At 46.5% G+C, this 72089-nt stretch overlaps 1 protein-coding gene across 1 annotated transcript; it reads left to right on the forward strand.

Moving 5' to 3' along the window:
• Window positions 1-12883: 12883 nt before the first annotated feature.
• Window positions 12884-56709, forward strand: LOC146177604 (cytochrome P450 2J3-like). Its single transcript, XM_084581162.1, has 6 exons — window positions 12884-12985; window positions 32460-32764; window positions 35894-36006; window positions 36652-36907; window positions 44806-44996; window positions 55980-56709. The coding sequence occupies exons 1-6, from the start codon at window positions 12947-12949 to the stop codon at window positions 56174-56176; spliced, it is 1101 nt and encodes a 366-aa protein (XP_084437288.1). The 5' UTR covers window positions 12884-12946; the 3' UTR covers window positions 56177-56709.
• Window positions 56710-72089: the final 15380 nt, after the last annotated feature.

Raw genomic sequence — 72089 nt, forward strand, 5'->3', positions numbered from 1 at the left:
ACTCGTTTGCAAAGCCTACAACGTAAGTTACGCGAGCGCTACTTATGTCAAATAGGTATATAAAAGAAATGGCGCCCTAAAGTATAGCGGCTGACGCACTGCGTCGGAAATTCCCGCCGGGGCGGCGGCCGCGTGCACCTTGAACCACACGTGGAGCGTCAGGGCCTCCGTCTTGGATTGCATCGCACATGTAAACCGACAACCCCACCTGCAGAGCGCATCCATTCGGGCAAGTCGGCGCCGCTGTTGCTGGCGCTGTGCCTTCATGTTTGTGTTCCTTTGTTTGTACTGTTTTCAATTGACCTAGTAAGCAGCGAACAGAGCGTCCCTATTTTGGCGCGAGTGATTGCGATCACTGGACTGGAACAGAAGTGCGCGGTGTGTCGTTAACAAGAGCGGACGCTTCAGAAAAAAATGTGCGAACGAGTGCGATGAAGAAACGTGAAACTGTAACCCAGTTAATTTTTTTCAGCATAACCTTAATATTCATACTGAGATTGTATGTGCAGTGTTTTCTCTCCATTTTTTTTTCTAATACATCTTTGAGCGACAAAGGAACAGGAAGCATCGATACGATTTGCCATATGTGGGACCATCCATGCATTTGCGGACCGACGTTTAATTTACCGCTCAATAACCCAGCTTTAATTTAGATCACCAATGATAAATCGTTTAAGCGAAAGTATGTGCTGCGATACTTCGTATTCGCATAGCTTAAACGGCCTAGTGTATTTTTAAAGTGTATTTCGATGGAAGCGCGCTCGCCATAGTCGATCTGAGTCACGTACGAGCCTCAATACGCCGACGCTTATCGCTCATTTTTTGCATCGCACTGCATGCGTGTTCTGCGGTAATCGTCTGTTTGAAGCCACTGTTGTTAAAACTAATACACTGGAAGGCAAAGAAATTTGCTAAAACTTTTGGAATTCTCTTCACCCACAGCAGCAGGAATCGCCACGGGAGCAGCCACAGAGGAACCTAGACCATTGCCGAATAGAATACGAAAAATAGCAACCATTGCCTATGCACGATATATGACATGTCTTTTTGATTATTTATAATCTTCTGGTCGGCGTAGACTATTGATCGACGCCACCGCCCTGACAGACCTTCACACGGTGGTGAACTTATTGATATTTGATGCCGTTGACCGATCGTCGGTGCCCTAGAGCCCACGGCACCTAGGTGCCACTAGGTGCCCACGGCAAAACTACAAATGAGGCAGTACAGGGAGATATGGGCTGGGCATCTTTCGAAGTGCGGGAAGCTCAGAGTAAAATATATGAGGAACGCCTGAGGAAATTGGACAGTAACAGATGGGCAGCTAAAGTATTTAAATACCTCTACCTAAAAAGCGTTGACTCACAATGGAGGAAAAGAACTAGGAAACTAACTAGTAAGTATGCTAGCAACAAGGACGGAGAAATAAAGAGCATTAAACAACAGGTGAAAAACACAGAAGGTAAAAATTGAATAAATTCGATGGAAAAGAAACAGAGTGTGGAATTATACCGAAAGTGGAAAATGCAGATCAGGAAGGAAGATTTCTTTGATAACTCAAGAGGCAGTGCCCTACTTTTTGAAGCTAGATCAGGGTGCCTTAGAACACGCAGCTACAAAAAGAAATTTAACAATGGAGATGACGCATGTGCTGTATGTGGAAACTGCAGTGAAACAATTGCCCATATTATACTCGAATGTAATGGTATCCATCCGGAAGTTGGTGCAGGCGCAATCACTGTTCCTGAAGCTCTGGGGTTTAGAGATAACAGTGGCCGGGTGAATAAACCGGCGGTGGAAACTAGCAAAAAGCGACTGGAAGATTGGTGGCTTAAAAGCAGAGAAGTGACATAATGTTAGTAATGTAGGAAGAAAATTTAATAAATAGAATGATGGTTTAGTTAACCATTCTAAATCAAATATTAAGATATAGGGAGAAAAATGAGCATGATAGCTACTGCTACCACCCCGTTTCAAAGGGGACGCTCCTATATTCCATCCATCCATCCAGGGCTAATATCTGCCAACTCACTGATAATATTGGCCCAGGAACTTGTGCTGCCTGGGCCCAAGCAGCACACCAGCATTGGTCCAACAATTGTTCATCACTGGAAAAGAATGGCGTCAATATTGGATTGATATTGGCATTTGGGCATTTTGCTACATTCTCCATGCTTGGCCCATCTTTCGTCCCAAGACTGGCCCAGTGTTCAACCAAGCTGGAGCCACCAATGTAGGCATATTATTAGACTTTTCATTCATGCACCATGATTCTTGCCAATACTGTCCAGCATTATACCATAATGGTATTACCAATATTTGTTTAATGCCAGCTATTCCATTGATGACCCATTGTCAATGCCAATATCATACCAATGATTACCCATGGCAGGTGCACTGGCTACTCCATTCATGCCGCATATTGTCGATACCAGTATTCGTCCAATGGTTCATGGGTACACTGGCTACTCCATTCATGTACCATTGATGATGTCAAGATTACATATTTTGTGGCACTGCCTGTGCAGGCCATAAAATGTAGCCTTTTCCATTCAAGCCATATTCGTGACAGCACATCGAACTTGGTGGGACAATAATGGCCTTGGCCTTTCAAATAGGAGTGGCCATAATAATGCAAATTGCTGCTCATGAGCAACCAGTAGATGTTCACAAAACAAGGGCAGGGTTCACAAAAAGATATTTATTGCAATTGTTACTAGACGGCAGTTGTTACTAGCCAGTGGTGAGGGCGCACACAGCCGCAGCTGGCGGGGCAGTGGCAGGCAGCTGAAGGGCACACTCATAGGTATAGTGAGGGGGCTGACCCTGCAATTGCATTCACAGGTGGAATGCTTGGTTCGCCAGGGGAGGTTTCAGCATAACGCCTTTTTCTTCCACCCCCTCTGTCACAGGAACCAGGCAGCCACCTGCGAATAAATGCGTGTGCCTCCAAAACCTCCACACCAACTTTTTCTCAAATGGCACCAGTAAACTTCTTTTCGATGTTTCTTGAAGTTTTTCTTCTTTTTTTTCTTCTCGTTGGTTATGGTCCCGTCTCCTTGCTTCGCCGAAAGAATTTCAATGGGCCGAAATAAATTAACAAACTTATTTAATTAAACTAATAGGTCGGATGGATGAACAAGCACAGCATAGTTGAGAGAAAGAACAAATAAAACACAGAGTTGGGTCGCCCTCCGGCTTAGGACAGTCCGTCGTCCCAAGCGAGCGTACGGGAGAACGTCCGTCTTCTCCTTCGCTCGGGCCGCAACTCCTTGGGCCACCCATCGCACCTCCTGGTTTTCGCGCGCTTTCCATTTCCGCGAAACGTCCTTGGTGCCCCCCCGTTCACAGATTCGTGGAAAATCTTAGCCGAGGTCCAGTTCGCCGAAGCGTCCCAACCCCGGCCTTTCCACCACTGGCATTCCACTCTCAAGGACGCGCACGAGATTTACGACCGCGCTTTACACATACAAAATAAAAAAACAACACCAAACGGACGCTCGACGGGGTCCGCCGACGGCGTTCGGAGCCTGGCGCGCTAACCACCAGGCCAAACACCGAACGGCAGAGTGCCCCCAAATGCGCGAGACCCCTCGCCCCTCAAGAAAGACACAAAACAGATCACGCGCGCAAGCAGGGACACTTCACACTGTAATCCAAAAACAAGAAAAAGGTCCCCCCTCCCCGGGTACGGGCGCCGCTCCGCCCGCGCGCCTCGCGGGCCGGCTGCCCGAAACGGCAGGAAACAGAAACACACACAAAAAGAAAACACGAGAAAACATGCACTGTTGACGACCTTACACGCCCCTCCTAAGATCGTTGCAACAACCTCACTGGTTGTTGCACACGATAAATAACACAAAGGTCGTCACAACTGCATTACAACGCACAAAAGGAAAAGAAAACGCCACTTTCAACAATTAGGTACTGAGACACAAGGCAACCGCCGCATGCGAGGCATCTAGCCTGGCACCATGCGAACGCATCCCACACGAAAACATTTTTCAGAGTGGTCCCTATGCCTGCCCTCGGAAACCACAGTGGGTGGCGACAGCTCTGGCGGCCTGCTGCGCCATGATCGAGGTGCCGATGATTGGCATGCGCATGCCCCATTTTGCCGCAGCCTACCACTAGTTCCTCTGACGCTCTCAGTTTTTAGCCACATCTTTCTTCTGCGTCTCCAATAACCTCCTCCGCGCTCCGGTCCCTCTCGGCGTTTTCTACCTCCCTCGCCGCTACCTGCCTCCAAGGTGACGGCCGCCTGCCCTCTCATATCGGGCACCTCGCAACCGCTGTTGCGTGCTTGTTGTTCAAGCGTGTGCCAAGCGTCTGCAGAAAGCAGGCAGTCTGCTTCCCTGGAAGCCAGTTTCCGTGTTACGGCGCAGAGCAGTGACGCGCTTCCCCCGACATACTGACCCTGGCCTGCTTCTAAGCTCAGTGGAACTCGAGCTAGCTTTGCTGGCACTCTATTACCAAAGGCGCCAACAAGTGTGACGTCGCCTACCTTCCCCGTCTCATTGTTAGGTAGCGCGCCCTCTTTTACGACAGTTATTTCGGTGCCACTGTCAACTAGCGCTCGCAGAACCGCGTCACCACATCTCAGGTTGACGTAGTCCCGTGAGGCTTCCTTCCTTAATAATGATACTGTGCAAGTCTGTACATCAACGGTATCTCCCCGTCCGGCCTCAACCATGGCTCCGCCGCCGCCGCTGCCAGCATCTCCACAACTCTCCTGCCCTACAATGTTCGCTCCATTCCCCCGCATGTTGCCGGCTTCCCTGCTGGTGGGGTTTTCAGGGCAAGACCTTGCAAAATGTGGGCCATTACAAATGAAGCACGCAGGAGATTTGGAAGGCCCTGGGTGCGCCGGCGGAGTCAGGGCGGATTTTTGCAAAGTTGGTTGTTGTTTGCCAGAAGGGCTCCGGCCTGCAATTATTTGCTTCCTTCCTGACCCCTTTCCTTCGAAATCCTCAAAAGCCTCCACCAATTTTGCAACCTCGTGTGGCTTCACCCAGCTGTCCCTTTCCTCTCGTTTGACATACTTGTGAGCCTCAGTGCTGAGTGCCTGTTTCATCTGGTCAGCCACGTGCAGAGCAATCAGGTCCTCTAGCGTTTTGATCCCCCGCGCCGCCATGTAAAACGCATAGTAGCTCTCAATTCGCGACGCGAAGTGCTGCCAGGTCTCGTCACGAGCCGGAAGCGCATTGCGGAACTGCCTGAGGTAGTCACCTGGTGACAGACGCAACTCGGACAGAATCGTCTTTTTTACCAGATCGTAACTGTCGAGCTCCTCGGTTGAAAGTTTTGAAAAGAGGTGTGGGATTCTCGCAGTCACCAGAGGCAAAACTAAATGGCTTCTAACCTCTTCAGGCACCTTATAGGAACGAAAAATACCCTCGATTCCCTCGAGCCACACTGGAACCTCTGGATTTGTTGGAATTTCGGTCAGCAAACTCTTAAGCCGTTTTGCGAAATGCGCTAGTGATTCCTCGCGCGTCAGCTTACCATCTGTTAGCGAGCCCTGTGGTCCACCATTTCGCAGCTCCAGCTGACGTGTTTTTTCCCGCTCAATAAGCAGCGTGGTCTTCCTAAGCTCCAGCTCCATTTCTAGCCGTCGCATAGCTGAATCGGGAGCCTCGCCACCGCTTTTATCTGCTCCTGCTGATCCTACTGTTTCCATCATTTCGCATGCCCCCGTCGCCTCCTCTGCCCTCGAATCTCCGCTATCGCTCCCGCTCTCCTCCGCACTCATTTTCGTGACCCTTGCACCGCTACGAAGAATCATGCACAATTCCTGTTATTCGCTACAAAACGCACAGCACCAGTGGGTTCGGAGGACCAGCATAAGGGCCACTCACCTTTCCGCTGGCGTAGCCACCCTACTTTCCCCGACTACCGCGTCGTCTGCCGTTCTTGCGCCCGGGCTTTGCTTCTCTCCGCTGCCAATGCGCGATGTACCCCTTGGAAAACACACGAAAGTCCACCGCTAGTCCATTAGCGGCTGATGTTACTTTCGCTGCCTGATCCCTTGGCCGGTGCGCTGGAAGTCAGTTTCTTGATGCGCTGAGCACCGCTGGCTCGGTCCGTTGGCCGTGATGCGTGGCGTCTTTCGCTGGTGCGCGGCTCGCACCTTACGCGCACTGATGGCTCAGTCCGTTGGCCACAATGCTGGGCGTCTCTCGATGCTGAGCCGCTAGCTCCTTAGCTTCAGTGTCGGTCCGTCGATCTGAAGTGATGGCTCGGTCCGTCGGCCACAATGTTGCTGTGTTCTCGCCCTGTCCTCTCTCGACGGAGACTTCCTTCTCAAGCGCTGTCCATCGGCCTGGAAGTCTTCTTGCTGAACAGGTTGTTTTGCGATCGCCGAAGGCTGACGGGAGACGGTGATCCTGTCGGCTGCGCCAGTAAACTTCTTTTCGATGTTTCTTGAAGTTTTTCTTCTTTTTTTTCTTCTCGTTGGTTATGGTCCCGTCTCCTTGCTTCGCCGAAAGAATTTCAATGGGCCGAATTAAATTAACAAACTTATTTAATTAAACTAATAGGTCGGATGGATGAACAAGCACAGCATAGTTGAGAGAAAGAACAAATAAAACACAGAGTTGGGTCGCCCTCCGGCTTAGGACAGTCCGTCGTCCCAAGCGAGCGTACGGGAGAACGTCCGTCTTCTCCTTCGCTCGGGCCGCAACTCCTTGGGCCACCCATCGCACCTCCTGGTTTTCGCGTGCTTTCCATTTCCGCGAAACGTCCCTGGTGCCCCCCCGTTCACAGATTCGTGGAAAATCTTAGCCGAGGTCCAGTTCGCCGAAGCGTCCCAACCCCGGCCTTTCCACCACTGGCATTCCACTCTCAAGGACGCGCACGAGATTTACGACCGCGCTTTACACATACAAAATAAAAAAACAACACCAAACGGACGCTCGACGGGGTCCGCCGACGGCGTTCGGAGCCTGGCGCGCTAACCACCAGGCCAAACACCGAACGGCAGAGTGCCCCCAAATGCGCGAGACCCCTCGCCCCTCAAGAAAGACACAAAACAGATCACGCGCGCAAGCAGGGACACTTCACACTGTAATCCAAAAACAAGAAAAAGGTCCCCCCTCCCCGGGTACGGGCGCCGCTCCGACCGCGCGCCTCGCGGGCCGGCTGCCCGAAACGGCAGGAAACACAAACACACACAAAAAGAAAACACGAGAACACATGCACTGTTGACGACCTTACAGCACCTGCACAAAAACAATGAGGAAACAGTTTACAACACTATTGCGAGGCACATAAAATCGCACGCATTATTTTAGGAAGATGTAGAAAATTCCAGGATTCATGTACCAAACTTCATGGCCAATGAGAAACACTAGTAGCGTGGATTCTTGGGCTTGTTGGTACATGATTCCAATACACTATAGCATAGCAAAATACGAGGACACAAGAGCGAGAGACGAACACCACGAGCGCGAACACCACACCGCCGGGGTGGCGCAGTGGTTACGGCGCTCGACTACTGTTCCCAAGGACGCGGGATCGAATCCCGGCCTCGGCGGCAGCTTTTCGATGGAGGCGAAAAGCAAGGCACCCGTGTGCTGTGCGATGTCAGTGCACGTTAAAGAACCCCAGGTGGTCGAAATATCCGGAGTCCTCCACTACGGCGTCTCTCATAGCCTGAGTTGCTTTGGGACGTTAAACCCCACAAACCAACCAACCAACTTCCAACAAATTTTATTCTCCTGAAGCATCATATATAAACGCCTGAAAAACATGAATCACATGTGCCAACAGTATCAATTACTTAGAAAGACAAGCTCTTTATCCGAGAGGAGAATGGAAGGTGTGCTTACACACGCGCATCTTGAACTATTTATCTTTTCGGCGTCAATGATTTCGCGCGTTACTCTTTCTCTGCTTTTTCTTATTACCACACTTTTATCAAAGAAAGGCTTACAGGTTTTTGACTTGCATTCGAGAATGTGGTCAACCAGCGATCCGCCTTGCCGGCCGTTTCTGACGTTGCGAGCGTGTTCCATTAGGCGCTCGTTCAGACATCTCCCCGTCTGGCCGATATAGTTTTTCCCGCATGACAAGGGAATTTTATATACAACACCTTCATCGCACGAGACGTACGGCTTCTGGTGCTTAATTGCGCATCCGCCCGCTTTTTTGGTGTTGGTTTCTTTCAGCTTGCACAACGTAGAAAGTTTCTTCGGTGCCGAGAACACTACGGTCGCATTTGCTCGATGACCAACTCTTTTCAAATTGTGAGAAATCTTGTGCAGATATGGTAAAACAACAAGGTTTTTCCGTTCCCGAGGAACCGGATTTGGGTGGCATTGATTTCCTGGTTTCATTTTTTTAAGAAGTTTTTCGGCAACAGAAACTTGAACATGGGCGGGATATCCAGCATTAGCCAGCCTCCTGGACTATCGCTCATCATGTGTGGACAAGATTTCCGGAGAGCATATTGAAAACATAAATTGATAATACCTCTTTTTACAAGTTTAGAATGAGCGGAGTGATATGGCAGCATCGGCTTGTCGATACGCGGCTGATGTGGTAATAGGAAAAAGCAGAAAAAGAGTAACGCGCGAAATCATTGAAGCCGAAAAGATAAATAGTTCAGGATGCGCGTGTGTAAGCACACCTTCCATTCTCCTCTCAGATAAAGAGCTGGTCTTTCTAAAGAATTGATACTGTTGGCACATGTGATTCATGTTTTTCTGGCGTTTATATATGATGCTTCAGGAGAATAAAATTTGTTGGAAGTTAGCGCTCGTGGTGTTCGTCTCTCGCTCTTGTGTCCTCGACTTTTGCTGCGCTATAGTGTATTGAGAAACACTATACTGATGAGTTCCAGATTAGTTTTAGTTGTCTTGGGTTTGTTAGGATGAAAGACGCACATACATTGCATAGCATGTACCCTGTTGCATTTTGATTGCCTCCAAGCAATACGGCTGAGACAGCCAGTGTTTCATCTCACACTAGGAATCAGTGCTTGATTGCCGGCTGTCTCCGCATATGACTCGCGCGCTAGTTTTTTGCCGCTCCTACACTTTCTATGATGTGTCAACAGTTTATACTAAATATCGTTACCAAGACAATGTTCGGCGACCATTCGAATTTTTTTTTTTTTTGAAATGGCTAGGTATAATATACACAAGCGATCTTAGCCCACGACTGCTGCACTGGCCGCTGGTTAGCTGATATACGCTTTCGGCTGATTTTGTGGGTAGCTCACTTAAACGGGTGAATGTCGCTTTCCACACACGCCGAAATCACTAGCTCAGTCTGCATACTTGTCACGCATAAGCGTTTATTTGCAGCTCTTGAGTGCTGAAGTGTGAACACGGAAATCTGGCCACTCGATCGTTACAATCTATTATAATTCTGCTGAAGTCCATAAAACACACTGCAGCTTTTGAAGTCAATGCTTATCGATCCGCTGCCAGTTTGCGAGATATTTGGTTCAGTACAAAAAGGGCATTAACGTAGCCACTAGAGCTGATCATAAAATTTTGAGTTGATCATAAAAATTTCTGTCGACACAAGACTTTCAGTGTTAAATATGGGGAAAAAAGACAGCCTTTTTTCTCTAGCTAGCTTACTTAGTAGTCATCTGTTGAACGTACTGTTTCCTGCTTATATTTACACCAACATTACAAACAGAAAGGAGCGAAACGTGCAGGATCAAGCCAGCTATGTACCGACGTCTTCTTTGAATACAGTCTAGCTCGAGCCCTCCTGAGAAACGTTGTAGAGGCCTGCTGACACCATAAAGCGTGGAAAATATTTTTATAACGTTTTTATGGCCTCGATGCAAAAAAGGACTTGTAAATACAAGAACGACGGTAATGGGCCTGACTTAGGCGCGGCATTTACATTGCAGAACGAAGCTATCAAATGCGTGCTTGATTTGCAATCTTGGGTACCTGGCCGAATTTTGTTGCCACCCGATTCCAATTTACTGATCTTAAAAAGCTATGGATGTCGGACATCATCTTTCGAAACAGTAGGTTGCCAGTGAAGGACGCCATATTTTGGGATGTTGTCAATTATTCGCAATCTTGCAAAAATATAAAAGCTTGCATCACAATTATGTTTATGCTTTGAAAGGCAGGTGATTGACATTATTGAAGAGCATACAACATTAGGAGTATATTTTGCATCTAACTTGAGTTGGAAAACACACATCAATTATCTTTGTAAAAACGTTCTTCCGTTGTAGGTGCATTGTCACGATGTCGCAGCACTCTGCCTTCAAAATGTTAAGATTTATTATGCATTCTTCCATTCCTATTTAACTTACTGCAATTCAGTATGGGCTAGACGACAAAGACTATTATGGACAAATTAATCTTGCCACAAAAAAGAATTGTTCGTCTGATTGCTAACCTTGAACAATCTTGTCCCACAGCACATGTTTTCGAATTACAACATTATTCGCATCGACAACCTTTGTGAATTCCGTCTTCTGCAAACAATATATTTTTTCTCATCAATGCCATACATTATTTATCACCGTTGGCATCTCTATAATTGCGCCATACTTCGGTGGACACAAGGAATCAAGATATATGGACAATACCATTTTTTCGTAATAACTACAAATTGCAGTCTTTAGTTCATAACATCCTTCGCACTTTGAAAATTTTTAAAAACACTGTTGGCTGTATCAGAAAAGAACCAGTGAGCTATTTTGTAAAATTATGAAATGAATATATATAATGGTTTGCATTGTTTATCTGTGCCCTATTTACATGATCTGCATTAATATATCAATCTTGTATTTTCTGTTATTTACATTACAGCTCTTTTACTTCTGTATGGAATATTATTTTTTTTATGCTTGTGTCTTCCGGATGTTTCTTCTCTGCTATATATTGCAAGTTTTCATTGTTTGCATATATTCACGGTTGCATTTTGCTGTCACGCTTGCTGTGCACGCCATGTCTTGCAACGGTTTCCTGGACTTAGTCAAGTTGCTCTAGCAGCTTTTATCGAGGAAACCATTTGGCAAAACTGGAAAATAAACTGAATTGAGATGAATCTAGGATGCTTTAACATGCAACGACTTCGCTTCAAAGACGAGCGTAATTCCCATCCTGAATTGCAACCCATGAGGCGCGCGTGTTACTTTCATACTGCATTCTACTTCACAGCTGCAGTACACCTCCAAAGGAACATGAAGGCTTTCGTCTTATAACGTGAAAATGTGTTTCCGATGAAAATGAACATGAATAGAACAAATTACCATGTGCGTTGTTATGCATGTAAGTTTTTTCAAGGAAGCTTATTCTGTTATCATTATAATAGCTGGGCGCTTCTGATGAGCCCTGTGCCTGCGCCTAAGATACTGGTGTTTTATTTAAAAATTACTTATATTTCAGCAGCAACTTACATCTCTAGCTAGTAGAGTGGAAGCAAAAATATAATAGCTGGTGATAACGCTCTGTAGTGCCGGATTTCTTAGCCGACTTGCAACAAGCATCCAGTCACCGAGAAGCACCTATAAAGCTGCTCTTTTTCCTGATCAAATAATATTTCAGGTGTGCAGTAGCTGCTTTTTATAGGGGGCCCAATCAAAATGACTCTGCCTTGTGCAATCTAAAGCACTTAGTATCCGCGTATTACCACCCAGGGAGGCTTTTAGGTAGTTTAACTGATCATGCATATAAATATCCTGCTGCTTTCGAGCGACTGTAATTCTCACAACATGAAAGCAAATAATAGAACTTTTCAGCGAATATGATAATGAAGCATAATAAAAATAGCTTTTTCAATCTACATTTTCATTCCAAGATCAGAACTCATTCTCTGCATGATTGCTGCACAGACATCTACGAATTATATTAGCTATTTCAGACTCGTGCAGTTCCTTTGCTAATAGATTCACGCATACGTCACTGCTACCTCAGAGCCCGTATGGTCTTCCCACACTTACTTAACTCCATGATTGCAATCGTGGCACTGCCTCCAAGCCATGCCTCCAAGTGCCATGATAGCACCAGCCCAATGTCCCTTACGTCGATTGCATTTTTCAGTAAAATGTTTGACGGCTCACTAAGGAAACCTATGCATAGAGCGCCAAGTCTCGTTTCAATGAGTATATAATATTTTCGTAGCCTCTTTTGTGCTCCAAGAGCAACTGTATTGATAATGTCATGCTAATTTTGTGCCTTTATCCCTGAGTCAAAGTCTTAAAAATCTAAGTCAAATTACAGCGCAGCCATTCGGCTCAATTTCGCGGCGTGTGTTGCGAGACGAACACGCAGCCTGCCCGGTAACGTGTGAGTAGTACTACTTGACTCTTAAAAACACAACTTTTCTCTTATAACAACTGGATAATGATAGTGCTGACTGTCATTGTAAAACAAAATCAAGGTCAACCGCGCGATGATTCTCACCTCCAAACTGTAAGTAAGCTTCGTTGTATGCTGTGGCCAAGAAGAAGATAATAAGGAAAGGCAGTTAACTATGTAAACAATGTAGTTGAAATCGCTTACCACTTACAGCGAACAAATACTACCACTGCGCAGAATAAGCGGCAGATCATGTAGCTGGTGATACTCGTTGTATGTCATCAGCAGCTATGAGAATTGCTTACCTATGACGCTGTTCAGAAAGAAGATTTAATATCGCTTGAAAGGTATCTGCTCTAGTGACGGCGCTGATCATATACGCTGCTCCAGCTGGGCACATAAAAACAAGGTGCAATCTATAGCTTATATTCTAAAGTTAGATTTCACGGTTTCTTCAGCGGTAGTGGCATAAAATAACATTTGTCAATGCACATCTTTCACATACTGCAGTCAGTGGCTATACCTCAGAATGAGGGAACGGCCAAAATGCAACGCAAGATGCATTTATAAACAAGACGTTCTTGTATGTCTTAGGTTTCTCAGCATATAGAGGCAAGAAGTGGGAAGTGAACAGAAGCTTCTCCCTCAAGCTTCTACGTGAAATGGGATACGGCAAGCCAGGCATGCGAGCAATTATTGTGGTGAGTATTAACGGGTTCCTTCCTTCATTATCCGCGCATTTTCTTCAGCATTCGCTGGCGTCCATTTTTTGCAATACATGTCAGCTACCAAGCCCTGCAATCTGACCAGCCAGTTTTACTTCCATAGCTGTAATTTGATTTTGTTTTAGATTTTTGCCACTCGCCATGACTTATCTGAATTTGTTACTCTTGTCTTTTTTTCATCTTGTTTTACCTGCTGTTTCTATTTTGTGTTTTTATCTTGTTATTTTCTATATATATATATATATATATATATATATATATATATATATATATATATTATATACTTCTATATTACTAGTATATTTATAATAATGTATTACTGCTGAACAACCCTGTACCACCCCCCACCCCGCTTATGTAATGTCCCGAACGGGACATTCAGGGGCTAATAAATGATGAAAATGATGATGACATGTGAAGCACTCCACGAATACAGCACTTAGGACTTTGCTAATGCGAAAGCGCTAAAACACTCTTCCGTGATGCTCAGTGAATTGGCACTGTTCGCATCATGGAGCAACTGTTGGTGCCTACGTTCTGCAAGTAAAACTTACAGTAATTATGTATTAGTGAAAGACTGGAACTAACTCGCCGTGGGGCGAGCAAATCAAAAGTAACAGCCACTGCTTTAAGCTTCTCTTCCAGAAACACAGCGTTTCACCAGACAAGCTCTCGTTCTGCCCTTCGGGTATCGTCTTTTTCAAATTTCGGTGATGCTCATATCTGCCCAAATATACGAGCCCTAGGCCTCACGGATGTGAGAGACGTACTTCAATTTGTCGCCCTTTTAATCGATGGCTTTCATATGCATAAGAACCATGGTAGAATGATAAGATCGAAACAAGAACAAAGGCAAAAGCTTCAAAAGAATGCCATCAGATGAGCACGGAGCAAGCGTGATTAAATTGCGGAAGATTTGAGCCACCTCGACAGTATAACGAACAACGTACGTTTAAAAGGAAAAAAAAAAACGCAGAAAAACGCAATGCTCTGAAGCAATGAAAGACCCAATGCGAACGCACTGAACTCTGCGTGAGGTTGTTCATCGCCCGTGATTTTTTTAGCATCGCTTATGTCCGAGTTAAAAGCACGCAGAAAGTTCTTAACCCCACTCCGCGGTGGTTTATATGTTACCGGGATCGAGTACTGTGCCCAAAAATGCGGAACCGAATCGAGGCTACTAACAGAAGCTTTGAAAAACAAATGAAGCTAAAAGCAAGGCGGCCGTGTACGGTGCGATGCCAGTGCACGTTAAAGAACCCCTGGTGGTCTAAATTATTGAAGTCCTTCATTACGGTGTCTCTCTGCGCCTGAGTCGCTTTGGGAAGCTAAATCCCATAAACTAAAGAAAACCAAAATTACCTAACGCTCGAAACTGCGGTATACAGTTGAAACGGACTGTAATGGGACGATGCATGGCTGGCACATCCCTTTATTATTTTATGGCATTACTGCACTTGTGGCAAAGCAGGATATAAAAAAAACGCTATTGGCTAAATACACACGGCAGTCATGTCCCATTGGATTCCCTGAAAATTATAGCGATTAGTGCACGACGTGGACAGTAGCGTGCTATGGTCCGGTCGTAATATTTCCGCCGTACATTGAATAAGGTCATCACGATATCTCAGGCTGCCCCGTCATCCAGCTTCCTGTCATAACGAACAGCCTATGCTGAAGGTATCCAAGATGCCTACTTCTCAGTCAAGTACTTGTGCCTGTTTTCAAGCTCGAAAAAGCGATATAAGAAACAGCGAAACTGTACTTGACGTTACGATTGATTTTTGTTTGAAACAGGTTGTTCGTGAACTCACCCATGTTTCTTTCACAAGTAGTAATACTCTTGCCCTGATCTTTTAAATGGATGCTACTCCTGACAGCGCCATTTTATGGAAATTAACATCTTGTATTTCTGGTCACCAGGCAAGAAAATGTTTCATTTAACAAATCGTACCTAAAGTACGAGTTAACACTGCTTATATCGATATCGTCCAATGATATGTAAGACATTCGGGAAGAAAAACTTATAAATCTTTTGTAGGATCCTTCATGTAAAGGGACGAATTGCTGGTTTAAGGAAAACTGAAAACAAGTACGAATCGCCTGGTACTATCGATCTCACTCCGGAACAGACGCATGCACTAAAGAGAGGAATACAGTTATGCGAAGCCTATGAACTCCTGAACTTCTTCACGCCTGATATTTGGGAGCGTCATCAACTGAGGATGTGTTATCAATAGCAGTAGTCGACGTAGGTATTAGCGAAGAACTCGCAGGAGGGTAGAATAATCGCCCACTATGTTCCCTTTGCTCAGACATGTCGCTTCCAAGGGAATAACGGAGACTTGAGCTAGACGGTTTTATGTCCAGGTATCGCGCCGGAGGCTCTATCAAAATGCGCAGACAACAAAGAGATTGACGCCGCCCTCAAATAATCTCCTCTGGGTTTAATTTTGCCCGCAAGCAAATCAATTTCACGCAGTTGGCGATGCCACGAATCCTGCTCTGCGGTCACGGAACTACGGAACGGCTGCTGCTGCTGCTAGTAGCGCGCAGTTTAAAGTCAACAGGAAAACCCCAAGAGAAAAAGAACAAGTATAACTAGAATTATCTAGAGCCCGCTTCGGTAGGTGATTGGCGAGGGCGCTCGACTTGGCAACCCGGGTTTGAATCCCGCCGATTTTTTATATGCTTTCCGATATTAGTGTACGTTAAAGAAATCTAGGCAGTCGAAAGTACCCTGAATCGTGCACTGCCGCGTCCCTGGTAACCTAAGTCTGTTTTGACAGTTAACCTTCTAAATCGTAAACAATGACAACCATCTGGATTAATGTGGAGGTAGCCATGTGTAGCTGCGACCCTTCCTGATAAATCTTGTTGCACCTTTCGCTCCAAATAACATGAAAAATCCACGTTCAGACGACTGTGAGTAGCAAAAGCAGAATACCTCGCACCGCTAAGTAGATTGTTCCAAGCGTCACTAGCCTTCATATCGCGCCTCTTTGCAGCATCAAATAATAACAATTTCTCGTGGCTATTTCTATGTAGCGTACGCATGTCATGGTATATTACCACTGTATGCTAAAATTATATATGCAATAATAGAGGAGCAATATAAAAGCCTAGGCAAATAGCAACATGTATGTACCTAGGTTTCGCGGCAATATCATCGAGGGCCGGCGCAAAATTGGAACCAATAATGCTGCACCATTAATGTCATTAAAAGGAAACGGGGAGAGCAGATGAGAAGACCAAGTACTGTCAGGTGTGTTGAAAACCTGTGGGCGTATCGGGCTATAAAAACGGAATCATGTATACGCAAAACTCCGACTACGTCGACGGTATCCAAATCTTGGAAATACACTCGCTAAATGTATCGTAATCCATGTAAAGAGGCCGCTAATGACTTGAAAAATTGCTGACAAATCAGCTTGCGATCCCTTATGGACAAGATATTTCCTAAGATATTTATAATAAAATCAGGGCAACCTTAGACTTCAATTTAGCGAAGAACCAACCACGTTTACAGAAACAGTTCTCTACCGTAAAATTATATTCATACTATCAACTAGATGGTAGAAAAATTCTCGCGATATAACCAACCGGTATACATAACTTTTATTTATCCAGGAAGCATTTGAATTAGTCGAAATCTCTACAGTAGTGCAGATATTGTGAAAACAGAGTGTAGATGAGTCATATGGGAAAATACTGCAGGATATCTATAGCGGCTACAAAGCAACGATAGTCTTCTATAAAGAAAACAAGTTAACTCTCACAAAATGTGTTTAGTAGGGCGACCCGATCTACTCACAGCTATTCGCAGCTTACTTATGAAACTTCCAGAGACTTGGAGACCAGTAATTGATAAAGGTTGGAGAATACGCCAGTGATCTGCGATTTCCTGATGACATTGCTTTCATATATGTAACTCACGATGGGGCAAATTGGAAATCAGGATTGATGACCTAGGTTAAAAATGAATAAAGGTAGACCTAAACCTTAACATGCCATAAACTAAGTTAATGTTCAACAGCGTCGAAAATTAGCAGCAGTTTACAATAGATAGGCGAATATTTCTGCTTAAAACAAGTAGTAACCGCAGACATCGACCATGAAAGGTAAATAACTAGAAGTATAAAATTGGGATGCAGCGTATTTGGCAAGTACTCGAAGATTATGCCTCGAAGCTTACCGACACCGCTCAAGAAAGAAGCATATGAAATTTGCTTCTTATACCGGCACTCATCTATGGCGCTGAAACGTGGGAGCTAGCAAAAAGGGTACTACTTAGGTTGATGACAATGCACAGTGCTATGGAATGAATGAAAAATGCCAGAATAAGGTTAGGAGATCAGAAGCCTGCCGAGTAGTCAGAGAAATAACTCTAGGTAATTCTGCTCTGCTAAAAGTTAGGAAAGAAGGGCCCTGGTCAGCACATGAAGTGCGTAGAATTGATAACCAATGGTAGCTAATGGTAAGCAATGTGATTTTAGGAGATGGAAAGCTTAGCAGGGGGCGGCAAAAATTATATGAACGGATAGGGTTAAGACGTTTGCAGAGGCCAGCTAGATGGAGCTTGTACAGAACCGGGTTCATTGGAGGAGTATGGGAGGGGCCTGCGTCGAACAGTGCAGATGATAATACATGCTTTTGCATTTCACCCTTAAGGGTAGAGCGCAAGTACCCCCAATATTTTTTTTACAGGAATGAAATCATGCGAACTAAATAAAAAAAAAGTATTATTCATAGTAATTTTCAAACACAAATAATATTGCGTGAAAAAAAGAGCTGCAACATGCGATAATTAAACCCATACTGATGGACATGATGCATAACTTATCTGTTAAAGGTTGGGAAAAATATTTTTGCACACATTTTCGCCTAATAGGCGAACAACTCTCCAATATATTTCTTGTATTTAGAGAAATGGGGATTATGGACACAATGTCGTTGAAGGATGTTCACTAAAGCCCAGAACTCTTGGGTGAATGCAAATCTTGTTTTTTTTTTGTGCATTGACTGTTAACACATTTACATGCTTCTGGGCTTCCAAACCTTCTTCGAACCATCTATTTGCATTGCCACCTTCAACATGTTGTTATCATGCTTGAAACGGTATCTCCGAAAGTGTAACCTGTAAATTCATTTGATCGAACGATATTTACATTTGTGAGATTTAGACAGTGCGAGAAAGTCGTGCCTATCAACCAATACATCAGGCCAGCTATGTCTGCGTTTTGCACGTTGCTTTGCCGCTTTTATTTTATATTGCCTAGCCTAATTTCAACATGCATGTTCGTCATTGCCTTTAAACACTATTTTCAGTATCACTACATTGGGACGAGCGGAAGGGGTACTTTGAGTGCTTTGACCGATATACATAGACCGTCTTTAAATATAATTATATTTATGCTCATATTCACATTTTATCTACAAAAGAAGTCTTGGTTTCGTATACGGTTCAAGTACACAAGCTTGCGCAAACACCTTCTGAAATATCCTGCCTCGAAGTTTCCTAACTATTGGTTATGTTATGCAAACGCAGCCGCGTGTGAAATTGTCACTGTTTTTGACGATAAAGGCGACGAGATTATCTAGAACATTTGGGGCCCTGAGCGGTTATTTCCACGTTGCTCTAAAGTGTTGTAGGTTTTGAGCGCCTCATCTCAAATATCGTTCGCCTGTTTTAATACTGTCGGCGCAAGCTGGGGAGGTTCTGTTGAGATGACCGCCAAGCAAGTTGGTACGATCGCCACCGCCGAGCAGTTCGTTCTATTTGGAGGCAACTCAGCCCAATAAAGGACTTGTTTCAGTGACGTCTCTTACTGCCGTTTTGTTGTGCAACGCGTTTTCACACTTCGTCACAATATAATCCTACATCAATACCTTTCACACATGTAGCGAACAAAGACATTACTATTCGCGATTCCAGCAATCCATGCGGCACCTGGCGGCAAAACCATGCAAACACGTCAACTAGGTCGAGTAGCAGACGCCCCTTGCTCGCGTTATGGAAACCCGCTAGCAAAGCGCTCGTAGCACCGCGAAAAAGGACAAAACCAACGGCAAGCCATTTCTGCAGCCGTTCTGCAGCACAGTGGCACATTGTTTCATATATTTACTTCGTGATCTAGCGATCGGCGCCAGAGAATCGATGCATTTTCAATCTCCGCGGAGCGCATTGAAAGTGCCGTCTACATATAGTCTCGTCAGTTTTTGTCGTACGATGCTTTCCTGGTAACAAATGCCTCCTACTGACCCTCCCAAGGGACGCAACACCTACAAATAAGTATGAGTGAACAACAATACGTACCAGCTTGACTTCTCGCGTCACGTACTCCTAGTTTGTGACAGCTTGATCATAGCGCTTTTTAAGCTAGTTCTGCTAAGAACGTCATCATCAAATGCTCTAAGGGAGCACTCTACGACGATCGGCTGAATTATTCGCCGCGTCAGGCAGGTGTCTCGAGATCTGCAGGCCTCGATCTTGTACCGCACGTGTTACGGAAATTGCGTCCGTTGTATGATCGCGCTCGCCTACGCGGCCGCTCACTTTTAGCGTTCCAGCTTGTCACCCTTGAATGATATCACAGAATCGGTATAGTTTGGTCGACGACAGGCCTCTGACAACTGCGCGGTGAACTGCTCAAGCCGGCACCTTTCTTTGATATATTCTCAAATAAAGCTGTAATTCCCTGGCGACAAAGCTCACTTGCAGGACGCTCATTTGATGAAGAGCTTGAATGCGTATCACACCTCGCCAATTATTAGAGCAGCATGCAGTGATCAAAAGTCTTGAAGCCTAAGGATTATAGTCTCAGCCGCAGAATGAACCCGTCACGCCATCAAGGCCTAAATGCATTTAAAATGCCTCGAAGTAATTATTACCACAGGCAGAAACGGTCTGATAGCATTTCAAGGCAATTCATTCTTTAAAGGGACACTAAAGACAGCCAAAGATGGTATGAAAATCTAATAAACTACATTTGGTGACACTGTCGCCGCATATCCGGCAGCAAAAAATCGAATAATTGCGGACATATTGCGATAAGAAGTTGAGGTTTTTTCTTGTTCCCGCCGGTCGAATTCAAACTGTGCCCTCCGACTACGTAGTCGGAGTTGAGTGACGCACACTATGACGTAAGCGGAGACTCCGTGATAGCTAGCGAGCCGGCGCGGCCCGCCGTGTCGCATCCCTCAAGGGCCAACTTGGCAACAGCGTACTCGCCATGACGGCCTCAGCCGAAATAAATAAAACGATGAAGAGAGTAATTTATCGAGCGATGGGCCCATAAAGGAAGAAAAAAAACATAGAGCGCTTGTAATGTACAATACTTTACATGTTTCTCAAGCTTTTGCGCTCCTTCTTGCACTGTGTATAAAAAAACTGAGCCCTCGGTCATCGCAACGCTTCCTGACATGCTTACATACAAATAAGATTTAGTTACCAGCAAAATAGTGTCCTCGCTGCTGCGCTTGTCATTTCTGAAGCTTCGTCGCACTTTTTTCCCTCAAGGTTTGTGCTACAGCTCCGTGTTCAGCGAAAATTACGTCCACGGTAGCAGAACATGACCGAAGTGCCGGCGCCACTACATTTGCCAGCGCTGTGAAATTCCACATGTTAAAATAGATCCAGTGCACAATATAGTGCGCATAGGCATCCAGAACATTAGTTGCAAGATGTGAGAGCAGGCAGCATGCGCCGATGATCAAGAAGTTGTAATTTTTAGGCCGGCAGCAGAAACACTTTATTGTAAATGGGGCTATGACACAAAAACTAGAAATATTTCCAAGGTTCCTGTGGCGCGGCGTAGCCGAGCGCAAAAAAAAAAAAAACATTGGTAGTCCAGGGTATGAAGATGCCTTTGCTATGAAGCCATATGTCTTAACGGGTAGCGTGTTAGTGTGCAATTTAAAGAAAAATGCAAAAAAACCTTAAACAATAGAGCATGTTTTTCTTGACTGCTGGGACCCAACATTTCACTGGGATGTTTTACAGCGCACGCTTAAGAAACAGTTACCACTCGATCCATATCGAATGAGGTTCTTGCCGATAGAAACATCACAGGATATACCATATCATTTGATTATGCTTTTGCGCCTGCACTCAATATGGAAAACGAGGATGCAATTTGAACATGCTGGTCTTGTCGTGCGCCCTGTTCGCGAGCATTTTGTTGAAAGTGTCGTTTCACTAAGAGAGTGTTACCGAGCACTCCCTGATCCACCAGAATGGATTACCTTGCTTGATGTTTTGGTGTCGCTGAGAGAATCTTAATCCGTTTTTGCCGAAGCCTGGCTTACGCGTTTTATGCACTGTATTTCTGATTTCACTTTCAAATGTCAAAGTCGGCAATAAAGAAAAAAAAAAGCGGCGTAGCCGAGAGGTTAGCGCCGAACGTTACGGAGCAAGCAGTAGCGCGTTCGAGTCTTACCGCTACTGGCAGTTACTATTTTTTTTTTACAAATCAATTTTTTTAACCTTTTGTAATATATTTCTCGTGCTTCGTTATTTTTAGTTTCTACTTTTTACCCGAGGCCCTTTTTTTCGCCGGGCGACGAGCGCAATATATTGACGCTCTCCTTGGTATGAGCGGCAAGTATGCCCCTTTTGTTTACGACGCCTGCAAATAGCACGTTGAAGGTCTTGTTGACGCAGTATATGTTGGTCAGATGTGCCATGATTTAGTGAACAATTGAATGATAATGCGTTTTTCCTTCGGTACTTAGCATATGTATGCTTTTCGTGGCGTACGTAGCTGCAGTCAAGCGGTCAGGTCGCAATCGAAGTGGCAACGGCGGCGATATGTTGGCGCAGAAGTGTGAACGAAGGAGCGTGTCGGCGGTAGCGGATTTCGCTCGCTCGTGCCTCCGAATGCTCAAATGGGAACCATCAAGGCGCATCTGCTGCTCCAAGCTCGTAATTCAGGCGCTGCAGGTTCAAACAAACTATCTGAGTGCGCACGAAATGCCTGAGCTGAAACATAACCAAAACTGAAGTGGGCGCCTGTGGCGCCTCCAAGAATATTTTTGTATTTGCCTTGCAACGTTTACGTTGTCTTTTCGCTGTAGTTTACGTATGATAAAAGCGTGTTATCATGTTTGAGAAAAAACGTACTACCGCATTCAAACATGCAACGTAATTCGCATTTGTCAGCCTCCGGGATCCCTAGCGCGTCACGTGATTTGTAGTTGCGAGCCTCGGCCGTTTGGCTGTGGTGGCGATACCTGTATTTCTGTTATTCTTCTTTACTACCTTATAACAGCTCTGTTTTCAATAAGAGTGGTCTTTTTGTAATCGGGAACTGGCATTCTATCGATGCAAACTCACTTCCTTTCTCTCTTTAGTATCCCTTTAATGACACCATACGGCTTCATTTTGCGGTTGGGACAAAAATCATTTGGCTTCAAGACTTCTGACCATGACTGTACATAAGACGTCAAATTCAAAATTAGCTTAATTACTACTATATTATTCAAAGAATTAGGAGTCGTTCAATTAACTCAAGAATACACTGAAATCAAACATTATCTATGCCAGTGCCCAGAATAAAACTTAGATGAGCTCGCACGGTCTTTTGAAGTCAAGTTCTTGATGGCCCTACGTATACACACGTGCCTTTCATTCATCTTGTCCCAGTCAAGTTTAGTTCTGGAATATTTCAAACATGTGATATATGCTGAAATAAAAGTGGAGTAAACATTTCACAGTAAGAAAAGGATATCAGTAAAACAAATGAATGATTTTACAGTATATCCAAACATCACCTTGTCAACTGCAGCATAAATGACTCCCGTGAATAAGTGAGTGAATGCAGATTGGCCGTAGCGAACTGATGCACACAACCTTCCTTGCACATACGTAAAGTGTGCTTTCTTGGACATGTGGCAATTAATTGTAAGAAATGATTTGCGGCTGCTCTAAAGGCCGAGACTCATAAGACAGCTGTCAAGTGGAGCTTGCTTGGATGAGGCCCGTCAGCTGTACGAGAAAGCCAACATAATAATCGGTTTTTCGTGTTGGATGACACACTATTAAAGGTAATGACTTTCTGCATAGCAGCTAATATATATTTAATTCCACAGCTTCTTGAGAATGTTTTTCTACATATGCAGTGCACGAGAGTATTGTAAATGTACTTAAGCACTCACTACATAACCGGGTTAGAATAAGGGGAACATGTAGACACAGAATCAAAGAAAACCACGTAAGGGTTGCAATGAGCGTTAAATTCAATATTTATTGAGCATTTTTACAGAAAAATGCAGGGAGCGGGGACAAAAAGATGCTCTGCGGCAAGCGTGACTCAGTTTGCAGTTGACTCGGCCTCAGTTCGCAAGCAAACATTTCAACAAGAAGATATGTCTTTAGCTGGGCTGAAGAGAAGTCTTGTTGAAATGTTTGCTTCCGACCTACGCTGCCCCTCAACCTTTGTTTGTTTTTCTTTGATACTATAGATAACCAAGACTTCCATTAGTCACTTTTCCAATGCTGTATTTTCACACTGCTGCATACAAGGTTAAAGGCCCCTCATCTGGCACAAGCATTAATTGCCGTGTGCCTCCTGCACTTGATATCAGATTTCTTGTTCTCTTTGCAGCAGAGCATTTCTAACGTTCACACCCAGCTGCACATGCTCTTGCAACCTCCTAAACGTCCAATAAGCCACTCTGTCTAGGCAACAAGTTAACTCAGGAAGGTGTCACAAACGTTTTTCAGTAAACTGCACGCTTGTGTTAACAAAGCACTAATGCATCAATGTCTAAATAGTAGTGACATACTGTACCTGAATACGTGCTTGCGCTCGACATATAGAGTTCTCTTGAAAAGTATTGCTTTCTGCACCTTTCTCACTTTTCCAGTTTACGCCTTCTGAAGCCAAGTAGGAAATAGCAACAAGTGTGGCATTGTTCGAGTTAAGTGAAACTATAAATGGGTATCAGGTAAAGAAAGAACATAAGATATAGCAGCCATGTAACATAAAGCATAAGAACGCATTATTAGCTGCTCTGCAGTGCAGCTTACACGAAAGGAAAAACTACTTACTACATACAGACAAGGCAATCAGCACAGCCTTTGCCTGGAACTTAGTGTTTCCGCAGTCACTAAGGCCACACTTTATGCTTTCACTTGGGGTTGACACATGAGTATCATCTATAAATGTTTAATTTTCAGAGCAGTGCTTTTTTTGCTACAACTTCTAATTGCTGGGATCAGCTAGCCGTGAGCAGGAACTGTGTTGTTTTCTCGTGAGAACACACAGTCAGACATTATACCTGAATTATGTTTATTACAAAACTGTGAATGATACACTAGTTTTCTCCCTAACAGCTTTGCACTGTACTTCTGTGTCCTAATCTTTTAACAGCTGTAACAAACACATAAATTAGCCATGCCCTCATTTATAGAAGAATACAGGAAGAAGAAGGAAGGAACAGAGGAAGAAGTCATAAAGGAAGTTGCTTAGGCAGGTGCTGGAGGCATACATCTGTTTGAGAGTGGCAGACCTGCAGAATCCCTACTGCACAACAGTAACATACATACTAATATTACTGCACTTACCGAAGTATTGTTTTACAAATGAACACAAACCTCCATCAACAGTAGCCATGCAACACTCGGGAAAATCCAAGCACAAACAAACCTCTAAAGAATGAAATACAGTGTAAGAATTTCGATCAAGCGAACCTTCGTTGGGCTTAAAACCAACAGCAAAAAGATTGAAGGCATTGAGCCAATTATCTGAATGATATATGAAATGTGAAAGAGGTTGGAAATAAACTGATGGGCTTGTATAAAGACGCATGAAGCCTGCTCGTCACCATAAATCATTTTTAAGTTAAGAAACCAAGCTTAAAACCATCAGCTACAATGTGTGGGGTACATGAGGTACTAGGAATTGTTTAACTAAAAAATTGTCACTGTATGCCTTACAGATTTAAACCTTATGTAGAGTGCGGCTTTAATGTACAACATTATGAAATATTTACAATAACAGATAAGCACAATACTGAGCTTTAAAGAGGCTAGTTTGGCAGTCTAACAATTAGTCTGTAGTGTCACACCAACGCTCGGTGACTGTCGACAGTGAGGAAGACGACGAGCGTATGTCGAAAGGCGCGTGCTAAGAAAGAAGACGGCAGAAAAAGAAGAAGACGCAAGAGACTGACGCGCTAGTTAAACGGTCGATCGGAACACCGACCTGAGCTTCAACGTACCCTTACATTTGGTGGAGGCTGCTCTTCGTTCCCTCCTCTCACGCTGGAGCTTCGCAGCCGCACACTCGCTCCGCCATCCGCTATGCCTGAGGCAACAAGCCAGACCGCCACTCCACGCTCGACTGATGCCACCGCTGCCCCTACCATCCTGTGCTCTGGTGGGCTTCGCCAGCGTGACCCCAGCTTTTTTAGTGCCGCCGACGACCAAGATGTAGATGATTGGCTATCCTCCTACGAACGCGTAAGCGGCTACAACAAGTGGGACGACACCACCAAGTTAGCCAACGTCCTCTTTTACATGACCGATATAGCAAATTTATGGTTTCGCAACCACAAACCCGACCTACCCACCTGGTCGGCCTTCAAAACGAGCTTTTTCGAGGTGTTCGGCCGCCCCGCAGTGCGCAAACTGCGCGCCGAACAACGCCTCGAAGCCCGCGCTCAGAATCCCGATGAAACGTTCACCAGCTACATAAAGGACATTGTGGATCTTTGTAGACGTGTTGATCCTTCTATGTCCGAAGCTGACAAGATCACTAAAATCCTGAAGGGAATCTCCGACGATGCATTTCACATGTTGATGGCCAGAAACCCGCAAACCGTCGTCGAAGTGGTTCAGCTGTGTCACAGTTACGACGTCCTCAAGAGGCAATGAGCTTCTACCCGGCGTTCTCTCGTGAATGATCGGTTATTCATGCCTCCGACAGCATGCGGTCTCACTTGTGAACCACCTTCCCTCCTCCCCGAGATCAAGGATTTATACGGGAGGAAGTGGGTAGCCAACTGTCGCTCCTCTCTGCTTCTGCCGCAACCACTCCATCGATAGATTCTGCACTTCGACGCACCATCCAGGAGCAAATTGCAGAAGTTTTACCGCCAAGCTCACAAATTACGCCTGTGACAGCCTCGTTAATGTACGCCGCTGTCGCCGCAAGACCACCACCCTGCCCTGTCGCGTATGCTGCGCCGTTACCACCGCCACCACCTCCGCCCCGCCCTTATCTGCCTCCTTGACGTGCGGTCAACAATCCATGGCGGACCTCCGACAACCACCCAATCTGTTATGCATGTGGCGTTCCTGGCCACGTCGCCCCGCTTTGTCGCCAGCGCACGCAGTCATACCGTAATGGCCCCCGCCTGTACAGTTACTACTACAGTTCAAACTATGAACCTTCACCTCCCCCTGTCCCTGCTGGCACTTCTACGTACTCATTTTATCCTGACCGCTCCTCCCACTCCTCCCGCCGATCGCAGTCTCCCCGCCATCGTTCCCTCTAGCCGCTGCGCCGTCGCTCTGCTGCTGGCCCGGAGGAAAACTAACAGCCGTAGTTCCGGAGACAAGAACTGCGTATTCTTCTACTTGCGCAAGTCCTCCGTCTTCCACGGCCAACGTTATCGAAGTGTTTGTTGATTGCGTCGCAGTTCTCGCGCTTGTGGACACTGGCGCTGCTGTGTCTGGTATAAGTACTAACCTTTGCCGCCGACTTCGTAAAGTTACGACGCCTATTTCGAAATTTTTTTCTCCGAACTGCCAGCTCACATCACATTCAACCGCTTGCGGCGTGCACAGCTCGAATTGTCATTGAGGGTGTTTTGTACGTCGCCGAATTTCTTGTACTGCCTCACTGCTCTCACGAACTGATTCTGGGTTGCGATTTTCTCACCAGTCATCATGCGAGTATTGATTGTGCCCGAGCCAGCATCGAATTGTCTCCGCTTTCACCGGCCGCCTCGTCTGACACACCGCTCCACGTCGATAAGATAACCGTGGCCGAAGATACTGACATCCCCGCCTGCTCTACCGTTCTCGTGCCCGTTTCCTGAGCCTGCTTTTCTGATTCTACAGTTCTTTTCACTCCGACTCATGCCGCTAATCATCGCCATCGCTTAGTTTTGCCTTTCGCCCTTCTAACTTTCTGTGGTGGCTACAGCGCCATATACGTCTCTAACCCGTCGCCTTGTCCGTCAACGCTTCTTCGTGGAGTACGTCTTAGACATGTCGAGTCCTTTGATGACGCTATGACATCTGCCGTCTCAGAAGACCCAACCCCACTTCAGCTCGATACAATTGACTTGCCTGCTTCTGTACAGAACGACGACTCCACTGCAGATTTTTCTGGCTGTCTGGATGCCAACCTTTCAGCAGATCAACGTAACCAGCTTTTCAGATTGCTGCGGCGCTTCCGTTCCTCATTCGACCTCCCTCGGACATCTTTGGGGCGCACATCCGCAGTCACTCACTACATCGACACCTATACGCACACCCCGGTACGCCAGCGCCCTTATCGGGTATCGGCTGCAGAATGCCAAGTTATCACCGAGCATGGACATGCTTCAGCGTGGCGTCATCCAGCCTTCGCACAGCCCTTGGGCTTCTCCAGTTGTTCTCGTGAGAAAAAAGGATGGCTCTATACGGTTATGCGTTGATTACAGGCGTTTGAATAAGATAACGCGAAAAGACGTATACCCCCTTCCACGTATTGATGACGCTTTCGATTGCCTTCAAGGTATCGAATTCTTTTCATCTCTGGATCTTCCGCTCGGGTTACTGGCACGTACCCATGGCAGCTGACGATCGACCAAAAACCGCTTTTGTGACACCTGACGGTCTCCATAAATTTAACGTCATGCCGTTTGGATTGTGCAGCGCGCCGGCCACCTTCGAGCGCATGATGGACACTATTCTGTGCGGACTCAAGTGGCATGACTGTCTTTGTTACCTGGACGATGTTGTCGTGTTTTCAAAAGATTTTACGTCACATTTGGACCGTCTCGAGCGTGCGCTAAAGTGTTTGACTGACGCTGGCCTGCAACTAAACTTGAAAAAGTGCTGCTTCGGGGCTTGTCAGCTTCCTATATTGGGACGCGTTGTTTCGAAAGACGGTGTTCGTCCAGATCCTGCGAAACTCCGTGCAGTAGCTGAGTTTCCACGCCCAACTTCTCTAAAGGAGCTGCGTAGTTTTATCGGGCTACGCTCGTATTTTCGTCGCTTCGTCCGGAATTTCGCTTCGATCATCTCGCCGCTTACTGATCACCTTGCCGGTGACGCCATTCTTTCCTCTTGGACATCCGACTGTGATGAGGCCTTTTCGATGCTTCGGCGCCTTCTAGTGTCGCCTCCGATTCTCCGCCATTTTGACCCTGCGGCGCCAACCGAAGTTCACACTGATGCCAGCGGTGTAGGTCTCGGCGCTGTCCTTGCACAACGAAAGCCCGGCAACCCAAAGTACGTTGTTGCTTATGCCAGCCGCACCTTACCAAAGGCCGAAAGAAATTATTCTGTAACCGAAAATGAGTGCTTGGCCATCACTTGGGCCATTGGGAAGTTCCGCCCATACCTATACGGTCGTCCCTTTTCTGTTGTTACGGAACATCACGCACTCTGCTGGTTGTCCACCCTTAAAGACCCATCCGGTCGTCTTGCTCGTTGGGCCCTCCGCTTACAAGAGTACGACCTTCAGGTCACCTACCGGTCTGGCCGCAAGCATTCTGATGCCGACGCCCTGTCTAGGTCACCTCTTCAATGCGGCTCTGACTCGACAGCTATCACCATAAGTGACTCATCTTCGCTTGAATCTGCCGACATGCCCAATGAACAATGGCAAAACCCTTGGATCACTTCTCTTCTCACGCTTCTATCTACACCTTCTCTGCGCCCAGCTTCACGAACGCTTCGCCGCCAAGCTCGTCATTTTTCCATCCGCGACGGCATGCTTTACCGCCGAAATTACCTTTCCGACGGACGCAAGTGGCTCCTTGTCATTCCTCGGCATCTCCGTTAGGAAATATGCGCCGCTTTTCACGCTGATCCTCAGTGTGCCCACGCCGGAGTATTGAAAACTTACACTCGTCTTCGCCTCCGCTATTACTGGCAGGGTATGTATCGCTTCGTGCGTCATTACGTTCGCGTATGCCAGAAATTCCAACGCCGCAGAAACCCTCCCGACCACTCCACCGTTCTTATGCAGCCCTTGCCCTGCCCCAGCCGACCATTCGATCGTGTTGGTATTGACCTTTACGGGCCACTACCAGTCACTCCAGCTGGTAACCGTTGGGTCATCGTGGCTGTTGCCCACCTTACCCGCTACGTAGAAACATCTTCTTTACCTTCTGCGTCGGCGCCAGACGTTGCGTCTTTCGTCTTGCACCATCTCGTTCTGCGCCACGGTTCACCTAAAAAATTGCTCAGTGACCGTGACCGTGTTTTTCTTTCCGAGACCATTGAAGCCCTTCTTCAGCAGTGCCACATGGCCAACCATTCTACCTCGGCCTACCATCCGCAGACAAATGGCATGACGGAACGTTTTAACCGCACCTTAAAAGACATGCTGGCCATGTATGTCGCGTCCGACCACTCAAGCTGGGACCGGCTTCTCCCATTCGTCACGTACACTCATAATACTGCCATACAATGCACGACCGGCTTCTCCCCCTTTTTCAACTACTTTACGGAAGATCCGAAGCCCGAATAAATATTTTACCTCCTCCCAGTGTCGACTAAGAATGCCCGACAGCTTTTATAAAGGAACTGTGATGAATTGTGCTTAGTACACTTATACAAACGTGTCTTTAGGTGCCTAGAATGCAGCACCGTCACAGAATATATTCACAAAAGATACAATAACCATCACTGGAAAAGACAAAGCTAACTCTTTTAGATGGCGTTCAGACGAGCTGTGTCACCTACCTACCATTCAAGTGCTCCATAATTGAATTTAATTTACCAGTTCATAGGCACAGCACCCAGAGATAGGAAACTGGAGTAACCTGATGCCCATGTTGTGTATCTCAACTCAGTGTTTTTATCGGTATCCATTTTTGCATGAAAATGATAAAAAAAATTCTTTTGGTGTTCAAGCAATCCTGGCTAGATTACAGATGGGTTCACTTTTAAGTTTCGAGTAAGCAATGGATATCTGATGAGACCTTTGCATGAATTGTCTTTGCACAAACTGCAGATGCACAGCTTGTAAAATTGATACAGCATCAAAGTTTATTTCTTAGTCATGCAATACAGCACCATGCTACCTCCCAGCTCTAACGTTCTACAAAGTAAAGAACACCGTTTTCCTCAAATTATAAGATATCTAATCTTTAGGGTTGTTATTTTGATACACTAGGAGGCTGAGAAGCAAGCATTGTTGCATGGTGAAGATGGTATGTGCAATAATAGCCGTGAAGCAATCCTTTTGATATCTGAGCACTCAAGAGAATGTTCAGTGTCATAGACTCGACTGTTTTACTGTCGCCCTCAGTGCCGCATGTTCCACACACACGCATCCGCCGGTCCTCTTTCAGCTTTCTGCAGAAGCTCTTTAGCCTTGGAGACTTCAGCGAAGTTGATGTGGACGGCAGGCCTTTTCAGCTGCATTGTTAAAAAACACAATAAGAAGAATGAAAAATACTAGCAGTAAATAAAAGAGCACTGTGGTTCATAGAAATTGTATAAAGATAGAATTATGGTGAAGAAAGCCTCTGTAAACAGCGTACAAATAGAATAATTCACAAGGAAGTTCGCAACTGAAATTTAAGAAACAAAATGATGCAATTCTTTTACCAAAGATATGTAACATTCTAAGAAACGTGTTAAAACAACACAATAAAAACAACAATCATATGCTGTTCCACAGTCAAGTAAAAAAGGCCTACGACCCTAAAGAAAGGGCAAGTGGTTCTTCTTGTACCATGCTCGAGTTATGAGACCCGAAAATATGCAGAAGCATATTCTTCCTCAAACAGAATTTCTTTATCTCCTGAAATATTTTCCTAGTGGTACGTTGCAGTCTATAGAGCACAGGATATATATCATGTAACGAGAAAAGTTTCAAGCTCAGAAGCTGATGCCAAAAAAAAATGAAAAATAAAAATAAAGAACTCTCTTGCCACTCATCCTACAACGACGGTGCCATGCTCCCTTGAAACCTGGCCAGCTAAAAAATAATGGGTGAGATACCATTTACTTTCCTGTCTGCCTTTTTATCAATTGTCTTAGCGCCTTCTTTTCTTTTTTTTTAACCCTTTAACTGGGTTGGAAGTACTTCGTCGAAAGGTAGACACAAGCCAGAGGGGCGAGCAGCGTGTGAATACGACGCAATACGTTATTTATACTAACAAGCTTCTCGGTCACAGATTGCCTGCGGGAGCCACAATTCCCGAGGACATCGCTAGAGAACGAGTTTATGGTATCCGATAGCGTAGACATCGATACACACGCAAAAGAGGCGACGCAGAGCGCAGGCTTTTCGAAGGCATAACTAATCACGCTCGCTCTCTCGAGGAAACCAAATGCATACTTGTACGACACAGACAGTCGGCGTAGCGACATAACACGTAAACGCAAGACATCTGCGTACCGAAATTGACACTGAGGAGTGCAACCGACACCATCAATCATGAAAGAATTGTTTTACTAGTTCTGTGAAATGCGCTGTTAATTTAAACGCGCTATCGCGCACGAGGCAAATTCAATTGAAAATTTTTTTTAAATAATCGTGATGAATTTTCTCGCCACCAATAGCTTCGTATTATCCTCGGAAACGAAAAAAGAAACTGTATATTGAAAAAAAAAGAAAAAAAAAAAGGTTTTACAGTTGAGCGCTATCAAACAGCGGCAACAAGCACGACGACCGGAGGCTCGCACGATGAGCGTGGCGCCTTTCCATTCACGCTGAATAATGGCGAAATCGTTGAGATCATTACCTGTAGTAACATGTAAAAGTGCAGTGCCAGCGTTCTTCCGTCTCTCAGAAGCATCGGCGACAAAAGTCGCTTTTCTCCACGGTAAATTTGTTAAAGACGTTCGTCAGCTGATCACGATTTTTTGAGGATCTTCAGCGACGCCGGCGCCTGAACTTCGGTCTGATGGTCCTTGGTACACTTGGATCATGTCAAAATCAAGCGTGACCGTAACAAACGCGACCACTTTTCACAAAACACTAAAAATTTCGTAACAAACAAGGAACAGAAATACATTTTCAAGGGACCAGTTACGCGGGACCCCACATATTTCCGCCATCTTGCCCAGTGTGGCCAGACTTCACAGCGCCCCCTGTCATTCATTAGAGGTGCGAATATTGAGGATATTTTAAGGGCTTGTTGGCAGGAATAGGCACCTAATTCCGTGTCTCGTGTAATAGATAGCTTAATAACGAAACAATTAGATTAAAGCAGCAACCTGCGAACATTACGACCTCCACTTGTTTTAACTCAGACCCACATTTGCTTGCAGGAGGGATGCGAGCAGCTCGTTACTCGCATTGCCGAGGCTCAAGGGCAGCCGCTGGATCTTCTTCAACTTGTTCTTGCCAGCGCATGCAACAACATTGGCGCTCTGATATTTGGCTGCCGCTATCCTTTTCACGATTCCAAGCACCGGCAACTGGTGAACTCCATACGAGACGAGTTCATGCTGAGTCGGAAGAAGAGCATGCTGTCCTTTTTGCCATCTACGCTCATGAATTTCGCGAAGCACCTGCCCTTCACGACAGCAGCCGCCGTGCACGGGACTATGGAGTATATCGAAGCTTTTGTGGGGTGAGCTGCACTCATCTTTTCAGTGCACACTAAAGGCATCAAGTAGGACGATAGAACTATTGAAAAATATCCACCCTCCGTTTTTCAGTGTGCGTGGCAGGTGGTCGAACTTGTTTGACGGCCGCAATTCAAGCATGCATTAAGAATGAATCGTAATTGTCCGCCTTTGAAAAGACGATCCCAGATATGTGAAATGAATTCTTAACATGTTCTATTTTCATTTCATCACGGACATCGAATTTGCGAACCTTTCATAGAGGGCTGATTGCTCGCGCTCCCTTACAAGTCTGGGAATCATTGGAAAGGAAGTGACTGCCTCGAGAAGTGCACGCAGAAGGATGCGATGTTTTAAATACAATATTTTCATTATCTCGTAAAAGAAAATAAGCCCGGTTACAACCGTGCAAGGCGATATAAAGGCTAGATAGGATTTCGCATCTCGTTTTGCCTTAGCTTGATCACACCCGACCGAATCTTGCCGTTGACAGAGTTTCACCTCTATTGCTGCTCGATGTGCGTAATCGGGCACACATGCTAAAAGTTATTGCAAAGAGTGCCGTTCTCTAGAACAATTGGTGTTTTTGACTTCGGCCTTGTAGCCAAAAAATTACGAGCATGCTTCTAGAAGGTGTTAGATTGCTGGTGACATGGGCTGGCTCTGATTGACCACAAGGTTGTTTGACGTCCCGAAACCAGATTACATCGAATTTACAGGAGCGGGCAGCGTGCTTAAAGCTTAGAGGGGCTTTATGTCTGGGGGCCTACCACATAATGAGTTAAGACTGAATTCTAATGTGTGTGAATGATTTAATATAGGTACAAATAAGGCCTTAGGTTTGAAGTGACGAATTTTATTCAGCTAACGGGCATTACAAAATTAGCCGGCAGACGGCACCACTATGACTGTTGCTTTATACCCCTAAAAGAGGAGCTTGTGTGTAACTCTTGCCTTTATTCTCAGCCCTTTGTTTCTTTAGGAGAAACAAGAGTTCGTGCGCAATTTTCCCGAACAATGCAAGTACTTCTGCTGCTGCACAACACTCTGTGGACATGTTCACTGACTCTTATTTCAAATCATAACGGGAATACACGTTAGCTCAGCGACTGGAAACGTAGACATCATAATGCCCTCGCAGGGACGAAGAGAGAATGTCAAATACGTACATACGTGTGCACAAATGTTAGCTGCAAACATAAAAACGTAGCAAGAATTAAGATAAACTCTTACAGAGCGGGATGGCACAAATGTAATCACAGTGGTGGCGTTAACCTTCTGACCTCTAGATGGCACAGTACTGAAATGGTGCGCTGTTTTCACGTTTGCTTTCCATGCCGATAGTGCCGTAAATTTAATTGCACACAATGCATAAAAACAAGCGAAACTGTCGCTACATGATTAATAAACTATTAAAGCGTCGAATAAAGACGACATTGATTCATTCCCGGCAAAGAATTCGAATAAAAAGTTTTCTTTGCAATATTCCTATTCTCAGTCTTAAGGCAAATGAGAGACTGCAGAAATGAGTTTTGCAAACAGAGCCGCCAGACATATTCTCACTCCTCATTGATATCTTGCTAGATATCATCATCATCATCAGCCTGACTATACCCACTGCAGGGCGAAGACCTCTCCCATATTTCTCCACTTAACCCGGTGCTAGATATACACCTTTACAAAATCGCCAGTGAGCCTTCTGCGTCATGTGCAATTTTTGTGCATCTGCAATGCGTTATACTTCGTTTCTTAACATGCCGCGGTCGTTCGCGTGCTGCCGAAGACAGGATCACTTAGTCTGCCTGCGAACGCCTTTGCGGCTTTTTGCAGACGAGAAACATTGTAATTTGTCCAAAATGGAAGTTCACTTGAAAAAACAGTAACGATAGAACGCGGTGATGGGCAATACCGGAGGCAAGTGGCCGACGTGCTGGCTTGCAGGCTGAGACTCCCCCTCGATTCTTCGTTTGTGTATTTTTCTTTGAAGTCATTGTAAATGGAAGGAAACAATAATATGGTCTCTGCACATGCACTTATATGAGTGTACTTCGCTTAAAATCAGTCTCACATTAGTCCGTTTTTCCGCCAGGGTGGCGCAGTAGTTAGGGCGCCCGACAACTGTGCTAAATGATGTGGGAACGAATCCAGGTCTCGGCTGCCGCTTTTCGATGGCGGCGAAAAGAAAGGCGCTCGTTAACTGTGCGCTGTCAGTGCACGTTAAGAAAACATAGGTGGTCGAAATTTCCGAAGACCTTCACTACGGAGTTTCTCATAGCTTCAGTTGCTATAGAAAGCTAAACCCCACAAAACAAACCAAAATAAAAACCATTGATCGTTTTTGTCACTAGTGGCGAATTACAAATATATATGACCGGCAAGCTTGCAATCCTCTTAAAGCGCGAAACGAGACAATACATTCTCACCGACAGATAAATGACAAACAAAATTATTTTGGAGCACGCACCAGCATTTTGTGTGGAATGATACCTGAGAAGACTTCATTTTTGATGCTTTAGGCATCTTAGAGCTAAAATAATGTGCATCATTTTCTATACCTTGACAAGGGATGCAAGCCATTGAGGTTTCTTAAATTTTCGAGCCGCGGAGGTTATCTTCTCATGTTCTCCCATTAAACAGGATGATTATGCGAAACTGCGAAGTATTATATTATTGTGCTTCGTCGAAAGCGTAATATTTGCCAGAGAAAACTTAAAGTTCCTTTTACAGAGTTTCTTCTTTTAGTTCTCACTGTCTAGAAAGATATATATTTCATTCAAGTTATGAATTATGGTGAATTAAATGAGGCGAGATATTATGCTCACTATACGCTGCTGTGTTTTCGTACAATCCGCACAAAGTATTGGTATATCGGCAGCTCCAAATCTGAGACATACAGAGTGGATGGTAGGTACAGAGTGGAAAAGCGCAATCGTAAAACTAGTCACGTGACCTCCCAATAATCCAACAATTCAGTCGCATTTTCCCTACCCGGGGCAAAGTTATTAAAATGTGTTGCACTCCCAGAGGTGTGCTTTTATGATAGAGATGCCTAGCTACAAACAAAGCCTTAAAGTCTCCGTAAACCACTTGAACAACGTGTTAAAAGCATATGTTTGCTTTCAACTTTCTTACAGAGAGCATATCCACTGTGAGACGGGAAACGTTGAACCTGGCAATGGTTCTTTCCTCGCAAAATACGCATTTTATGCCAATGAATCGAGACGCAAAGACACCTACATTCATAACAGTGAGTATTATGAATTGTTAGAGTTATCCGCGGAGCCAGAAAAAATTCTACATAGGTTTAGTGTACCGTAGCAAACGTTGGAAAGCTGAGGATGTAGTTGTATACCGTTTTCTACAATGCACTGTTCTAACCGGTATTTCTATCAATTAGATTGCATAAATATTTATTCGTACACGAATAATCCTTTTTATTTGCTACAAAGCGTCATTAAAACTATAATGACATGAAATACACACTCAGGGTACTGACAGAAGCTACGTCGTAGTGTATATAATATAGCTGCCCTTTGAATGCAGCGTCAGTAGAGCACCATTGTTTGAAATATGGTAAAGGCAGGAAAAAGTTCTGTTCTACGTTTTACACTACACTTCAGGCCTATAGCTGTTCCGGAAACCAGAAGAGCACCAAATGTAACCCTGATCGGTTTGAAGCAGTTTATTGCTTTTTCGGTACAAATGCAGGAACATAAAGCACCCGTACAGGAGGGAAAAGAGAAAAGGAAGACAAAAACTGAATTCATTTTCGATTTTCCAATAAAGCTTCCCAATAGAAACAATTGCAAGCGACAAAAACCTAAGCGAGAAGCTCACCACCGCAATTCGCCGCCCCGACATTAGAAGTGACAAGAATATTTTTTTGGCGCAGACTCCTCCCTCAAAGGGAACGCCGTCGGTTTCCTAATCCCGGCAACCGTCACAGTGTCGGCGATGTTGATGCGGATTCTGCTTCTGGTAACCGCCAATGATGAAGTGCAAGATCGCATCCAGGGAGAAATAGAGGCTGTCGTGGGCAGTGAGCGGCAGCCCACGTGGGAGGACCGCTACGTCATGCCCTACACCATGGCGGTCATGTGGGAGGCGCAGCGGTGGCACACATTGCTTCCCTTGGGACTTCCGAGGTGGTAAGCACTTGGCGCACAGTTTCTCTATGCTTCCAGCACATTGGCCTTAACATTCTTATAGTGTTGTTTTCGGTTAGGTTTCTTCCATGCTAGCATATACAAGAATATGTATTGTAGGGATATAAAGTTAAAGTGTTCAATGTAAGTGTAATAGAACCTGTAATAAACATCGTTTTTTTAAGCAGTTTTTTTCCAGCCAAAATAAAATATGAGAACAAAACTGCTCAGATTCATTGCTTCGTTTTCCCCATTTCTGCAAATTTTATAAGGATGTGTTATAAATCTAGAAATTCATAATTTGTGTCGGGACATTTGTTCCGAAATTTCACTGCTTTTCGTGTGGTTATTTTATTTCTTCTTTTGTACCTTCATCTCGGTTCGGTACCCGTGCTTTATTGTCGGTTAGCATATCATTTTTGTTACGACGATATCATAAAATATGGTCGTGCTATTTGTTTTCATTTAATTTCTACAGTGAAGGTTTTATACTTTGTCGAGGTTTTAGACGTTACTGTACTTGATGTATGCTTTTTAGTAAAACCCAGAAACCGGCACTGAATCACTTTATGCTACAGAACAAGGCAGCGTAATGCATCTTTCCTTAAACAAAACAATTCTAACGATAGGGTTCTCGTAACGAAAAGGAAAGCTGCACGATTACAAATCTTTTTCAAAATAGAACGCGAACCAGACCTTACTTATGCACAGATCAAAATTAACAGAATCGGTTGGAGAGGCTTGTTTATATGAGGCGCATATCTATGACAGTTGAAAATTGTTCACGTTGATTCCTTCTCCAACTATTCTATATTATTGACTACATAGGCTATGAACAAATGTGCGCAGGGTCTAAATGAAGAAGACGGGCATCAAAGAGATCATGAGCCGCGTCATCGAGGAAGCTATGATGCATGCATCTAACTGAATTTAAAGCGTTCCGAGCTTACAGTCGGTAGCGGCTTTCTAAAAAAAAAGTATTACTACTATGTGCTCAGGCAGAGATGACATGATACAGTTGGCTGCTTTTTTGTAATAGTTTTCTTTCTATGCTTCTGCCCTTTCGATATATGCCGGTACTGTGTTTATGATTACACAGCGCAGGCTTAAAACCCCTATAAATCCTCTACAATCTAGCTAATAAACTTTTCCGCTGCGAAAGTGGCAACATTGCAAGAGAAGGTTCTAACTGTAGCGGCTGTTAGGCAATCTTGCTTTTGATGCTTTTGGTAGAATGAATATCTGCATGTTTTATTCATTTTTCTGGTCTGGAAGCCTAATTGATATTGCAGTGAATCGGCTCCGGACTCGCAGGACGTATCTAAGCCTTGGACCGTGTGATTCTACCTGTACCGGCTCTGTTAATCTAGCCCCGGTCGCCAACACCGTGACAAATCTGGTGGAGGTCAGGTCTGATGTCCCGTACCCCTACGCTAAGCAGGAGTGCTGGTCATATATTCGAGGAAACGCCCGTTCACCGCACTAGCCGCAGGCAACGAGGCCTACCACCTGAGTTTTCCCCCTCGGCCATGACTACCAGTAGCCACGACGTCGTCGCAATGCCTGGCGCGACCCCCACCTACGTGACGTTGCAAAACCCCCGCGTCCCAAAGACCTTTCACGGGGACACCTATGAAGACGTCGACGACTGGTTGCACCACTACGAAAGGGTAGCTACATTAAACCTCTGGGATGACGCCGCACGGCTTCGAAATGTATATTTCAGCCTCGAGGATGGCGCTCGGACGTGGTTCGAGAACCATGAAGAGCAGCTGTCGTCTTGGAGTGAGTTCAAACGTCATCTTGCGGCAACTAACGGAAGCTCAGATCGCCGCCAACGGGCCGAACGCGCTCTACACACTCGGATCCAAATGCCTAACGAAACTGTAGCGGCGTATATCGGAGACATGACGCGCCTGTTTAAGCGTGCGGATCCTACGATGTCCGAGGACAAAAAGCTGCGCTACCTCATGCGTGGCGTCAAAGAGCAGCTTTTCGCTGGCCTGGTGCGCAGCCCGCCGAAAACTGTTGCAGAATTCTTTGCTGAAACATCCACTATAGAGAAAGTGCTTCAGCAGCGAGCTTCGGCACGGGATCCCACCATCCACGCCGCCTCCGTCTCTGCTGAGTTCCCATCGCATAGCATGGACACATCGGCGCTACGGGAGCTCATACGTTCCGTTGTGCGCGACGAACTCCGATTGATGTATGGCACACCTCAACCAGCTCCTTCCTCCATCGCCAGCGTTGTCCGCGACGAGGTGCAGCAAGCGCTCCGGCCTCCATTTCCAATCGGTGAACCTGGCCCTACTCCTCCTCCTACACCACCAGAGTGTCACCGCCCTACATACTCCCAGGTGCTGCAATACTCTCCGCCCTCGTCGCCGTCCCTGATTCCTCCGAACGTAGCTGGGCCGAAAACAGCAGCCCCCGTGATCCAGTACGTCACAGATTCTCGACCGCCTACACGGAAAGCAGACGAGTGGCGTACCCCCGACCGACGGCCGCTATGCTTTCACTGCGGCGAACCGGGTCATGTCTATCGGCGCTGCCCCAACCGTCGACTAGGTCTCGAAGGGTTTTCCGCTGATTCTCCGCGGCCTCGCTACGGCGAACGGCCTCGAGCCGTTGAAGATTTCGTCAATGATCAGCGCCGGATCGTTCCGTCTCGTCTGCGACCATCTAGATCACCGTCACCCAGGTCTCGCCGGTCGCCATCTGCTACGAGTTCCTCATGGGCAGCACAGGGCCGCTCGCCCAGTCCCCAGAGGGAAAACTGAAACCAGCGACCTTCGGGGGTAGGCTCGCTGGACATCGCGGCGCGGGAGACCCCCCATTGATGCGGACACGGAACGACTACGCATCGACATTGGAAATGTCCGCGGTTACCGATCATACCGCCACCTCGACGCCACCACGACGCACCTGCAACCACGACGAATTGCCGGTGGAACCGACGACGAAACGACGCACCCGCAACGACGACGAATTGCCGGTGGAACAAACGACGCAACCACGCACCCGCAACGACGACGAATTGCCGGTGGAACAAACGACGCAACCACGCACCCGCAACGACGACGAATTGCCGGTGGGACACATGACGCAACAAGGCACCCGCAACGACGACGAACTGCCGGTGGAACGGACGCTGCAACAACGCACCTGCAACGACGACGAATTGCAGGTGAAGCAGACCGCGTACACCAACGCAGAGCACTCAAAGACTCAGAAGCCTGACATTCGCGAGCAGATTTCGTTGGACATACCCGTAGTACTGGATGGTCGCCATGTTCAGGCTCTGTTGGATACTGGCGCTGATTATTCTATTTTGAGCAGCCAGTTTGCCGCAGTTCTCAAGAAGGTTTTGACTCCGTGGGCTGGCACAAACGTTCGCACCGCGGGTGGTCATCTGATTACTCCTCTGGGCATGTGCACGGCCAGAGTTCAAATTCAAGAATCAACATTTGTGGTAAGCTGCCTTGTTCTGAAAAGCTGTTCGCGTGACCTGACTCTGGGCGTAGATTTCCTTCGTGAATATGGCGCAATTATTGACCTCCGGAATTCTAAGGTCTCGTTTTCTACTGAAAAAGCAGTGGCCCTCAGCGGTGCAAAGCGACCACTCAATGTGCTTCGAGTTTATGAGGACAGTGTCACTCTGCCACTCCGAACCAGCACCTTCGTTAATGTCAAATGCAATGCCCTTAACGATGGTGACGCAATAGCCGAAACTAACGTATCGTTACTGTTGACACAAGGAGTCTGCGTGGCCCGCAGTTTGATACATCTTCACCGTGGTCAGTCCAAGGTACTTGTTACAAATTTTTCGCACGAGTATCGGCACCTTTTTCGTGACACTTCCGTAGCTTTCGCCGAACGCATATCTGATGTCTCCGAGTGCTTGTCCGCAGAAACCGTGCCACCGCCCACATCCCTCGACAATCTCGATGTCAGCTCAGAGCTATCGGTCAGCCAGCGCGACCAGCTGTTTTCATTGTTACTCGAATTCAAAGAGTGTTTTGCATCGTCGTCAAAAGTTAATCAAACTCCCATCGCCAAGCACCAGATCGTGACGTTCGATAATGTGCGCCCAATCCGCCAGCACCCCTACCGCGTCTCTTCGACCGAGCGCGAAGTTATTAGGTCACAAGTTAAGGAAATGCTCGAAGATGAGGTTATCCAGCCTTCCAATAGCCCGTGGTCCTCCCCGGTCGTTCTAGTTAAAAAGAAAGACGGCACGTTACGTTTTTGCGTCGATTACCGCAAACTGAACGCCGTAACCAAGAAGGATGTCTACCCCTTGCCGCGGATTGACGACTCTCTCGACCGCCTTCGGCGTGCAAAGTATTTTTCGTCCATCGATCTAAAAAGCGGCTACTGGCAGATTGAGGTCGATGAGCGAGATCGTGAGAAGACGGCCTTCGTCACACCCGACGGCCTTTACGAATTTAAAGTTCTACCTTTCAGCCTGTGTTCCGCGCCGGCCACATTTCAGCGGATGATGGACACTGTCCTCGCCGGCCTTAAATGGCAGTGTTGTCTAGTCTACCTAGATGACGTGGTGGTCTTCGCAGAATCATTTGCACAACATCTTCAGCGCCTGCGGTCAGTACTCGAGGCCCTTCGATCCGCTAACTTGACACTTAAGCCACAGAAATGCCACTTTGGCTACCGAGAGCTTAAATTTCTCGGCCATGTTGTCAGCGCCGCCGGCGTGAAGCCCGACTCTGACAAGATTGCTGCTGTTGCGGAATTTCCGATTCCACGTGACAAGAAAGCTGTTCGCCGATTTCTCGGCTTGTGCAGTTACTATCGGCGTTTCATCGATAACTTCGCTGATCTCGCTGAACCGCTGACTCAGCTCACCCGGGGAGACACCCCTTTTGTTTGGACGCACGAACAAGAAGCTGCTTTTGCCGAGCTGCGTCTCCGTCTCCAATCGCCGCCTGTTCTAGCCCATTTCGATGAGCAGGGGGAGACAGAAATACACACCGACGCCAGTAACATTGGCCTTGGGGCGGTTCTCGTGCAACGTCAAGAGGGTGTTGAACGAGTCATCGCCTATGCCAGCCGTACTTTATCCCGCGCCGAGACGAACTATTCAACTACTGAAAAGGAATGCCTCGCCATTATTTGGGCTGCTGCGAAATTTCGCCCCTATCTTTATGGTCGCCCATTTAAAGTTGTCACTGACCACCATTCTTTGTGTTGGCTGGCCAACCTGCGTGACCCATGCGGCCGCCTGGCGCGATGGAGCCTTCGCCTACAGGAGTTCGATCTCACTATTGTTTATAAGTCCGGACATAAGCATGAAGATGCTGACACGCTCTCCCGCGCGCCTGTCGAGCTCGCTCCACCAGACACGAATGACGCTGACAGTTTCCTCGGAGCTGTTGATGCTTCAGATATGTCACATCAGCAGCGTGCAGATCCAGATTTACGAGCACTGATTGATTATTTAGAAGGTCAGCCAGCCACCATACCTAAGTGCTTTTCTCGGAGCCTCTCAACTTTCTGCCTGAGAGGTGGTGTGCTTTATAAGCAGAACTCTAGATCCGAGTCAAGAACCTACCTCCTCGTGGTACCCACAGCTCTGAGAGAGGAAATCCTTTCCGCGTGCCACGATGAACCAACATCTGGCCACTTGGGCTATTCTCGCACACTTGCTAGGATACGACAGACATTCTACTGGCCCAACCTTGCCACTGTTGTTAAGCGCTATGTCAAGAGCTGTCGGCAATGTCAGCGTCTGAAGGTTCCGCAATCAAAGCCTGCGGGCCTCCTCATGCCCATAATACCACCACGAGCACCATTTGATCAAGTCGGCATGGACCTTCTCGGTCCTTTCCCTCGGTCCTCTGGTGGCAACCGTTGGATAATCATCGCCACAGACTATCTGACTCGCTATGCCGAGACCAAAGCGTTACCTAGTGGTACAGCGTCTGAAGTTGCCCATTTCTTTGTACACCAGATCATACTACGGCACGGTGCTCCTACCTGTATTATTACTGATAGAGGGACTGCCTTTACTTCAAAAATGATGGCCGAAGTCTTTCATCTCAGTGGTACGGCGCATCGAAAAGCTACTGCTTACCATCCGCAGACCAATGGGCTGACGGAAAGGCTTAATAAGACCATCGCGGATATGCTGGCGATGTACGTCGACGCCCAGCACAAGACTTGGGATGCGATCGTACCATATGTGACGTTCGCATACAATACGGCAGTCCAAGAGACTACACGTTTCACGCCGTTTCGCCTCGTTTACGGCAGGGAGGTTCGGACGATGCTGGACGCAATGCTCCCTTACCAAACAGATACCGAACTTTGTTCTGACGCCGAGCAGTTTGCCCAAGATGCTGAGCAAGCACGCCAACTAGCACGCGTCCACATCACCCAGCAACAGGACAGGGATTCACGCCGGTACAACCTCCGCCACAGACAAGCTTCCTACAACACCGGGGACCAGGTATGGGTGTGGACTCCTGTACGACGCCGCGGCCTTTCAGACAAGCTAATTTGCCGCTACTTCGGACCGTACAAAATCGTGCGACGCATCAGTAACGTCAATTACGAGGTGCTCCCGGATGGATCAGAGCACACAGGCCGTCGGCTACCTCGTCCAGAGCCAGTTCATGTCTTGCGACTGAAGCCGTACTTTGCACGGTGACTGACAAACTACATCTCCAAACTTTTTTTGTTGAGGGGGGGAGGTTGCTTTTGTACGCTTGTGTGCACGTGTAACTGTGTGCGTTACGCTTAAGGAGGGAGGAATGCCAGGGGGCGCTCAGAGTGAAAGACGACGTTGAAGTGAATCGGCTCCGGACTCGCAGGACGTATCTAAGCCATGGACCGTGTGATTCTACCTGTACCGGCTCTGTTAATCTAGCCCCAGTCGGCAACACCGTGACAATATGAAGAATTACTTTTTTTTTACACGGCATGGAAAGGTCTGTAGGCTAAATTTATTCGATCAGTCAACTTTTATTTTTAAAACGAAATAAATGTATTGGGAGCAAAGCTCGCTTAGACCAGCAGCTTCACGTGCCAGTGTTTACAAACTACTTAATAATAATAATAATAATAATAATAATAATAATAATAATAATAATAATAATAATAATAATAATAATTGGTTAACAGGAAGGGAAAGGCGCAGTATCTGTCACACTTGTGTTTCTGGACACCTGAACCGCGCCGTAAGGGACGAGAGGAAGGGGGGAGTTAAAGAGGAAAGAGAGAAAGAGGAGCCCTAGTGGAGGGCTACGTAGTAATTTCAACAACCTGGGGATCTTTAACGTGTGCTGACATCGCACAGCAGACGGACGCCTCTTCGTTTCACCTCCATCAAAACGCAGACGCCGAGGTCGGGTTCGAACCCGGGTACTCCGGCACAGTAGTCGGGCGTCTTACCACTGTACCACCCCGGCGGGGCATTACAAACTAATTATGTATATAATTTTGAGCACGTGGTAATGTACAATTGTCTTGCCTGACATGCAAAACATATCATCTAACACTGTTCAAAGTACCCAGGCTTAGCGTTGCTAAGAAGCGCTCGGGATTTTCTATATCCTTTTCATGGCAATTACAAATCTTTCTGAAAACTAAAAAGTATCTCAAGCTCATTGGTTGCATAACGTCGATTTACCTAAGAGAGACCGGTAACAGCCCCTGTTCTCGGCTTAGTCATGAAAAAAGATGTGCCTTGAAAATAGTGCGTGAAGCTCCACTTGTCGAAATATGCCAGCTACATGTACACGTATATTTAAGTTGAGGGCGAAATTCGTAAAACATTTATACTTGTTTCTCGTTTTCTTACTCTGCGCACAAAGCCGCGCAGAGCGTGGAACATCGCCGGGTGTTTGTGCTTTCCCGTACTGCGACAGTTATTCTTCCAGGGCCGTCCAAGACGTCGTGATAGGAAAGTATTTGGTGCCGCGAGGGTCAACCATCATCCCCAATATCTGGGCGGTTCACAATGATCCCAAACACTGGATTGAGCCGGATAAGTTCGACCCCTCGCGATTTTTGAATGAAGACGGATCCTTCGCATTGGAGAGGCTCAAGAACATACTGCCATTTTCATTTGGTAAGAAAAGTTCAGAACCGTCGCTATGTTTCTTGTGCATGAGCCGTGTTACATCAACGTGATATTCTCCTCAGTGTCCTTTGAACTGCTAAAGCATACTCTCAAATTTGCCTTGATTTCACCACATAGGATTTATCATAATTTGTTTGGCAACCAAGGGATTCCGTAATTTTCCACAAATAAACAAACATATGCGCAACTAACTCCCAGAGATTCTCATTCTTCGGGAAAGCATTCTCTTGCCCCGCTCCCCCAGTTTACATCACACATTTTGTCGCCAATACATCTATACTGCACAGTAATTAGTAGATGTATAGATGTTTCAATCCCGAAGATTGCCACATGCAGGCGTAAACCTTGCAGCTTCAAGTTCTTAGAACACAAGCGCGCCGAGGAAATAAAACCTTTTGTTAGTAAGTGTTCACACTCCTTCAACCCTCCCTGCGCAATACCCTATCCGCTACAGCATCCATAACTTCTGCGCGTTTTTGAAAAAGAAAAATGTATACGCTAGCTGTCTCGGCATCTTTCCCTTACTGTGCCGCCGTCATGCAGTCCGCATCAGATGGTGCGTCTTCCTAAAGCGCACCATGCCCTCTCCTCTCCCCAGTATTTACGTTAACACCTCGACCACGGCCGCTCGATGGAAGTGCACTAGGTCGATGGAAGCGCACTAGGTGCGGCCTGCTACGTCGCCCTAAACCGGCGGGAGGCGCCTACTTCCCGTCGCCGCCGCCGCGGCGCCACCGTTCGGGGACAGCCGCGCGCGGAGAGCTGCGCCTGGCTGCGCTTTCAGGGAGGCGTCGGCGTGGTAGAAGCCTTTTATTTTAAGGATATAAGAGCTCCGCTTCACACAATTAGGCAACACGAATTAGTATATACTGTCATGTCTAGTGTGACCATGTCAGCACCTAGCGCTTGCTCGGCAACGATGTATACTGGAGTGTACCCCGCAAAACTTAATGTGGCGGTGGGTCAAGGCCACTCGATTGGAGAGCTCGCATTACCGTGATGTTGCATTCGGATCAAGTTGTTTGTCACACGAAAATGTCACCCGGCTGTGAACAATTCGAAGTTGTTCAGCTGCCATGGTAGCCTAATGCATAACCACTTAACTATGTCGCGAATTCCGTGGGTCGTTTTCATACCATTTACTCATTCCTGCATACAGCTTTTATAGACAAATTTATGTAAACCTGTTCTAAGCTGACAGCGCTATCCGATAAAAATATATTTTCCTACTGTGAGCAACCTCTGTGAAAATACATGTAACTAACCTTTCTATCTCATTCTGACAAATGTTACGTTGGAAATATGAAGATGTTTGTTAGGTTAAATCTACATGATAACCTGGAATCTTCGGCTCAGTTGGAGACCTTAGACTTTTTACGCCAGAAGGCTATCCATCATGGCTTCTCGCATTTTGCATCACCGAACTAAGCGCGCTTCATAGAGCCGGTCTGCCTCAAGGTACTATGTATATGCGCCGAAAGTTTTTATTACCATTTTTATTGGCAGCTCGCAAACCCGTACAATTTTTGCAGGTTTGTAATTTTCAATGGAAGAACGCGCATCGAGTGTTCCTGTTGTGAAACTCTTAGCTGCGATCACAAGAATGTTCACGCTTCAGAGCGCAACTGCAGCCGAGATTCAGCGAGCAGCCGAGTACGTTTATTAAATGGCCACACAAAGAAGGAAGAAAATTACCAATCGCAGATGGAAAACCTTTCATGAGAGAGGTTTATGCCATAGCCATAAATGTCGTTCCACTGTTGAGTTGACATTTCCAGCCCAGCTCGCAGTCAGTGGGTGCCGCAACTTAACCATATCTTGCATAGCGCCTCAGCATGGGCACGATCATTGTTTTCATAGATTAGCTACAGGTACTGTGTACAGTGAGAAAAGAATGATGGAATCAAAAGTTTACACAGCTTGCTACTTCACCGGACCTCTTCAGACTTCATCATCCTGTTGATGAAGGTGCTCGTAAGCTGACAAAGCTTGATTACTTTCTTTGCGGGGTACATCAAGCCTCCATTGTCTTTGGTTTTCATCAACCTGTAACTGGTTCAGTTGACATATTTCCTGCAAAAGGCTTTTGCATGACTGACATGTCGCCTCAAAACCATCACCAAATATCGCATAAATTAAGCAACAACCTGGTAGTGATAAACAAAACTTGGGGTTCTTAAATCTCCTTGCAGAGCCTCGTTAGAGTACCCGCTCTTTGCTACCTGCTTATTCACCGTCTCTCGCAATTGCTGCCTCTGTCGCATATATCATTAGAATTCAGCCTTAAGCCACCGCATTATATGAAATAGCACCCTACACATAGCTATATAAAGCCCCTTTTTACTGAAGCCGTACGAACATGCCCTATAAGAGTATAGTGTGCCTGACTTGGGATCTAAGGGTCCCACTTTCAATAATTCCCATTTCACCCTTACATCATATTGACTCTCCGATTTGGCAACCACATTGAACATGTCGTGTTCTCAATGCGCCAAAGGTGTCTGGCCATATCACCAACGAACGTGCCTCTTACCAGAGGTATTTTTTCAACTTTCCGCCGACAGAGCGGGCGCCGGATTTTCTGTGGAACGGGGCTTTTCAGTTTATCGCATCGGCTCAAACAGTCCCAAGAGAATACACAAATGTTGTATGCACAGACTACTTTGCCTGCAAGGCCACTCAGACTAGCGCGGCAAAATATAGAACAAATTCTATGCTTATATAAAAAAAACGCTTCGTACCGTTTTCTGATATGTCCTCGCAGCATAACCTGCGAGAAGAGCTTCTGGTGCCACCTCATCATGTTCATCTGCTTCACAACACATCGGTAAAAATCTTAGTTTACTGGCGAGCTTTATGGTACCTAAATAGGTTAAACAACGTGACGGGTACACAGGAAAAGAGGACGACACAACTAGCGCGGTTGTGCCGCCTCTTCTCCTATGTTCCCGTCACGTTGTTTGTACTGTTAACCTATAATTTATCACCAACAAGTCCAATCTGCTGCCCCTTGTAGAAAATTCAATGGCAGCTGATAGGGCATTATGCTTCAGCATCTGGACTTTTAACCTCAGCGCCGCTTTCATTTCAAAGGAAGCGAGTGCATTTCCACTCCTTGCTACTGCCTTTGCCTGAAGCGAGCTCAGCAGATAAAATTTGAGGGTCTCTTAGATGTCTCTTAAGCGGAGGACGGCGAAAGCCTACCCTTGTCTTATCATTTGCCTCTCATCGTTTGCCACAGTTCATTTCAAGTCGTCGTTTGATATATTGGTCGTTTCCCAGTCATGATGCGTCTGCCTGCGTAGTCATTGTAGCCCTTACCACTCATAACTAAGAAGGTTACTCATTTATAATCAGCAGTGGTCATTAAAGGTCATCCTTTCACATATTGGTAATTTCATAGTCATTAGCAGTAATGATGAGTCATGCCTAGCTATTATAGTCATCACCGCACATCGCTAAGCACTTGTACTCGTTTCTAATCAATTGTGGTCATTACATGCCATAGTTTGATATACTGGTCATTACAAATCATTTTAGTCATTATTACCCGTTATTAGTCATTAGCATTAGTCATTACCTCTATCAATGTCTATTTATAACTTTTATTGATTACCTATTACCATCAATAATTTTCATTCCTAATCTCCCTCTTTGCACGTCCGCTTTTGCGACAGACACACCAGTGCACAGATGCGACGCACAGATTACAGCCACAGCTTCTGCGCACAAATGTTCGCTCCATGAGCCTAGAATGGCTTTCGCCTTAAAAAACAAACGCATCCCGTCTAAACGTTAACGTGTTTGCACACGCGCACACAAAAAAAGTGTGCGTTTACCACGCAGACACGAGGCGAACGCGTCCAGAAAGCAAGCAAACCGCGCGCTCAGAGCCGGCGACCCCGGCGGCGACGTGTCCCCGAACGGTGGCGCCCTCAGCTGAAATAGCGGGCGCAACTGTAAACTTCCCAAGGACGCGCTTGCCCATTGACGGCGGCGCGACGCAGCAGGCCGCACCCAGTGCGCTTCCATCGAGCGGCCGTGCCTCGACTCAGCCTCTACTGTCTCTCGGCTATTTCGACGCGGCAATTGCAGCGGTTTCAGCAACCCTTGGTGATGATTTGTGCTTTTTCTTCTCGACTTCGCTTCCCGGAGTTTATTTCGCGCAACCAATGAAGCGCATTCAAAACTATTGCGAACACCACCTTCGGTGTGCACTTCAGAAATAAATGCTCTATGTAAGAGACTGGAACATTGTTCCTTTCTTCTTTGGACCAATAAGCGTGCATCACATGTCACTTATTTCGCTTAAGGAACACCAATGCCTTCTCAGTTAAACCCCTTGCAGTTATCGGAAAGTGCCTAAAAGATAATTGATCATGAGCTCTTTCTCCAGATAACTTTTGAGGCTCACAATTTTTTTGCATATAACAGTGTACTTATATTTCTTGTCATTGTAATGGGAATTACAGTTTCATAATACAAACATTGCTCTGTCAGTTTTTATGGCGACCTTCATCTACACTTTGAAGCAGTCGTTTAGCAGGATGTTAACAAAGCCTTAAAATAAAGCACCCTATAAAGCGTTCATTGCGATGAGGGCGTTTCTTTCCTAAATTCGGCTCAAATGATCCTCGTATTAGTGTATCAAAGAGTATCGCCATTAAAGCAAGAGAAAGCATTAGTTCGCGACCAAGGCGCCTGTAGCATCCATAATGAAGGTGCATATGCTTTATCATTTGGAATAGGTTTGTTCATTTATATTCTGTATATTCTAGGCATCTTAACTGTAGCCCAAACAGCATAGCTGCATAAAAGGCAATCGCGGTTGACAGTGTAAACCAAAGGACATACTAAATTGCTCTTCTGCTTATCGCGCCCTGTCGTAACTAAGCCTCGAATGCAATTACGACGTCTCGAGTTTTCATACAACGCTGCTATTTGCATTTCCAGCATGTCGGTAGAATTTGAGCCAATAGAGCGCAGCTCTATCGCCTATCTCTTTGCATTTTCCAGTAGTTTTTGAGCTATGAATCAAGATATTTCCGAAGGAAAGCCCCAACGCAAATAACGTAGTTCCGTACAGACTTGTAACCGTTACAGAAAATGAGCAACCGATTGCAATTACAATTACTTCATGCGAAATATAATCGATTACATTCGTCAGTTACAGCCCCTCAAAAGGAACTGAACAATTACAAAAAAGTAATAGATTATATTTAAATTACTTTTCCTACGACCGTTTAGTCAAATAACAGAAGTGTACAGAGACGACAGAGAAACAGCGGATAGAGTGATGTACCGTTAAACACTGTTACTTTTCGAGAGCAGCTGTTTTTTCATGTTATCGTCCCTATTCTTCCCGCCATTCCTCATGAAGAGGTCCACCCCTACGCTTAACACTCTCTCCAATATATGCACTGAAAGAAAGGGCAGTATTATAATGAGTGTAAACCTCGCGCTCCAGCGCGTGCTTGCGCAAGGCTTCGAGGCTGGTGGCTAAAGGAGCTCACCACAATCAACGCAAACTTTTGAGGAAATGTAAAGGAAACAACGGATCCGAAGACCTTTCTCTTTCTGCGGACGGGAAAATAGTCCCGTCTTGCAGAAATTAGTTTTCTTATTAAACGTATTATATAGCCGACATTGGTATTTTAGGGTATATTTCTAATCTAACTGCAACTTTCAACATTAGGAAGTGAAGAAAAAAAAGCGGTTTTCTTGAATGAAACAAATTTGTAATGCATGTATTGCTACAAAAAACGGCAATGGCTTAGCTCTGTTATGCCAGATTATACGTAGCGAGAGGTATGTTTCTCCGGCTGAGCTTGAGGTGGTCATGTATGTTTAGCAATGAGAGACATATCTTTTATTCATTTGCTTGATAGAGATGAGAGACTGATCGATGATCTGTGAAGTAGCATACAGGTGTCTCAATTTTCTCTATCCGGTATTTTGATTTGGTAGAGTCTCGAAGAGAGTCTGTCATGAAAAACAAGGAGAGCGGGGCCGACACTGCGCGGCGTAGAAGACGAGAGAAACTCATGTCGTCGGACCCCGAGGTAGTTGCCTGACATTTAGCCTTTGAGGCAAGTAAGATCGAGAGGCGCAAGGCCAAGAGAGATGCGAAGACGCCGCAGCTAAGAGAAGAGCGCATTGCCAAGCGCAGACGCCAGGACGCGGAGAGGAAACAGCGGCGTGCCTTGCCCTACTGGAAGACCGATGCGAACAGGTGGAGACGTCCGTAGATGAGGACGTGAATGGCCGTCTCATGACCTATCACGTGATCACGCTGTTCCCCGCGCACGTTTGAAGCGGAATTCACGAACAACCAATTTGGCATTGCTTGCGACGTGTGTCAACGACTGTGGCATAAGGAGCACTTGATGCCGGTGGGTAGTGGCATGCGTGAAACGCTTGTTTTGTCCTACCCGAGTGGCGTGAGGGCGAAACTGTGACGAGTGTTTCTGCGACGTGTAGAAACTTCCTGCAAACCATAAAATACACTATGTTCTACCTTGACTTGGACAGTAATCCCAGAACACATATCATGCAATGGAGCTCAACCATCGATTTGGTATACCAAAGACTAACCGACAAGTCTACATGTTCTCAGTATCGTTCTTGCCTGTGAAGAGACCCTTTCCTTGAGAAATTGCATATTGCTGTTTTCGAAGGGCAATCTCCACCTCTTCAGCCCTGTGAGCTAAGCTCGTCCCAACTTAGCCGCTTATTCTTAGACTTTGTTAATCTGAAACTACCGCAACCATAACATGCCTGTCATCAAACTCGGTGGAGTCGACATATATTAATCTTCTGCAGCGTTTCCTCCCTTTTCTTCCTTCTTTCTTGGTGATGCTCTGGATGCATATTTCGTGGCCGCAGGGGGATTTTTAGTCGCTTCCTGACTTCCATCGGGGCATCCGTCATCTGGTCGACTTGGCTTTCGTATCGAATGCCTAGTTTCAGCAGTATGCTTCTTCCCATCCGGGTCTTTGACAGCCTTTCGTAATGGGAGCTTTGATTGGCCTCTCTCACATCTTCCAGCATATTGTGCACACCTATAGCTTCATGAGCTGGTTCGTAGACGTACTTATGGGGAGACCAAGGGCTGTTTTAATGCTCTTCCTGATGATTGCTTCAGTCTTAGCTTTCTCGCAGGTAGGTGATCGTGCTGTAGAGAAACGCATGCACAAGTCTTAGAAGGTTTGCTTCTCTCATGCCCGATTTGCGATTTGCGATGCGTCTAATTAAACGTATCTTTTGTTGAGCGCAGCCTTCGAGTTTCTTTATAACTTCTCCGTCATGACCGTTTTCCTGCAGCCACATATCTAGGATCCTAATCGTGTCCACTCTGGCTATAGGAATTTCGTCTGCCTTTAGTTCGATTCTCGGTTGTTCTTTGTCAAATCTGCTGCGTGGTGGCTGGCACACGGGCATCTCGAACTTTTCGGGAGAGCATTTCAGGCATCTAAGGGTTACGTCTTCTTCAACAGTTTTCACAGATGCCTAAAGGATGTCTCCAATTTGTCCATCACTACCTCCAGTGGTCCAGACTGTGATGTCGTCTGTGTAGAGGCTGTGGTTTAGCCCCTAAATTTCTTCTAGCTTTGATGGAATACCTTTTTTTCATTATGATCATTGTAGCGCTGCAGCCCTCTAGCTTGTACAAGAGAGCTACCTACCCAAAAGCAGCTGCGCGATTGTGCCGGCTTCACCCCCTTCTAGTTGTTTTTAAGTCTAAAAAGAAATTGATCACTAGTAATCAATTACGTAGAAAGTAATTGAGTTATCCAAAACGTTACCCAAGAGTTACCCAAAAAAATAACCGATTAATTACAAAATGACATAAAAATGTAATTACTTACAAGTAATCATTACTTGTAATCCGGACGTGCAAGTCTGGTTCCATCAATCAGTGTTCTTGCGGAGGTGTCACTTCAGGCTCTATGACGAAGCAGAGGTCCTGCAAGATGCTGCTCTCTCAAATTAGAGAACGTATCTGCCATCTGCGACCCCACTCAACGTAAATAAATCTATTGAACTTTCTCAAATCTGCGCCGTTCGAGTCATCTACTCATATTACTTGTACTCCACCTGTGTTACTTAGACAAAATACATGCCTAGCTAACCTCCAACAACGCCGTATTGTTGCAAACTATGTTTGTACCACAAGATGTATCACAACTTTTCTTATAACTGCCCTATCCTGCCTGCTTATCGTTCTTCAGTCCGCAAAAGCCACCTCGAGGCCGTTTATCCACCTCCTGCTTGCATCATCACCCACCTTCACTCGTTTATCCAAACAGTTCGTAACTGGAACAAGCTTCCCACAAATGCCATTCTTCATGCGAAGCCGGACCATTTTAATAAAGCCATGGAGACATCGTTTTATTAACACAAGGTTGCTCTTTACTAGGCGGTCAAGGCTAACCATGGCTGGGGAAGAGAGCCATGGTTAGCGTTGACCGCCTAGTAAAGAGCAGAGAGTCTGTCAACCAAGATCCGTATAACTCGTGCTATGGTCTTTCCAATTGTGATGTATGGATGCGAGAGTTGGACTGTGAAGAAGGCTGACCGCCGAAGAATTGACGCGTTTGAATTGTGGTGCTGGCGGAGACTCTTGAGAGTTCCTTGGACTGCCAGAAGATTAAATCAGTCGGTATTGTCGACCATAAACCCTGACTGCTCATTGGAGGGTCAAATTCTAAAGTTAAAGCTCAGATACTTTGGTCATCTGATGAGAAGAGAGGGGTCGCTGGAGAAAGATGTGATGTTGAGAAAGGTTCAGGGTCAACGGAGAATGGGTAGGCAGCGAACGCGATGGTTAGATGGCATCCTCGAGGAGCTGCAGATGAAGTTATGTGATGTTAGGAAGATAGTGAGGGACCGGAAGGCATGGCGTGACATGGTCTATAGAGTCACGAAGGGTCGGACACGACTGAACGACTGAACTGACTGACTGACTGACTGACTGCTTGCTCACCCGTCATGCAAAGCCCTCACCCAAGGGCCCTTGAGGTATTTGAAATAAATAAAAAACAAATAATACCTTAGGCGCCCGTCCACAAATAATGCCAGCGTTCAATCGTATGTTCGTATGTGACGGTATTTCGAATGTCGTTGCTTTAGTGATAATTTCAGCATGTTGGTTTTTGAAGGATGCTATTTTAACAAGTGGCACGTCATTTGCGAAGCAAAGAGGCTGTCAATAAGCCTGCTTGTAAGGCGCTAACGTTCACGCTATTAAGTGTCAATAGCCTAAATTAAATACAGGCTCCCGTTGATTAATGGTATCGCGCTGGAGTTAGCACACATTAGAGATAAAGCTCCAATCTATAACAGTTTGCCTCGCCGCTATGTCCCAGCAGGCAAACGGATATGGCGACGCGGTAATACTGCGTCCTCGTCCTATGAAGAACTTTTGACTCTGGGGTCTGGCAGCCGGTGTTCTATCTTTGGAGAAGAGGACCCCAGACATAGATATGATACCCCGCTTAACCGAACCGTACTAACCTGCCTGTGCGTACTACTATTGCATACGGAATAGGAATGCAAGAGGTCTAAAAGGCCAAGTTCCCCTCACCCTCCCATCTTAAATCACAAGTCTCAGCTGCCAGGTCATGCCGACAGGCTATGCCGCGTGGTTCGGTGAGGTAGCACAAGCCCCACGACCAGTCAGTGTCAGTTCGCAGTTACAGTTAAAACTCGATTTAACGAACTTGAGGGGAGCCGCGAAATATTTCGCCAAATCAGGAACTTCGTTAAATCGAGGAAGGCGTCTTAGTCACGTAATCTGATAATGTCTATTATTATATGGTGTCGCTGTATCAAGGAAGTACCGCGGCATCATTCTTGCGAAGCGTAAATGAAAATGAAACCCTGCTTTTCAAGGACTTAACAGCCAATTTAAACGAAGGCCAGGGAAGCTTTACTGTTACGTCATCTTTAAATGCAATACCAACTTGTCCGCTATGCTATGTTGCTACAATGAAATTGCGGCCCGCGCTACCACCGACAACGATAGCTCGTATGAAAAAAAAACAATTAAATTTTTACCTCGGCAAGAAGGGTCCCAGGGGACTAAATTCCTTTCCCAGAAAATACATCGCTAATCTTTGCTTGTTTGCGGTTTGTAAGCAACATCTGCCAGGATCTTTTATGCGTTCTTTTCTCATGTGTTCCGGCAGACAGTCGCAGCATATTAAGGGCAACCATCTTTATGTCCCGGTGTTGGTTTGCACCGCTGCCGACACCGGGTCGACGGGCCGGCTTTCTATCGCTGGCGAAATGTCGTGAATTAAAATATTTAAAACTCGGGTTTCGCACCGCGAAGTTTGAAAAGCGGGATTTATTTGCTGCACGGTGGCACCGTTGGCTCGCAGCCAATACATTCTTGAGCGCTTTGTACAAAATAGACCAAAAATGGACATTTCTACCTTCATTTTTTTAGAAAAAGATTCGTTAAATCGGGATGGATAGCGCAATTAGTTTCGTTATTTCGAGTTGCTGAAAGCATTGGACCATATAAGCTTCTGAGGGGGATCCGTATATCTTCGTTAAATCAGGACTTTCGTTAAATCGGGTTTCGCTAAATTGAGTTTTGACTGTACCACCTGCTAGAGTTAGTATCATGATTTTTCGCTCTCAATGCCTAATCTATAATTATAATGATGATAATAATATCCTGTCGCCGCAGTTGCAGTTTCGTGCATTAAATGGTACACCAGTGCAAGTGAACCAACCTCTCCTGCCACTTTCAGCAATTACATTGATACCAAGCTTCCGTGAGTACGGTAAAAAAAATGGTAAATTGTCGCCTATGCTTTCAAATAGTTCCATAGACGTTGCCGCCTTCGCCTGCTATCCCTATGCTTTCCCTGACTACACACAGCCTTCTCGGAGGTAATAAATTATGCGAAGACGTTTTCTTCATTAATGTCGATTGTATTTTATTTACTTTTTCTTCAGGAAAGAGGAGTTGCCCTGGACAGACGTTAGCCTCGCTGGAGATCTTTGTGTACGTGACACGAATGCTTCAGAAGTTCCGCATCGTTCCGCAAGTGGGAAGCGTACTTGACGCAAGAATCGGCGACGACGTCATCATGGAGCCAGGCCGTCACATGTTGCGTTGCATACCACGAACCCCCTCATCCCACTTTCCCTAAAGCTGATACTCGACAATACGATCAGAGTAAACAATCTTGTTTTGCTTTTTAAATAAATTCACTGCAGTTGCCATGGCATAACGTAAATACGTCCATCATTACAGGTGCGTCGTTATGGAACTCTGCTGCGTTTGTAAACCTATGCGAAGGACGTGTTACCGCCAAACTAAGGCGGTAAGGAGACAAGGAACATAAATTGAGTAACAGCATTTCTGGCACAAGTGTAGTCCTTAACATATCCTAAAGCCACTATCGACACTTTTCTGTTTTTACTTTAGATATTGTACTTTAGCTGGTGCTGCTGGTTATATGGCTGGCGTTGGTCTTTTATAAAGCTAACTCAGTTAGCGGATAGAAGGGGTCTAACCTTTGTTAGTAAGCACTGAACTCACTCCGAAAACCTAGAGCGCTCTTTAGGAAATATTTATGTAAATATTCACAAAATGTCTCAGTAAACCTAAGCTTCTTTTTTTATTCGTTTTTTTTATGTACAGGTTGATTTAGCGGTGGACGCGTAGCGCACAGCAATACTTTATGATGACACAAGCAGATACACAATAACTTCTTTTCTGAATAAAATTCCACAGGGACAGAGAGAGACGTCACTCAATAAGTACGAATCTTTCACGCTCTGCTGATATCTTCCTAAAAGCCGGGAATATCTGCTGCGGTTGTCACGATATCAAGAAAATCCGGACATCAGCATGCTACAAGCTTTTTCTCGTTCTCGTCCCACATCTGTCGAAGCGAACGGCGGCGCTAAGGAAGGGTTTAGGCGCAGTCGACCGCGCTACATATATATGCTACGCCTCTGTTACTTTTAAGGCGAAAGCCTTCAATGGCTCATGCCTCGCCAGCGTGTCCGTCCGTGTGTACGCGAGCAGTGTCCCACTTCTCGAGATTCCACGCGATACCACGGGATTCAACTTGTTAAGCTTCCTAAAATCATCAGAAAAATAAAATTACTGTCTCCACCGGGAATCGAAACTTTATCCCTCTGATCCCCAGTCTAGCACTTTTACCAACTGTTCTGCGCCCACGGCCATGAAACGCACATCATAATTCTCCTTGTCTACCATGATGATGATAGTAGCGGGATGTCACGAGTGACAGATGATACGCCTTTCATTTCCTGTAAACTAGTTATAGAATACTGGTGAACTTTGATGGGTTCAACGGAACGCTGGTTGCGATCGACAAGGGGCGCGCAATGTACCGAGTGCAACAGCAAAGCTCAGGCGTTCGCATTTCTCCAGTGCAGATCTTGCAGTGCCCTCGAAATTTTTTCTTTCCTGCTTCACGAGCTAGCCCGCAGCAATAACCTCGCTCCTCGTGCATACCCGTGAGCGGATGACCCATCTATCCGCTCCTCTCACCTCGTCAATGTCGCCTAAGATGATGACCAGAACTAGGCACTGGAGCACACTGGAGACCGCGCATGTATTCCAATGTGTTAGAGAAAAATCTTTTCAATTAAAATCCCGTCTTCGCAAAAATCCCTCCGTCGACGTCTGCTTTGTCAGCAGTCGGTGGAACCCACAAAGATGACCTCGCAACAGCCGTTGTCAGACCACTTACACGCTTATTGGGACGGCGGAATACACAATACAATTATGGCAACGCTCCTTGCTCATTTTAACTTTGGCTCGTCGTATTCTGCTAGGCCATCACTTACGGACCTTTATGTGAACTGTAAGAAATTTTGATTAAAAAAAAGAAATTTTCTGGCAGCTGCTCTGTGAGCATTTTCGTAATCATCGCAGGACTGCTACCATGATAATATGACCATGTTTCTTTTCAGACGTCATCATCACCATTCTCAGCCTGAATATAAACCGATTCAAAACGGGGAGCGCTATCTTCCAGTCAAAAGCTTCAAACCAGGCGGCAAGAGGTCAAGAGTAACTTGCTGGCGGCGAGAGTAACGCGCCGCTCAATGTTGCCCATTCCGTCTGGACTGCACGCGAAGCACATGTCGCTACTGGCCACGGCTACAGTTGCACTCATTGTCATGTGCGTATGATTGTTTCCGCTGTGATTGCTTCTAGTTCCGATGTCGGACAGCTACCAAGCTTCTTCTGGGCAACACTGCACTGTTTACGGCTGCACAAACAGCCAAGAAAAATGCGGCGAGGAAAGAGCTTTGCGCAGCTCATCGCGTTGTTCAAGAAGACTGTGGGTGAAACATTTTTCAGCTACACAGATTTCCGTCGGACCCCGGCTTAAGGCAGCGCTGGATTGCCCAAGTCATTCGGAAGGATTTTGTCCCTTCATAATTCTCCCGCGTATGTTCATATCATTTTGTTGACGGGAAACGTACGGAGGACAATCCAGTACCCATGCTTAGGCTCGGGCATAAAAGGTAAGACGTATGCAAGGAATGCAGAATGAGGAAGTGCCTCGCTAAGCGCCGTAAATATGTTACAGGTTGTCAGAGGAAGGCGGCGCTTAATAAAGCACGATCCTGTTGCGCCGAGAAAGGTTTGTAAAGACGAAGCGTGCTAAGCGATGTATACGTAACAGGATGTTTGTTTTCAGCGATCAAGGAAAAGTCTTCCTGTTGTACCGGCTTTCCCGAGAGGCGTGCCGGATGCAGCAAATAGTTTGCCCACAAAACATTCGCCACTTCGAGCTGAGATAAGGCTACTCTATGGCTTCAGTTCTAGGTCGTTTTTTTTTTGTGTCCAAAAGGGAGCTGTGATCCATTTTCCTGACAGGCCTTTGTCGCGCGTTTACAGCTTGGTACAGACTCCAGTAATGCGTTGCAAGTGCTCTGCGATGCTGCTATGGTAATGATAAGATTTCTTTTTTCCTTGTTGAAGTTTTGTTCACCATTCTGCCTGAAACCGCCGACAACTTTTGCAAGGCTTTAGGCGCCGATTCAGATTCAGAGGCTTACAGCTTTGTACCGAATGGTTCGTCGAGATGCGATGGCCACTGGTCTAGTGCGGCGATGAAAAAGCTGCAAAACAGATCGATCTTTTAGAATTGTTTAACGAAATGGATATCCTGCTTTTGTACTCAAAAGTACGCAGCCTTGTCTATGGCGCTCGAGCGATTTCCGTGGTCACGAATAATTTGAGATATTTTCTTTCAAACACTGCATTTTTCCTTCACCACTGCTGTAATTATGCAGCAGCACTTGAGCTTTAGGACTGCTCGCAAAAATCGCTGCATTCGTTGAACTTGTGCATCTTGCCTGTTGGTCTTGGCTCTAGCACCTTTGACCAGGATGTTTATGTTTGTACTAATTCCTCGCTTCAGGAGAAGCAAAGGAATTAGTGAACAGGTTTCTTTTCCGACTATCAGTGCTACATTTTTAAGAGATGAAATCCAAAAATATTTTATGACACCAAAATATTTTCTGGTATTCTTGGGGAAATATACTGCACCAAGAATTGAATTTGGCCCTAATGAATCCTTGCAGGCCTTCCAAGACAAATTCACAGCCGAGTCTCAAGAAGCTCGAGAACTAATAAACTGTGATGTGGTGAATGAACGGTTTCCTCTACTTCTGAACAGGCTCTCTTTTATTGAGCCCATTAAATCCTTGCAGGCATCGCAAAAAGAAATAACTCAATCTCAGAAAACTCAAGAACTGAACTCTGATGTGGTGAGTGAGGAGCTGCAGTGGCTTCATTGGCACACTTTCCTCGAGAGCGTCCCAAGTAGCACACATTACATGGCCCACCGGGGGCCCGTATGGGCAAGTTGGGCTTGGGCAACCACAATAACACCCATGAGGGCCCGCTTTAGGGATCAAGCGGGCAAGCCCAAATTGGGCTTGCCCCTGCTTTTTCCATTTGGGCATTATATAGGCGTGGAAAGGGCTAACTGAGTACATATTTCCACATCTGGCCCTCAAAGGTCCCGCTTGGGAAATTTTAGGGCAGATGCAAATGAAATTTGGGCTTTGTGTAGGAAACGCATGGGCTGATCTAATTGGGGCTGCCCACTCAGAAGCCGAATAGGTCCCGCATGGGCCGCGGCGGGGCTAAATACGAGTATGCCCGCACATTGCCTACATGGGACCCTTGAGGGGTACTTGAGGGAAGGTCAGACGAAAATCTGGAAATCATGCAGAAAATTCCTGGGCTGCCCCAAATAGGGTTGCCCAACAAAAACCTAGATAATTTCGGCGTAGGCGGTAGCGGGGCAGGCAATTGCTCCTTCCCACTTCTGCCCGCATCGGTCTCTTACGGGACAATTTAGGGCAGATATGCGATGCAAATGTGGGCCTAAAGCAATTAGAAGTCGGGCTAGTCCGATTGGGGCTGCCCACGCAAAAACCGAATAGGTCCCGCATGGTTTGCGGCCGGGCTGAAAAGCGACCACACCGCCACGCTGCCCACACGGGTATTTCTTGGGGTACTTGCGGGAAAATGCAACATATATTCGTAGTCCATGCGGTAAAATCAAGATCAGCCCAATTGGGGCGGCCCATGAAATGCCGCAGTGGGCCCCAAATTGGCCGTAGGCGGGCTTACCGCTCTGAAACGTCGCCACCTTATCTTTAAGGCACCATTTTATTTATGTAAATCATGTTATACCGGCTACTAATTGCCTCTTCTGGAGGTTTCACATAACTGTCCTAAGCACATCTCTGCTATGAATAAAGACTATTTATTTTTACTCTAACAACTACGTTAATTATGCAGTGTCGACAGAAAATATGCAACAGTAACTCTTCCGCTTTACGAGTATGCACTGAACGACCTCCAAATGTTTCCTGCGGCATTACTATTCTACACGCACCACCGAAATAAATATTCAGACCAACATGTTGGGGTTGACGTGGGCCAGCCCACATTATTGTAGTGTTGGGAATACATTTCTCTCATATTACTGAGTGTCGCATACAAGCAAAAAAATAGCGCTTAATGTTTCGCAATTGATGATTATTGGAATTTGGGCAGCCCCGAAAATGCCAGATTCAACCCATCAGGGCAGCACGTGGGTCAGCCCGAAACGGACTGGCTTTCGCAAATCCCGCGCCTGTATAATTCAGGTATTGGAGGGATTAATCGACTTAAAAATAAAAACCTTGATCAATGGGATGGCATTGCCTGCACAAATGTGGGACCCATTAATGATTCTGGTGTGCTGCCCACATTCGTTTGCCTGGGCTGAATGCGGGCAGCCCTATTTGGGCTGCCCACACGGATACAGATTGGGACCGATAGCGGCAGAATTGGGCAGCCCACGCGGGGCCCCTCTGGGTACGTGTTGCAAATCCCGCATCGGGCCCGTATGGGCTGCCCTCACGGGCCCAACGCGGGCCCCCACGTCATAGCCCACTTTGTGCTACTTGGGATGCTATGTTTTGAACAGTTGTTTCAGGTAAGCAAAATTTACAATGCATCTGTGCAATGTGCAGATATCAATGCATGTTACAGACCCTCGGGTGATCCAAATTAAACATAGCCATCCGCACTGACTTCCCGCAGAGCTCATGTGTCACTTTCGAACATTCAGCCACATTATTTTGATCAAGTGAAAAAAACAATAATTTATTTCAGGAAACAGAGACAGGAAAGAAGGATACCACCAGCACTAGTCCCAATGAGTCTTTTCAGGCAGCTAACCCAAGAAGTGGAATGTGATGTGGTACACAGGCAGCACACCAACATCGCACCAACCCAGGCCCAACTACGACAAACATTGGTACCAACATTGGCGTAACACTGGTTTTTGAGAAATTACTACATTTTTATATATTGGTCCAGCTTATATGCCAACATTGCACCTGCCTTGGCACTGCCAACATAGGCTATCAGCTGGCCGGGCCCCTACTGTCACGTATTGGCACGCCGCAAGTATTCATTGGCACATGTGACATTGCGAATAAACCGACCGTGCCGCTAGTATCACATATTGGTATTTATTGGCATGCAACAAGTATTCATCGCCACACGTGGCATTGGCACTGCCACTGTTAAACCACCTTTAGCCATGCAGTTATTTCACCCTTGCCCTTACTGCTGCCATTTGCTTAACTGTCAGTCTGACAATTGTGGTTTTCTTATGCAGTCATCTCTCTAAGGAGCCATAAAAACCATGCAATTAAATGAGGCAAGCAAAATATTTTCCCACAACATTTTATTGAGACCTCATATACATGTACATGCCACAAGGACATCAGAGGGCCAAAATGCAGTGCAGGAGGCATTGGGTACAGGGTTAATATGGGAGAGGCTAGTAGGTGCAATTGGAAACAGGGCACTAAGCAGCACACGACCAGGTAGTGCAGGGAGAGGTGACGGGGGGCAGTGTGCATTGGTCATGATGGAAGGGGCTGGACATGTTGAGCAGGGTTGATGCACTATAGCCTTGCAGTGCGAGAGGTGTTGCAGGAATAGGAGGCTGAGCATGGGTGCATTCCAGGGCAGTGGCCATCATAAATGGAAAATGGCAGTGGACTGTGTTGAGCATGGTAGTTGGCAGTGAAGGGTCATTGGATCAAGTGATGAGGTTGAGGGGTCGGGGGAAGCGCGTGGCCCAGGTAGTAAGCTGGACACCCCGCAGGAAACAACCATTCAGGAACAGTTTGTTGAGGAGACCGGCGTGTGGGTCTTACAAATGACATCTGCACATAAAACAAGCATATATGACCATAAGATCCAAACCCCCCTCCTCAACACTTATCCAAACATATTTTAAGTCTGGGTGCTCTATATGATTCAGTACAAAATACAGAACCGCGCTATAGTAAACTGATATAGTAAAAATTCTGATATGGTAAAGTGAAACAGAAGTCCCAGTTCATCTTCCATAGGCAACTGTACATTTCCCCCTTTATAGTAAAGATGTTTTGGTAAACATCGGTTAAAGAGCTTCTGGTCATGGCGACGACCCCTGCGCACTACCTAGAATAGCGAGGCCAAGACTTTTTGTATTAGAAAAATTACCAATCACCCCGAATGTTCGTTTAGGTGGCTTCGCTATTAGACTTAGCAGCCATCAGGAAAAGCCTACTTTACAAAAACCTTGGAGCCGTGAGGGAAAGCGTGCAGCGCGAAGAAAAAAAATAAAGCTGTCTACAAACATAGCAAGGAGGCGGCGGGTTCCATTCAGAAAGTAAAGGGGTAAAAGCGCAGCAAGAAATAGGGAAGGGAAAGAAATGGGTCAACATTCACTGCAATGTGCAGCACAAATTATGAGGCAGTGGTGGCAGAAAGTGGAGGTGCAGCGAGTACGGTCTTACAGCACTTGAGTGCCATGCGTATTTATGATTTATTGCCCTATAAAAGACAGAAAGTGCAAAGAGGGACACCATGTTCATGCAATGCTTTACTTTTTACATCAGATCGAACTTGGTTGCATTCGTAATCACGTCTTCATGCTTCAGAGGTACTTCCACAAGGTGTAGAGAAATTGTATAACGAAAAAATCACACAAAGATGATAAAAGCGAGATGGAAGGTATTTAAGCTTTTTTTTTCATTAAGCAACAAGACGTGTTCAGTAAGTGCCTATTTAACTACTAGACAGCACTTTCAGGACCATGTCACCACAGACCACTGATGCAGTGAAGATCATGATATACCTAGTAAATATTTTCGCTGGCCCTAATGGCTTTACTATAGAGGGGTCCTACTGTATATATTGAAGGCCTATTGCCACACATTCTTCTTTTAGAGCATTTTGCGACAGGGTTCTGGGCCTGCAAGGACGTGCAGCATCGTATGACGTAGGAATGATAAACATACATGCAAAATAATATCCATTCCAAATTCAAAAGAAAGATATTTGGAAGGAAAAACCTGCTTCCGGCAAACCGATACCTTCAGGTGGATGCTTAGTGTTGATATAGAATTACAGTTCCTGAAAATATGACGGTTCAGGCTCCAGAACTTTTCACTTTTCAAAAAATTTTAAAAATTCCTGCAATAGACAATATGGATTACTAAGCATGCAAAACTGGATGACAATAAAGAACACATTAAAGAATAATTTTCTGCAGCACACCAGGTATAGGCACCTATACATTACTGCGGTCAGAATAAAGAAATCATTGCTCTGAGAGAATCAATCAAGCTATCTTCAATCAGCTAACCGAGGGAGATGTGTATATCGCAGATATTCTCAAGGCTGTGTATGCATATAATATTCTCAAGATCAGTGATGAGACCCACCTGTGTGGTTTAATAACCGTACCATTTAAATTCCAACTTTTTAGTTTTCACAGCTTTTATTGCTTGCTGCATTCTACTCTAAACAATTGCCTTACTTGTAATGTAACAAGGAATAGGTTTCATACAGCGCTCATCATAAATTAAAGGCACCAGAACAACATGCACACACACAAGAGAAGAAGAACGGGACAGAGCGCCATTCACAACTGATTTATTGTGCAGAAGAATGTACATATTGCCGCAAAACCTTCAAAACTGTATTTGTTGTTTTTTAACAGCCGCCGCCGTACGGCCTTATCGCTCTGATTCTGGATCGCGTATCAGTTCGGTAATCTTTGTTTGTTAATGCTCGATGTCGCGAGTCACACCTTTATCAGTTTCGTTGTAGCGCAAGATGCACCGAGATCTGTCCTGAAGATTCCAGCCACTCGTGTGTCTTTCTACAATGTTCCAGCTTGTGCTGGTAGCTGTTTGCGACGTTATCTACATTGTTCTGAGCAGCCTTTAAATTGAGCGTTGACGAGTGTGACGGGCATTCTTTGTTCGACGACCGACGAGCACGTTTGTTGCTATCGCCGCCGCCGAGTTGCTTAGTTCTTTTGTTGGCGCAAGTCAGCCCCAATAGAGAGTTATTTCAGTACCATCACGCCTGTGTCTTCTTTTGGCCTGTACGGCCTTGTCACCACTACGTGACATCTGGTGGAGGTGCTGCCTTTGATCCTTCAAGCGAACACCCAAGCCGTGTTCCTGTCGCCCTGGAAGACCAGCCTACAGGTCGCCGAGCCAGCCGCCGAGGTCAAGATCTACAACCCGAACATGGTCTGCTGCTGACCCCATTCGATCTCGGAAGGCATCGACGCTGACAATGGCACAGCCTACAGCACCGGTTGTTTTCGTCTATCCCCGTGAGCCCCCCTGCTTCCATGGACAACCGGATGAAGAGGCTGGAGACTGGATGGACCTTTTCGACAATGTGGCAGAATTCAACGGCTGGAACGACGCTGCAAAACTCAGGCAGGTCTACTTTGTTTTTGAAGAACATGCCCGAGTTTGGTTCGAAAATGATGAGGCAGCTATGAAGGATTGGGACATTTTCAAGGAAGCGTTTTTGACTGCCTTTTCAAGCGCCGTCCGAAAGGAAAGTGCCCAGGCCCTCCTTCATTCAAGACTTCAACTTACTAACGAGCCTGTTCTGGCGTACGTTGAGGAGATGAAGCGCCTCTTTCGCCGCGCCAACCCTAACATGACCGAAGGTGAGAGAGTCAAATTTCTAATGCGAGGCGTTAAAGAATCGCTTTTTGAGAGTCTTGTCCGAAATCCGCCGAAACCCGTGGCGGAATTTGAAACGGAGGCGTCTACTATCGAGAAAACGTTGGCCACCTGGATGCGCCACTTCGAGCGACCACTTCTGCCGGACTGCTCAACCCACGACCCCAGCGCTTCTGCAAGCGGAGAGAACCTTCGGGACCTCATCAGGGAGATCGTGCAGAGGAGCTCCGCCGATTGATGCCATCATCGCAACAACCCCAGGTGGCGACGCTCGCGGACGTCGTCCGTGAAGAAGTCCAGCAGGCGCTGGGCGTTCCCAAAGGGATGGCTGCGACAGTTCCAGCACAAGAGGCAACAGCGATGAACTACGCTGCTGCGTTGCGTCGCCCTGCGCCCCGACGTGATGACTTTCCAAGCCCTCGCCGCTACCGTCCTGTTCCTGAAAGCCGCCCCTTGGCCCCCGCCTGCCAAGCCTATCAACGACTCCCAAGCTCCAGGAAGTGCGACGCCTGGAGGACAGCGAATAACCAGCCATTATGCTTCCACTGCGGTGAGGCCGGTCACATTCTGCGGCACTGCCCGTACCGACGAATCGGTCTCCGCGGATTTGCAGTCGACGCTCCACTACCACGCCCAGGTGAACGACCGCAAGAAATCGACAACTATCTGCGTAGCGGTGAGATTGCGCCACCAAGCCGTCGGTTCAGATCTCCATCACCGTACAGGGCCCGCTTTGCGTCGCCAGGCCGTAACTATGATGAGAGTATGCGCGTAAGTTTCCCAAGCCCGCGCAGTGGAAACTAAAGGAAGCAACCTTTGGAGGTGAGGTTGCTCAACGGCGAAAAGACGAAGATCCTCCACTGCCGACGACCACTAACGACGACGCAGCTATTTCATTGCCGCTCCACACGACGACATCGGCAACAACACGACGAGAGTGCAAGCCGACACCGTCTCCCAGCGGAGTAGCAACGGTATGCCCCGGCCATGATCTGAAGAAATGACGGAGCCGAGATCGGACACTAAGGCCCACGTGCAATACGAGGACGCGAATAAGTGACCTTGAAGTTGATCTCGACGGCCGCAGAGTCACTGCCCTAGTAGACACCGGAGCTGACTATTCAGTCATCAGTGGACCGTTAGCCTCTCAGCTCAGAAAAGTTACCACCGCTTGGGATGACCCGCTGATTCGCACCGCAGGTGGCAACCTGATTACTCCATCGGGACGATGCACTGCAAGCACAACCGTAAATGGGCGTACTTACCCCACCAGCTTTGTGGTCTTGCAGCAGTGCTCCCGCGACGTGATTTTAGGCATGGATTTCCTAAATGAACATAAGGCTATCATACAGCTGCGATCCAAGCTCATCAAGCTCTCTGCAGACAAAACCATTCCTGCTACGACGACTTCGACGCAGCACATCGCTCTAAACGTCCTCGATGGAGAATTGACCGTGTCGCCCCGATCAAGCGTCGCCGTCTGCGTAGGTAGCGCAAATATCGAAACCGCTGAAGGCATCTTCGAAGGAAATATCCAATTGCTCTTAGAACGAGGTGTCGGCATCGCAAGAGGCATCGCAAAATTCTGGAGAGGTCAAGCTCGGGTGCTGGTAACAAACTTCACCGAAGAATACCGGCATCTCAACAAGGGCACGACGATCACTTTTCTCGACGAATTAGCGGACCTCAAAGATGTATTCACCCTCCACGACCAACGCTGGAAGACGCACCGGACCAATTCCGCCCGCCCACATTTGACATCAACCCGGCATTGGCCAACAGCAGGAAAGACCAGATTCTCAGTCTTCTTCGAAGCTACGGGGAATGCTTCCCGTCATCATCGAAGGTACGATAAACACCACTGGCCAAGCACCGCATTATAACGGACGAACACGACCGACCTCTGCGCCAAAACCCCTATCGTGTATCGCCGCGAGAACGCCAGGCCATACGCGATCAAGTTGAGGAAATGGAGCGTGATGACGTAATCCAGCCATCGAAGAGCCCCTAGGCGGCACCAGTCGTTTTGGTGAAGAAGAAAGACGGCATTTCTGCGTTGATTACCGCCACATGAATAGCATTACTAAGAAGATTGTCTACCCGCTTCCCCGCATCGACGACACTCTCGACCGGCTCTGCAGTGCAAGGTACTTCTCGTCGATAGACCTGAAGAGCGGAGATTGGCAAATTGAGGTCGACGAAAGAGATCGCAATAAGACCGCATTCATCGCACCGGACGGTCTTTTTGAGTTCAAAGTAATGCCATTTGGCCTCTGCTCCGCACCAGCTACATTTCAACGAGTAATGGACACAGTCCTGGCAGGCTTGAAGTGGCAAATTTGTTTTGTATATTTGGACGACGTTGTTGTCTTCTCGTCAAACTTTGAAGATCACCTAAAACGACTGCAGACAGTGCTGAAAACCATCAAGTCATCGGGACTAACGCTAAAAGCAGAGAAGTGTCACTTCGCCTACGAGGAACTGCGTTTCCTAGGTCACATCATTAGTAAGGATGATATTCGCCCAGACCCGGAAAAAACAGCTGCAATAGCACGATCCCCACCGCCTGCCGACAAGAAAGCTGTGCGCCGATTCCTTGGGTTGTGCGCTTATTATCGACGATTTGTCAGAAACCTTTCGAGCATCGCCGCACCGCTGACGCAGCTTACAAGGCTGACGTACCTTTTAAATGGGAAGCGCCGCAAGGAGAAGCCTTCGACGAACTTAAGCGCTGCCTGCAATGCCCTCCTGTACTTGGCCACTTTGATGAAAACGCCGAGACTGAAATTCACACCGACGCGAGCAGTGTGGGCCTAGGAGCCGTTCTCGCCCAGAAGAGTGCCGGACAGGAGAAAGTAATCGCCTACGCGAGCAGGTCCCTCACAAAAGCCGACGACCGAGGAGTGCCTCGCGATCATCTGGGCCACTTCTGTTTCGTCCATACCTATACGGTCGACCATTCAAGGTGGTAAGCGACTATCACGCGCTCTGCTGGCTGGATAATTTGAAAGATCCCTCCGGTCGCCTTGCGAGATTCAGCCTACGACTTCAAGAACTCGACTTGACTGTAGTCTATAGGTCGGGCCGGAAGCATTCCGACGCAGACTGCTTATCACGCGCTTCCGTCGACGCCCCCCCACCTCCCCCCCCCCCCCCCCGAAGGACGATGACGACGATGCCTTTTTGGGGCCGGTAAGCGCCAGCAGTTTCGCAGAACAACAGCGATCAGACCCTGAGCTGAAAGCCCTAGAAGATTACTTAGAAGGAAAGACCGCTTCCCCTCCTTGTCTGTTCAGACGACATTTATCTTCGTTCGCGTTAAGCAATGGCCTCCTCGTGAAGAACTTCGCACCCACCAGGACTGCGCAACTTCTTGTAGCGCCTAAAAACCTCCGGCAGGAAATTATGCAGGCGTTGCATGACGAGCCCACAGCAGGCCATCTCGGATTTGCACGCACGTTGCGCCGAATCCAGAAGAAGTACTACTGGCCGCGACTGCCTGCCGAAGTTGCCCACTACGTGAAGACATGTCGTGAGTGCCAACGACGCACAACGCCGCCTATAAGGCCAACAGGACTCCTAAACTCGATTCCGCCCCCAGACCTGCCCTTTCAACAAATTGGGATGGATCTCCTCAGCCCCTTTCCAGCTTCGTCTATGAATAACAAGTGGATCATCGTGGCCATTTACTACCTTACCCGTTAGGCCGAAGCAAAAGCACTACTAAATGGTACCGCGGCAGAAGTCGCCAAATGTTTTGTCGAACAAATTCTTTTGCGTCCCGGCGCCCCAGAAGTGCTCATCACGGACAGGGGAACGGCGTTTACGGCAGAGTTGACGCAAGCCATCCTGGAATACAGTCATACAAGCCATCGACGAACAACTGCGTACCATCCCCAGACCAATGGCCTTACGGAGCGCCTAAACAAAACGATCGCGGACATGATCGCCATGTACGTCGACGCTGAACACAAGACCTGGGACACCATCTTGCCGTACGTGATCTTCGCGTAAAACACGGCATTCCAGGAGACGACCAGAGCGACCCCGTTCAAGCTTGTGTACGGCAGGGAGCCCACGACGACGCTGAACGCAATGCTGCTGCACATAACCAACGAGGACAACCTTGATGTCGCCGCCTACCTGCAGCGTGCAGAGGAAGCCCGACAACTCTCACGTCTGCGTATTAAAGACCAACAGCACACCGACTGCCGACGATACAACTTACGACGACGCCACGCAGAGTACAACCCAGGAGACAAAGTGTGGATTTGGACACCGATTCGCTGTCGCGGACCTAGTGAAAAGTTGCGTCGATACTTTGGACCATACAAAATCATTCGCCGCGTCGGACCACTGGACTATGAAGTCATTCCCGACGGAACGTCAGCATCACAACGGCGACGCGCACACCCAGAAATTGTACATGTTGTACGAATGCAGCCATATTACGCGCGTTAAAGAATTTGTGGTGTTTAAACTTAGCAGTGTTTAAGTTTCTTTGTTTTGGAACATTGAGGCGATGTTTTTTTAAGGGGGGAGTAATGCCGCGAAACCTTCAAAACAGTATTTGTTGTTTTGAAGGTTTGTGTTGTTTTGAAGGTCAACCGCGCAATGTTGACCGCGCCCTTGAGCAGAGCTTTAATGGGAAAGGTGTGCTAAAGGTATTTCGGTACGTGGATGATTTCCTGAATGTTCTTAACAAGCTACCAAACTCGACGTACACTGACGCGGTGGGTGGGATTTTGGACAACTTTCGGCAGAATGGGAGAGGTCTGGTTTTCACTCATGAACTTCCTTCACAGGGTTCATCGCAGTTTTTAGATATTAACATTACTTTAGGGAATGGTCATGTTTGTTGGTTGTACGCTCCGCGGGCACAGAAACAACTTTTGCCCTACTCTTCGGTACATTCTAAACCTGTTAAAAGAGCTATCGCTAGCCAATGCTCAGGGTCTGCCCTCACGAAGTCGTGCCCGCATGCTGTGCAGTCGAGTTTTAATAGGCAAATACAGCGGTTGCTGTCTGCTGGTTACCCCTGCGCGGTCACTATGTCGGTGACGGAAGCCCTGCTCCGGAAAACCAAGCGAGCCATGTTTGGGAAGAAAACTGCTCCGGTGAGAAATACGGCGAAACCTGTTGTGGTACCGTATATGCATAAGGTTGCGCACCACGTGAAGAAAGTGGCGAACAGACATGGCGTGCCGGTGGTGTTCTCCGCTCCGAAGAAGATGGCGGAGATTTGCTCACGCATTTCGCGTGTTGGAAAGCCGAGCGGTTGTGAGAAAAAACATGCCAAGCGGTTTGTCGACTGCTGCATGGGGGTCGTATATGAGATCCCGCTGACCTGTGGGAAGGCCTACATTGGCCAGACCGGGCGCTGTATTAATGATCGAGCAGGGGATCATTTGCGAGCTTTAAGGAGTGGAGGGACAAATTTGGCAGCGCATTGCGCGAACTGCACTGCGCGCGAGCCGCGACTGGCTGACATTAAGATTCTGGGCAGAGGCCGTGATAAGACAGCGCGTGAGCTCTTGGAGGCATTCCATATCGGGAAAAGGGGATATAGGTGTGTCAGCGATACGTCGGTGCGGCTCTTGAAGGCAGAGATCAGTTTTCTTGATCGGGTTTTGTGATTTTCCTTGGTCATGTTTTGTAATATTCCTTATATTTTTTCTCTGTCTTTATGTGATTGTTATGTACTGCGCATGACCCCTTTTCAGCATATATTTGCTGTTATTGCTGCAAATAAACCAGATGTGAGTTACCGCGTGTCCTGTGTCTTCTTATCTTGTGTGTGTCTTCCCGTGCGCTTTATCTTCAGGCATGTTGCTATTTTGTGAATTTATTTTAAAATCAAAATTTCTTTACAGCCTCACATTTTATTATTTTTTTTAAATAGATATTATTTTCTACTCAAATTAAAAATAAGATTGTGTCTGGAGAAATAGTATTGTTTGCAGAACCAAACAGCACATGTGCAAAAAGCACCAATATCGCTCAAATTTAATGTGCAATACGCGAACTGAGAGTTCCCCTAAAATGACAAGTACAATAGCCCTGTATACATGGACTCGACAGCACCGGGTTAAATCAGCGTTGAGTAAGCAAGATTATCATTACTCGACCCGGTTAGTGTCTACATGAACTCGCTTTCTAGTCAGTAAGTATCGTAGCAGAGCGTAGCATCGGCGTTCGAAGTTTTTGTGCACGTTCTTACTCGTACTATCGAGAGCTTCGATTATTTTTTATCGTTGATGAGCGCTAAAAAGCATTCAGTTTGAGTGACGCTCGTCGCCGCTCCAGAGGCGTTTTCATATCCCAGAGTTCCCCACAACTAGACTCCCTGACGGGGCAGCGTCTACATGCCTTTAGATAAGCGGGTCAAGCGAATTAACCTACCCCCTGCAAGCGAGTTAACGCGACCCGCTCCGCCGCCTATTTTACTCGACCCGACTGTGTATACATGAACCCCACAACTGATTTTTTACTCGACAGACTTACTCGACC

This window comes from Amblyomma maculatum, chromosome 10 (assembly GCF_055883805.1).
Source record: "Amblyomma maculatum isolate TAMU_Amacu chromosome 10, ASM5588380v1, whole genome shotgun sequence".
In the NCBI taxonomy this organism is placed as follows: domain Eukaryota; kingdom Metazoa; phylum Arthropoda; class Arachnida; order Ixodida; family Ixodidae; genus Amblyomma; species Amblyomma maculatum.

Coding starts and splice junctions, on each gene's coding strand:
- LOC146177604 (XM_084581162.1), top strand. CDS start 12,947: ATGGGATACGGCAAGCCAGGCATGCGAGCAATTATTGTG. Junction 32,765..35,893: donor TATATCGAAGCTTTTGTGGG/GTGAGCTGCACT, acceptor ACTTTCTTACAG/AGAGCATATCCACTGTGAGA. Junction 36,007..36,651: donor AGACACCTACATTCATAACA/GTGAGTATTATG, acceptor TTTTTGGCGCAG/ACTCCTCCCTCAAAGGGAAC.